This window comes from Mustela nigripes, chromosome 1, assembly GCF_022355385.1.
Source record: "Mustela nigripes isolate SB6536 chromosome 1, MUSNIG.SB6536, whole genome shotgun sequence".
NCBI classification, from domain to species: domain Eukaryota; kingdom Metazoa; phylum Chordata; class Mammalia; order Carnivora; family Mustelidae; genus Mustela; species Mustela nigripes.
In genome coordinates, this window is record NC_081557.1 from 247657352 (window position 1) to 247728617 (window position 71266).

The 71266-nt window shown below is 45.7% G+C and overlaps 1 protein-coding gene and 1 long non-coding RNA gene across 5 annotated transcripts; one reads left to right on the plus strand and one right to left on the minus strand.

Moving 5' to 3' along the window:
• Nucleotides 1–20243: 20243 nt before the first annotated feature.
• HOPX (HOP homeobox) lies at nucleotides 20244–50276 on the minus strand. Of its 3 annotated transcripts, none has more exons than XM_059384494.1 (3): nucleotides 50149–50276; nucleotides 26471–26627; nucleotides 20244–20936 (listed from the first exon to the last, which is right to left on the minus strand). In XM_059384494.1, the coding sequence occupies exons 2-3, from the start codon at nucleotides 26612–26614 to the stop codon at nucleotides 20859–20861; spliced, it is 222 nt and encodes a 73-aa protein (XP_059240477.1). In that variant the 5' UTR covers nucleotides 26615–26627; nucleotides 50149–50276; the 3' UTR covers nucleotides 20244–20858. The 3 variants fall into 3 exon arrangements, with proteins under 3 accessions (XP_059240477.1, XP_059240469.1, XP_059240486.1); XM_059384486.1 differs by lacking the exon at nucleotides 50149–50276 and adding an exon at nucleotides 46201–46309; XM_059384503.1 differs by lacking the exon at nucleotides 50149–50276 and adding an exon at nucleotides 27058–27148.
• LOC132006610 (uncharacterized) lies at nucleotides 27212–35771 on the plus strand. Of its 2 annotated transcripts, XR_009401157.1 has the most exons (4): nucleotides 27212–27302; nucleotides 27647–28053; nucleotides 34958–35149; nucleotides 35568–35771. It is a non-coding gene; the product is annotated as an uncharacterized LOC132006610 (long non-coding RNA). The 2 variants fall into 2 exon arrangements; XR_009401156.1 differs by lacking the exon at nucleotides 35568–35771 and having other exon boundaries at nucleotides 34958–35374.
• Nucleotides 50277–71266: the final 20990 nt, after the last annotated feature.

Here is a 71266-nt window from a genome sequence, read left to right on the forward strand (position 1 = left end):
GGGCTTGAGGGTGGGGTGGGGTGGGGAAGGTCCTCTGGGCTCGGTCCACACAGTTACTGCCAAGACTTGTCATCCCCTTTCCATATGTTCCCGGCAGGTCCTCCAGCTTTCTGCTGCTTTCCTGCTGGGGCGGGGATGTGGGAGTCTCTGGCAGGGCCTCCTTTGATCCTGCCTGCTTGAACACAGCCATATTCCCCGGGATTTGCTTGCCTTAGTAGTGACTATTCTGCAAAGCCAGACACAGATCCTTTCTGCTCCTGGAATCCATGACCTCTCATTTTTGCCCCTTTACTCCCACCTATGAGCAAACATTTCCAGTCTGGGGATGACACAGATTCTCTTTCACCTCCCGCCCCCCCCCCCCCCCCCCCGCAATGCCCCACCCCAAGGATTCCCTAAGGACATATAAGCTTTTGGAACAAGGAGCAAAACTACTTGCAAACTCTATCTCTTTTCTCCCTTGGTACCTCCCTCCCCCAAGGCAAGGAGGCTGAAGCCTACAGGGATGGAAAGGAGCCTTACAGAGAAGAAAGGGAAGAAATCCGCATTTCAAAATAGTATTTGGCCATATATTTTAATTGTATGTAGGTCTGTCTTCCCCTAGTATATTTTAAGCCTTCTGATAGTCTGAATTGTTTTCTTGTGTCCTCCACAATGCCTGTGGAGAGAGAAGATGTGTCTTCTGACAAACTTGGGTTGTTATTCTTTACGTCTTGTCCATTTTTGAGGAAGGCTCTGGAGTGCTCCTGTAGGGTTATGATGGTCACATCCCTGACGCTAAATCACAAGACTTCCCTTCTCATTCTTTGACAACTATTACCTTTTTGGTCACCTTTGGAGATACTGCATATATCTGAACATAGTTCATCAGAATGGATGCAATTTTAAAACTGTTTTTCATCAGGTGGCAAGGTTTGGGTCTAAATCATTAAATAGGGTGATTTAAATCATTAAATCATTAAATAGGGAGTATAAGTCATCATATTAGTATTAGTGTGTGGGAGGCAGGGAGGGAAGAGGCAGAAACCTTAATACATTGAGTCTCCTACCCCCAAAACGCTGCTGTGTTGATTCAAAATTTTCACATATTATATTCCTTTAAACTGAGGCACCAAAGGCCCATCTTAAAATGTGAACGTGCTATTTGATGATGGTCTTAGATTATCTTGGTAGTTACTCAGCGGAACAGAAACCCTGAAGGAATGAGACAGGACAGGTACATTGTGATGGAAAAGGGTGAAAACTTGAAAAGGAAAAGGCCACTGTCTCCCATGGGTGACTGGAATTAGAAATAAAGTATGAAAGGGGCTCAGAAACCAGGACAAAAGTTCAAAATTTGGTCCAGGATACAGAGACCCTATTTCTGGGGCAAAGGGATTGTATGAGCCTATGGACTTTCTTCAGTGTGAGTTGTCCAATGATAGCTTTTTCATTCCCCGCTCCGCTCAGTAGGGGTAGGCGGCCCCCCAGGCTGGGTGCGCTGGAGTCCCAGGGCCCCGGGTGGGTGTCTCACCACTGACAGGTGCCATGCTGACTAGGAAGGGAGAATGAGCTCTTTGCTCCAGCCGCCCAGTCTGCCGCCAGTCCTGGGACAGCAGGGCTGGAGGTGCTCTCCATAGCCACGGCCACCTGCAACCTTGTCAAGGCCATTAACTCTTTCATTCTAAACCTTTCTAGTCCTCTAGCCTTTCCTCTCCAACAACGGGTCCATCCTGCCCCAGCTGGATCACACCAAGTGACTTGGGTGCCCAACCTTCTGTCGCGTGCGGAAGATGGAGAACCGGCTGCTTAGAGCGATCAACTTCCCCTCTCCAGTTCCCACTTAAGTGGCTCTGGGGTGATCCCTGATCCCCATATGAGCTGAAAAGCGGCTAAGAGGTCCCTGCTGGGACATCTCATAATGGGCTGAGCATATCCATTTCCGGCTTTGCCCCTCTTAAAAGCAAGGAAGGCAGAGACCCTTACCGAAACCCTGTCTGGACTTCTGCCTGATCCTGAGCTGAGTTCAGTTCTGAAGCTGCTCGCGGCCTCAGGGAGCAGCTGTACTACATGAGGCCGGAGCCCACGGCCCTTGGGACTCAGCTGCAGTGCCGGGGCTGGATGCTGAGCGATCTATCTGGTGAGAGTAGGTTTAGGAGCGTTCATTCCTGCACCCCAGTTTCTGGCCCCAGACCTGCCACCCCAGAGTCGCTCAGTAGATATATATCATCATGAAATGAAACTGCATTTAACCCACATTTATGGGATCTGGGTCTACTTTACCAAGCTTTTTAACATCCCCCCAATTTTCTGGCTCATTAAAAGAGAAATTAACTTTATTAATTGACTCAGAAGATTCACATTCTTCCGCTCCCCCCAAACAGTAAAGAGTACATCGTGCAAAGGAGTAGAAAGTGAGGGGAGAGAGCCCTTCTTATTGCCAGACCAGACACGCATGTGCTTTTATGGAATAAGAATTTTGCACCAGGACTGGACAACATAGTGGATTCCTGATGAGGAAAGATGAAAGGAATGACAGTTGGCTGGGACAGAACACCAAAGGTTCCCTCTTCCCTCCAGCCAGCAGCTCCGCTCCGCAGAGCCAAACAACCCTCTGTCTGGGATTTGTGTTAAACATGACCCTGCCGTGGCTTTTCCCCCAGACAGTGTAAGGCAAGTTCTTTTATTATTATCCTTGTGTAGACTGAGCTAAATCCATACACAGGAGCCCTTAGGTTGCTGCTGCTCTTTTGGAACTTTCTGGGCTTTGAAGATGGTCTGTGACCTATTTTTGAATTATAGAATCTCGAATTCTTGGTCAAGTTTTCACTCATGAGCCCCCAAAGCTCCCAGTTACGGTGCAAATGGATTGAGTGAGTTGAAACAGAAGTGAATTATATACACCTGTAGGAGATTCCAAATGGTTACTGTTTGACCTTATAGTCTATGTGTGGTGTCCCATTTAATTTTTATTTTTTCAAGATTTTATTTATTTATTCATTTGAGAGAGAGAGAGAGAGAGAGAGAGCACATTCGGTGGGAGGAGCAGAGGGAGAAGGACTAGTAGACACCATGCTGAGCGCAGAGCCCAATGTTGGGGGGTGGGGAGGTGGGGTGGGTGGGGGGCTTGATCCCACAAACCTGAGAGCATGACCTGAGCCAAAATCAAAAGTTGGATGCTCAACCCACTGAGCCACCCAGGCGCCCCTATAATCCCATTTTCTGAATCCCAAACAGGACACATTCAGAGCATGAGAAGGACTTGAAATCAAGACTGCCCTGGGAGCAAGAGATATAATCACTTGATGTATGTTGCATATTATTTAGGTAACTAAGTCATTTCCCTAACCTTGCCTTGCTTAGGTAGTATAATTACCTGTTCTCTGTAACCTCACACCAGCCTGAAGGTAGTGAAACAGCTGTGGGGGAGGGGAAGCAAGGAAGAGAGAAAATGGTTCAGATGATCTGAAAGAGTGTTTCAGAGATACAGGTGTTATTGAGCTGCAACTAGTTATGTATCATTATATTTCTATTATGCATATCATATATTAAATTACCATATATACTTATCTGGTTGGAAATCCCTTTAGTAAATGAAATGCTTGTGCAATGAGGGCTCACTGACTGCTCGTGCTAACCAGCTGAATTCCATTCACTTGACCTTCACGGGCAAGAGGGCTTAACTGCTGGGGTTTAGTTCAGCTTAGTAATTTCCCTCATTTCGCCCTTGCAAAAAACTCATTGTATGAGGTACCTATTGCTGGGTAACAAACTACCCCGAACGTCAGTGGCTTAACGTGAATACTTAGCAGCTCAGTTTCTGTGTGTCTGAATTCTAGGAGCAGCTGAGGTGACTTAGCTCCCCCTCCCAGAGGCTCCCCTCAGTTCTTTGGCACGTGGGTCTCTCCAGAAGGCAGCTCACGACACAGCAGCAGCCTCCCTCAGAGTGAATAAGAGTGTGCAAAAGAGAGCAAGACAGAAGTCATGGTCTTTTTGTCACCTAATCTTGGAAGTGACATGCCATCGCTTTTGCCATAGGGTCCTGCCCATGGTCAAGGGAAGGGGATTCTGCAATGGAATGAGTATCGGGTGACAGGGGTCACTGGAGCCATCTTTGGTGCTGCCTACAGCAGCTAGAGAGAAAGAAAGTGACCATTTCACTTGTAATCAAAGCAGTATGACCTAAATATGACACAAAATACACAAGCCATCAAAGAAAAGTTAGGTGAATTGGACTTCATCAAAATGAAGAATTTTATGCATCAAGAAAGTGAAAAGACAACCCACAGGATGGGAGAAAAAAACCCACAAACCATACATGTGTTAGGGTATCATATCCACAACATATAGATTTCTTACAATTCAACAATAGAAAGAAAAATAATCCCATGTAAAAATATGCAAAAGAGGGACACCTGGGTGGCTCAGTGGGTTAAGAGGCTGCCTTTGGCTCAGGTCATGATCTCGGGGTCCTGGGATCGAGCCCCGCATCGGGCTCTCTGCTCCGCGGGGAGCCTGCTTTCCCCTCTCTCTCTCTGCCTGCCTCTCTGCCTACTTGTGATCTCTCTCTCTCTGTCAAATAATTAAAATAAAAATCTTAAAAAAATAAAGAAGTGACCACTCTCCCGCTCAATCTCCTTTCCAGTAACTGTAACGGGCAAGGAAAGCTGCATGGCCCTCAAGGACAAGCCTCTCTTCCAAGTCAATACGGCCCCTTAACCTCCCCCCCCTAATTCCCTGCTATTTTCCTTTCTGGGGATGACTCGGAATGTTTGGTACCTCCAAGAGGGCCTATTTTATGCTTTCCCATTCTTCTCTCACCGTGGGTTGGGTTGCTGGGATTCAGCTGCGGACAGCGAGCATCTTTGTTCCTCAGCGAGCATCTTTGTTTCCACGTGGAACTGAAGTTGGATTCTGTCCAAATGGGTTGGTACTTCTGCTCTGAAAAATCTGGATGTTATAGTTTGTGAAGTTCTGAACAAAAAAATAAGATGCAAGGAGCCGGGAAGGTGAAGACTTTTACACCGGGCTGCTGACCCCTCTTTTTATTTTTAATCGAGCTGTTTAAGTCTCGGCTTTATTGAACCGTCTTTAATCTCAGCCTTCCAGAGCCCCAGCCTCTTGGGTCCTGAATCCTCCGCTGCCCAGCAGATCACCAACTTGCTTTGGCGCCACGTGCACTGTTTGGCTAAACTCTCTGGGATCGGGTCTCAAATCACAGGGGCCCTCATGAAATCCACCAACCAACCGAAGTATTAACCTTTTTTTTCATTCTTCCCCAGAAGCTGGAGGCAATTTGTGAAAAAGAAATTGGTGAAGAACTTAAAAAAATAGAAAATTGAAAAGAACTAGAAAAAAAGAAAAGGATCGGCAACAGCTACTTTTTAGGCTTTGAAGGTCAAGCCTGTGCAGCTCTGGCTGGTAACCCTCTCTTGAGGTGGGTGACGGCAGTAAACACACGGGATCAGCCTTGGCGCCACTCAGAGCAACAGCGATGAGAGGAAACTCTCGAAGGAACACTAGGCAGAGACGGACGACTTCAGGAAACTTCTGGTAAATAAGAACACAAAAAATCGCGGAGGCTTGTGGAATGCAGGACGGGTAGGGAAGTAGGAAGTGTAGACATGTGGATCTGCTTCTTGAGAGCCGTGGAAACCAACTAACTTTCTAGAATTAAGCACACGTCTCAATCTAGCTGAGTGATTTTGTACACATATAGAAATCTCTGAAACCACGGGCCAAATCAATATGGAGAATGTTCCCCTCTTCCCAGAAAAGTCTCTTACAACTCTTCCCGGTCATAGCCCCTCCTCTCACCCAGAAGTAGACCTGTCCTTGTTTCTATCACTATGGATTAGTTGTACCTGTTCTTGAACTTCATATGAATGGAATTACACAGCATGGGTTGGTTTGTGCATGGCTTCTTTTGCAGAGAATAAGGTCTTGGGGGTCTACGCATGTTGTTATGCGTATCTATAGTTTGTTCTTCTGATATTGCTGTGTAGTTTTTCATAATATAAAGGCTTATCCACTGTCCTGCCAGAAGGGTTTTTCCAAAGTGGTTGTATCATTTTTCACTCACCAACAGGGAGAGTTCCCATGGTCAGGTTTTTTTTTTTTTTTTAAAGATTTTATTCTATTTATTTGACAGAGATCACAAGTAGGCAGAGAGGCAGGCAGAGAGAGAGAGAGAGAGAGAGAGAAGCTGGCTCCCCGCTGAGCAGAGAGCCCGATGCTCGGGTCTCCATTCCAGGACCATGACCTGAGAGGAAAGCAGAGGCTTTAACCCACTGAGCCACCCAGGCGCCCCCGCATGGTCAGTTCTGAGATTAAAGAGCAGTCAGCAAACTCCTGAGCCAAACTCCTGGTGGCGTGAAATCTGCAAGGATCTGGAAGATAGGGAACCAGCAACACTTTGCAGCTGAGGGATGAAAGAAAAAGAATAAAAACAGAGGCCAGAGAGGGCACCTGTAACTGTCTTGCCCCATCCAGTGCCTGCAGGAAGGAAACCCTCAGTTATTAGGGGGTCTTTTTCCTAGAGTGGACATTAGCTAACGGGATTTGATGGAATGGGAGAAGCTAAATTTTTTTTTCAATTAACATAGTGAAAAACAATAATACAAAAAGAAAAAGCAGGGTAGGTAGTAGCAATGTTTCTCATACTTCACTGAGCAAGACAGCTGGTTAAAAACAAAGAATTTATGCTTTTAAAAAAAGGTTTTATTTATTTAGTTGACACAGAGAGACAGCAAGAGAGGGAACACAAGCAAGGGGGTGGGTGGGGGTGGGTGGGAGTGGGAGAAGCAGGCTTCCCGCTGAGCAGGGAGCCCAACGCCCTGGGCTCTTCCCAGGTGCCCAGGATCATGACCTGAGTGGAGCTGAAGGCAGCTGCCTAAGGATGGAGCCACACAGACACCCCACAAAGTTTACACTTTTTTTTTTTTTTAAGATTTCATTTATTTATTTGACAGAGAGAGCACAAGTGGGCAGAGCGGCAGGCAGAGGGAAAGGGAGAAGCAGGCTCTCTCCTGAGCAGGGAGCCCAATGCTGGGGCTGGATCCCAGGACCTGGGATCATGGCCTGAGCTGAAGGCAGCTGCTTAATGGACCAGGCGTCCCAGAATTCACACTTCTAAAGAGACACACCAGGTGATACCACTGGTGTTTCAAAAACCACTGAGAGGGAAGTCTGGATGGACCAGTCAGTTAAGCCCCCATGGGCTCCTTGCTGGGGGTTGGGGGGGAACGGGGTGGCCTGCTTCTCTTTCCGCCTGCCGCTCCCCTTGCTTGGGCTCTCAGACAAAAATAAATAAAATCTTTTTTTTTTTTTTTAAATATTTTATTTATTTATTTGACAGACAGAGATCACAAGTAGGCAGAGAGGCAGGCAGAGAGAGAGAGAGGAGGAAGCAGGCTCCCCGCTGAGCAGAGAGCCCGATGCGGGGCTCGATCCCAGGACCCTGGGATCACGACCCGAGCCGAAGGCAGAGGCCCCAACCCACTGAGCCACCGAGGCGCCCCAAAATAAATAAAATCTTAAAAAAAAAAAAACCCTACTCCTACTGTTTAGAGGTTCAGCCATGTTTGCACATAATGTGTGCTGGGGATAACAGCACGAATATGCCCATCTAACTTGACTTTATATTAGGGCACCTTGTTGACACTGTCCTTTTGATCTGTAAACGTTTTGAGTGTCCCTTTTAAACACATAAAAATCGAGGAAAAGCTTCCTGCATTCACTTTTTCCCTGGGGCTGGGGATGGAAAGGTTCTATCCGGTAATGAAGCTTTTTCTCTCCCTTTCTTGTTGTAAGGAGGACAATTTCCTCAGGTAACCTCATTCCCCTTTTAAAGGGACTTACTTTTAGTTTCAATGTTGAGCTGTGAGGAGCTACAGAAAATTACCAAGACAGCATTACAAAGTTAAGCCAATTTTGGCACATAGTAGTGACTTGATTACATTTATTTCGTTAAAAAATACAGTGAGTGCCAGTTACGTGACAGGCACTACTCTAGGACAAGGAATACCCGTGGAAAGTGCATATAAAATCCATGAAAAAATATGAGAGACACACGCCCCTTGGCCCGTGCTAGCTGAGACCCTAGCAAAGCTTTCTTCGTCCGGTCCCCTCAGGCCGACCTTGACCTTCGGTTCCCCAGGCCACTAGAGACCCCTTGGGTCAACGGCCCCTCTTCAACCACCTGACTCTCTGCCCCCCACCCCTCCCTGCGGACCCCAGCCGGCTTCACCCACCTCTGGAGCCAAACAAGCAAACAAAATACAAGACAGAAGAGACTTCTGGTTTCAAGAGATTTTCATTCTAGTGGGAAACTGTATTAGTCAGAGGCGGGGTGTGTGTGTGTGTGGGGGGGGTAACCTGTAACAAAAGTGCACGCCCACGCCTGCACGCGCGCACACTCTCGGGCACCTGTTGTCGGTAGCTTAGCACAGTAAAAACTCATAGAGCTCAGCATCTCAAAGCCCAATTCAGGTTGGTAAGAGGAGAGGAATTCTGCTCCAGGCGGCCCTTCCTGGTCGGGCTACTTCCACATTCCTCTGGGCCCGCAGAGCCCTCTGCGTTCAGCCCGCAGAGGGGAAGGAGATGATCCCGGGGACCTCACGGCGAGTTTTTACGGCCAAGCCTGCAAGGGGCGCGCACCACCTTACCTACATCGCATCCACAAGACTGGGGCAGTGGCCGCCCCCAGCTGCAAAGGAGGTTGGGAAGTGTAGCTGGGTGGAAAAGGAAAGAAAAAGAAACCGAGTTTGGGGAACCCTAAAAGCCGCTACTGTAGGGACGAAGAAGAAACAGGAAATACAATCCGGGGTGGTAAGTGCTGTTCTATGGGGAGGTAGACAGTGCTTGGTAATAGACAGGAAATACACCTAACCCAGCCTGCATTTGGGCAAAGAGAATATCCAGAAGGAAATGATGCCTAAGCTGGGGGGGGGGGGGAGATTAATTTCTTTTTAGACTATGGTAACTGTCTGCTAATGAGATACCTCCCTGCATGAACGATTTGTTTAAACCCAAAAACATTTTTTCCCCCAAAGTAACTATTAGAAAATAATAAGCCCTTTCCTGGGTTGCTCTCATTCTTGCTTTAATAAGAACTAGCCTAGGGGTACCTGAGTGGCTCAGTTGGTTGGGTGACTGCCTTCAGCTCAGGTCATGATCCTGGAGTCCTGGGATCCAGTCCCACATCAGGCTCCCAGCTCCATGGGGAGGCTGCTTCTCGCTCTGACATCCCCTCTCATGCTCTCTCACTTTGTCTCTCTCTCAAATAAATAAATAAAATTAAATTAAAAAAAAAAAAGACAAAATAGCCTAATGTGGCCTTTGCTATTGACTGACTGCCCCAAAGCCACTCATTCCATCTTCCTTGATAAGAGATGCCTGTTTTCCTGATGCATCAAGCAGCAGTGTGTGCTAGGAGCGTGGGTTCCAGGAGATGGCCTGTAATTAGTCTAAGGCAACCACGGTAATCCAATTCACCGTTCATTCATTCAACCAATATTTAATGAGCTCCACCATGTGTTATTCTGTTCTAAGTGCTAGTTTCACCAATTGTAGGCATGGGGTGGTTGGAGCATGGGGCCCAATTCTAGATAATGAGGGGGAGGGGCAAGACTGCTGGGGGCTTCTGGGAAAAGGCTCTCCTCCCTGATAAGGTAAAATGAGAGTCATCTAAAGAAAAAACCAGGGTTATTCCTTCTTGAATTTGGAGGAAATTATGTGGGGTGTGATGCTTGGAACTGAAGCGGTGTCTTGCAACCGGGAGGAGATGGAGATGAGATCCCAGAGAGGATAACCTAGAGCTCTGGCCTAGTTAGGCGACTGAATTAGGCAAACCTGGAATCACCTACATTTTTTATATGAGACAAAAGAAAGTCTGATAAGCTACTTTCAGCTGGATATTTGGTCACTTACAGCCAGAAGCATTTAAGCAAATACACGTGATTTTGTTGTCATTGTTTGTTTTGGGTTAGAATGGGGAAATAGTTTAATAAATGAATGAAGAATCTTATATTTTTCATTTTCTTCTCAGCTGTGCTGTTTGATCACGGAGGAATTTCTATTATAGATATATTTCTGGATAAAAATCATCTTTTGTGGGGTGCCTGGATGGTTCAGTCAGTTAAGCATCTGACCTCTGATACCAGCTCAGGTCATGATCTCAGGGTCTAGAGTGGAGCCCTATATCGGTCTCCATGCTGGGTACGGAGCCCGCTTGGGATTCTCTTTCTCCCTCTCCCTCTGTCCCTCCCCACCCCGACTTGTACTCTCTCTCTCAAAAAAAAAAAAAAAAAAAAAAAAAATTACCTTCCATGTTGACCACTTTGGCCCCTGCAGATACCCCACTGGAAGCAGATATGTTTGGAAGCAAAACCGTATTTTCTTTTAGGTCCCTACTTTGTGCCCTTTGGAGAACACTGCCAAATGAAAGGGGTTTTTGTTTCTGGTTTTTTGGGTTTGTTTTTTGTTTTGTTTTGTTTTTAAAGATTTTATTTATTTTACCTGACAGAGATTACAAGTAGACAGAGAGGCAGGCAGAGAGAGAGGAGGAAGCAGGCTCCCCGCTGAGCAGAGAGCCCAATGAGGGGCTCGATCCCAGGACCCTGGGATCATGAGCTGAGCCGAAGGCAGAGGCTTAACCCACTGAGCCACCCAGGCGCTCCTCTTTCTTTTCTTTTTAAAGATTTAATTTATTTGTCAGAGAGAGAGCATGCACACAAGCAAGGGGGGGCGCTGCAGAGGCAGAGGGAGAAGCAGGCTCCCCGCCGAGAAGAGAGCTCCCCGAGGAACTCAATGCCAGGACTCTGGGATCATGACCTAAGCTAAAGGCAGACGCTTAAGGGCTGAGCCACCCAGGCGCCCCTCTTTCTTTTCTTTCTTTCCTACCCTCCCTCCTCCCTTTTCCCTCTCTCTCTTTCTTTTCATCTCTCCCTCCCTCCCTTTCTCTTTCTCTTTCTTCTCTCACCATAGAATGACGTGGGCTGCAAACAGTGTTCTTTGTGGCCTGTGGGATTTTGGGAGGCTTCCTGAATCTTGTTCAAACAGAAACCTGGCAAATTCCATCCTAATTCAGAGCTTCCTGGCTGAACTCCATGGAACTTCAGCTAAGGAATTAAGCTGGTAAGCCAGTGATATTTGAAATGAATAATGGAGATATTTGGGGATAAGCTTTAATTTTGGAATAAGTATGCCAGAGAGCTTTTCGCTAGAATGACCTGGCATCACAAATATTTGAGATGCCACTTGGCTTCTCACCTGATGGTGACGATGCCAATAAATGACAGTATCTTTCCCAGACTCTGTGAGATCTGGGTGCTAATGCCTGTTCGCTTTGACAATTATGCTGTTGATCCAAAAGGTCATCATCATCGTTTTGAGGCTTTCATATCTGCCCATTTTTTATGTCATTGGTTGTTTTGATTTATAGCTGTGATTTGAGGGAGAAGCTCTGTATTGGTCAGGGTACTGGCAGGAAATAGACAGCAGAGTGTACTGCAGATGATTCATGAAAGGGCCCTCCGAATATGTGAGAGTATTGTGGGAAACCCACAAGGGGGAGTGAGACATTAAGGCGAATACCAATTACTACTTCTAGGCTTGGAATGGGTCAAGGGAAGGGAGAGGTTATTGGAAAGTGAAGAGATCAATATCTTTGGGAGGGCCTCCTGCTAGAAGCTACGACCTTGCCTAGAAGAACATAGTGGCTGTCAAACCAGGACTCTAGATGGACAGAGACAGGGCAAAACTACACTGACATTACCCTACTCTTATCCTTGGATCTTGCTGCTAGTGAACATCATTGGGTAACTCAACCGGCAGTCAGAGGGAAGGGAGCTTGGTTGAGGCAATCTGTAAACGTCACCCTCCTTGGCCACAGAACAGGGTAGAAAAGGATAGAGAGTGGATCCGGAAGAGCAAATAGGATTGTCCGTTTGTGTGCCTTCACTTTCTTTGTCGATAACTTTAAAACCAGTTAATAGATAGGCAGGTCCTAGATCCATTCTTTAAAGCTACGAACTTTTATTGTTTATGAAACAGGGGGCACCTGGGTGGCTCAGTGGGTTAAGCCTCTGCCTTCAGCTCAGCTCATGATCTCAGGGTCCTGGGATGGAGCCCCACATCGAGCTCTTTGCTCAGCGGGGAGCCTGCTTTCCTCCCACTCTCTCTGCCTGCCTCTCTGCCTACTTGTGAGCTCTGTCAAATAATAAAATCTTTTTAAAAAATTTAAAAACAAAAAGCAGGCTAGGCTCTATAATGAGATCCCCAAACACTATGACTTTCTCAAAATAAAAGATTATTTCTCTATTGGGCTCCTTCCCGGAAAGGAGTCCAGGGCTGATGTGATGACTTGATGGTGTTCAGTGCTTTGGTAGATATTAGTTCTGTTGAAAAAACATCTCCAGTCTTCCTTCTCTGCAAATAATGGAGGATTATACTTCTTTGCCCTGTTGGGGTTAGAGAGGGCCATGCAGTTTGCTTTAGCCTGTGAAATAGGAGTGTGGAGTGTGCCACAGAAGCATTTAGTTGCCTACATTTCCCCTTTCACTGAGATTTGCAAGGAAGCACTATTACTATGAAGGACAGCCATACTGAAAAGACTCTCAGAGCTTTAGCAGATTTGTGGGAGAAATAGAGAAATAAAGCATGCTTTAAAAAAATTTTTTTTTAAATTAACATATAATGTATTATTAGCCCCAGGGGTACAGGTCTGTGAATCACCAGGTTTACACACTTCACAGCACTCACCATACCACGTACCGTCCCCAATGTCCGTAACCCAACCACCCTCTCCCTACCCCTCTCCCCCTGGCACCCCTCAGTTTGTTTTGTGAGATTAAGAGTCTCTTATGGTTTGTCTCCCTCCTGATCCCATCTTGTTTCATTTATTCATAAAGTGTGCTTTTAAGCCACTGGTTGGAGGTCGATTGTTCATGCAGCTAAACCTGATATTTTTGAAGAATACAGAGACCCGGGCTCCTTCCGTTCTGTTACCCTCCAATCCCTAAGGTATTGCTGTCATTTACATGATCACGACAACTCATTATCATAGTCCTCTTCTAGTTCAGGGGAAGTGGGATGAGAAACAAGAGGGCACATTATTCTTTTTAGAGGCATGACCCACAAGTAGCATACGTCACTTCCTCAGCCACACCTAGTACTTTAGTTCTCTATTGCGGCAAGACCAGTTATCCCAAAGCTTGGGAGATTCGAACAGCAAACATTTATAAGGGGCAGCTTAGCTGGGTAGGTTACATCTCAAGGGCTGCTGTTATCTGAAGGCTTAACAGGGGCTGGTGGATGCACTTCCAAGCTCACTCACATGGTTGGAGGCAGACCTCTGTCCTTACTGGCTGTTGTCGGGAGGCGTTTGTTGTTTGCCATGTGGGCATCTCCCTAGGGCTGCTCGCCATGGCAGCTGGCTTCCCCCAGAAGGAAGACGATCCCAAAGAGAGACAGAGACAGAGAAGCTGCAGTGTCTTTTAACCTCATTTCAGAACTGACCCATCATCATTTGTTTCTTTACTGGCCACTCAGACCAATCCTAGTACAGTGTGGGGAGGGACTATGGGAAGGTGTGAACAGCAGGAGGTAGAGATCACTGGAGGCATCTTGGAGGCTAAAATACCTCACTGGAAGAGAGGTGAGAAAAGCTAGTCTTCAGCTGGGCAACCATCCCCTCAGATAAAACTATAGGAAGAAGCTGAGAAGGGCTGAGGGGACACATAGAATTCTCTGCCCTTGCCTCTAGTCACACAAATATACATGTGCACTCTCTTTCTCATACATGAATATACATTCTATATCCTAAAAAGATTCTAGGCTTCTGAATTATAGTTCACAGCTGTGGCCCAGAGGGTTCTCATCCTTAGGGTCTCTATCCCCAGAAACTTGCCTTCTTCACTCCCAGACAATGCCAGATTCCCATATAAAATACTTTCAAAGAAAGGAATGGAGAGCAGGAGCTTCCGTCTGGAGGAAAGAGTAAGAAAATCCTTCCCGGGGCAGCTGGGTGGTTCATTCAGTTAAGTGACTGACTCTTGATTTCCGCTCCGGTCATGATCACGGGGTTGTGAGATTGAGCCCCAGGTTGGGTTCTCTGCTCAGCAGGGAGTCTGCTTGGGATTCTCTCTCTCCCTCTCCCCCTGCTCATATCCTTTCTCTTTCTGTTTATTGAAAAAAGAAGAAGAAAAAGAAAACCCTTCTGCATTGCTAATCTGGAACTCCAAGGATGAGTCATATGAACTATGAGGCAATTTACCATCATATGTAAGGAGTTGGATGAGTTGCATAAATTGAGATTCAAATCTAATGTTTCTTATGTTTTTCTAAATTAAGGTGGTAAACTCTTACAAGAAGCCACATCAAAATCTATATTGACAGGCGCATATCCCCAGTGTAAGAGTGCTTAAGTACTTTTAAGCATACAAAATGATGGTGAAGGAGAAGGGAGATCTCTAGAAGCTTCTACTTCTTCATGCCTGTAATCATTTATGTAGAGCACAGCAGCATAGCCCCAGGCTTCATCAAACCCCCAAATCTCGTTCTTTCCTGCCAACAGAAGCAGTGGCTGATGTCCCAGATCTTTGCCCGACTTACATCCACTTCACCATCTCTCAGTACTTCCATCATGGGAAAAGAATGTGACGGTTCAGATTATTTTTCTTATCAGCATTGTTATGGCTAGATACTTTGGCATTGAATTTGGGCAAGGATATAGTTGAAAGTGTTTTAAAATGACCTTTTAGTGGACAGTGGACTCTGGGGAGCAAAGTTCTACATGGAGATGGTAAGGGTTAAGAGACAAGAACAAAATGTCACCCACGACATTTTGTCAGTTCAAAAAGTATGTCTTTAATGTCCATAAATTACCTACTTGTCATCTTGTCCTTTAATGTGCAAAACTAATTTTTTTCTTGAGTCTCCATCAATTGAGAAAAATCTGATACTCTGTCCAATTATTTTCAAGGTTTGTTGGCCTGTAAATTCCTGGGTTTTTTTTTTTTTTTCTTTTTTTTTAAAATTTGGCTTGGATTTCCTGCTTTTCCTTGTTTTTTTTTTTTTTTTTTTTTTTGTCTTTTAATTCTTATTAGGTTTTTTTTTTTTTTTAAGATTTTATTGATCTATTGATATATATGACAGAGAGAGACAGTGAGAGAGTGGAGGAGTAGGAGAAGACGGAGAAGCAGGCTTCCTACTGAGCAGGGAGCCTGAGCTGGGGCTGGATCCCAGAACTCTGGGATCACGACCCAAGCCAAAGGCAGACGCTTAATAATTGAGCCACCTGGGCGCCCCAGTCCTGGATTCTTAATTACTCTAGTAGCTGGTAGTCTTCCTTCTGTGCACTTGTCTCTTCTTTTCTTTACTCTGACATTAGTCAGGCTCCTTGTGCTGCCAATAACAGATACACAGTAAGAAGAGAATTTCTTGGTTCACAGAGCCTGGATGACTGGGGTAGCCCAAGGGAAGAGTGAGAACCGGGGCCTCCGGACCTGACCTCACTTCCTCTGCTTCTCTTTGAAACCCCATCTCTGCCCGGCTTCATTCTCTTCCACGGCAGAGTGCCCTTCTCTGCGTGGTTGGGTAGAAGGCTGCCTGCAACGCCAGCCCTCTTCCTCCTAACTCTCCATGCAAACGCACAGTAGAGAATTACCCCACCAGTTCCAACTGGGAAAACTCTGGTGCAGGACTTTGCCCACATGAGGTCAAGAGCCCTTGCCTTGTTTCAGTCCCTGTGTGTGCAGGGAGATGGCACTGTGATTGGCCAGCGGGGGTCCTGGGTGGGGAGCGTGGGGGGCTCTAACTGCTCTACCAGGACAAAGTGGGAGGAGTTCCCCAAAGGAAAAGGGATGCTGTCACCCCATTACAAGAAGAGAGCAGACGGAAACACACTTTTCTTCAGTCCGCCGTGTGCCAGAAATGCGCCTCCAGCAGTTTCTTCCCCATCCCCTGAAGGATCACCAAGGCAGGGCTTTTGTGGACTAAAGCTTTCCTAAAAGTTGAAGATTTCTTCAATTGTGCCTACAGAAGGAAGCCTCCGGAAAAGCCCCAAAGTACAGGATTCACAGAGCTTCCGGGAGATGCTGGGAAGTGTGTGGTGCCCACAATGGGCATGGAAGCCCAGCGTATCTTCCACGAACCAAATCCTCTACAATAGACTGGTCATCCAGGGAGTAAACTGTTTTCCTGAATTCTGGGAACTGTTCTAGCCACTTAATCACACCCAAGGAGGGGGTCCTGGGAACTTTTTGATTTAAAACCTCAAAAGCACGCCACCCTTCAATATATTACACTGCTTACCTCTGGGTAGTGGGGTCATGGGTAATTTTTATGGGTTTTGTTGGGTTTATTGTTTCTCTTTTTTGCTTATCTCTATTTCTGCAATTAATAAATGAAACTGGCTCAAGGCAAGTCAGGAGAAGCAGAGCCTGCTGTCTCCGTCCTCTTTAGGGAGAAATGTGAACCCCCTCGCTGAACTCTCCTACCTCCTCACCACCAGCCAGCCCTTCATCCTAAGCCTCTGCGGCAGGACCCCATCACACGACCACCACAGTCTCCAGTGAGGATGGAAAAAGGAGTATTTCAGTGTTTTCAGCCTCTACAGTCTTGCTAGAGAAAGGTGGCCACAGAGGAAGGGGCCGGGCGCAGTGATCAGTCTAGGCAGCCAGTACGTCTGCAACAGCAGAACCGGGACATCGGGGAAGGCAGAGGGATTGGACGATTGTTCTCGGTCTGGGGTGGGTGTTACCACTCTGGTGTGTGGCGCCGGGTGTCCAGGAGGGACTCCTGATCGTAAAACGTAGAGCTCTGGGCTTTCATTATGACTGCTGTCAGACATCACACACCGATCCCGGTCCCAGTCTCGTTAGTACTTTGCAGTGATAGTAATTATTATTCCTATTTACAAAGTGTTTTTTCCGAGGTAGGGTATTGCCATCCTCCTATTACAGTTGAAAAAGTCAACTCAGGAAGCTTAGTACGGGGAACGGATCCACAGGGGCAAGGAGGGCCCTGCAGCTGGCCGTGCCGTGCAGGACAGGACTGCTGCACCAGGAAGGCTGAAGACCCCCAGGTCCGCGAGGGCCTGCCACGGGGATGCCCCGGCCACCAAGGCCTGAGACGAGCTCCAAGGCCACCCATCCTGTGTGCTGCATCCTATGGCGACGAGCCTGCACGAGTCAGGCTGGGGGAGGCTCATCGTGTCGAACACCAGATGCTCCTAACGGAGGCTGATGGCGAGGCCCCGCTGGGGGACTGGGTGGGCTTCTGGGAGCCGAGCCAGGAAACTGAAGACGGGGGTGGAGGGTGTTGTTGTGCGCTAGTGAAGGACGCGGCAAAGACTCAGCCCAGGACATCGTGAAGGAAAGTACTCCTTCTTCAAAGGCAAGAAATGAATAAATAAAAACTTGGCACTGGTTTAAACAAACTAGTTAGTTAATTAAAAGGACACAGAATCTCATTTTGTCCCAGCGTGGGCCAGTCAAGGACTCTTGACTCTTGGGCCTGAGCAGCACAGGAAGCGATGCGTCTATCACACACTGTACTTCTCAGTCCCAGGGCACACTCTCTGCCCAGCTCGTCAGCTCATCTGAGCTGGGCGGTTTGTTCTCGAAACATGTCTCTGGTGTGCTAGGAAGACGTCTGAGCGTCTGAGACCTGGTTTACCATCTCTCTCAGGCCCTGACATGGGTACATCACTGTGCTCTGCATCTGCTTCGCCCACAGTTACGTTTCTCCGTTAGCCAGGGTCTATGAAAGTGCCTTGGAACGAAGAATGTTCTCTCTCTGTAGGTATCTCTTATGTGCACACATTCCTACCTCATCTCTACCTTTCCCCTTTTTCTTTCTTTTCCTCCCTCCCTTCCTCCCTTCTTTCCAGAAAGTGATGTCAGCATCCAGCAGTGGTGCTGGGAAATGCTCAGGATACCACTTTCTAGGTTGCAGGGGAGCCTGTAGGGGGACATTATTCGTCCAGACCCTGGGTCAATGTGTGTTATTCCCAGAAGAAATGTTTTAAGGTACAGGGAGAGGAAATTTGCCAAGGATGTTTAATGGGTTCTTGTAAACATTTGTATTCTGAATAACTGTTAGTGTTTCTTATTCTGGCCTCTTTATTTTAAAGATCTAAAAAAAGTTGTGCCTGCCTTGTAGGTCGGAGTCGGAAGTGTAGACCAGTGATGGGGCGCCTCGGGGGCTCAGGCAGTTAAGCGTTGGACTCTTGATCCCAACTGAGGTCTTGATCTCAGCATCCTGAGTTCAAGCCCCACACTGGGCTCCATGCTGGGTGTGGATCCTACTTAAAAAAAAAAAAAAGTACAGACCAGTGTCATTCCAGGGAGGGTTGGCAGACACCGCTAGGGGCCTTTCTAATATCCATCCTCCTTCTTTCTTTTCTTTTTTTTTTGAAATTTTATTTATTTGAGAGAGAGAGAGCCAGAGAGAGCACAAGTGAGCACAGGGTGGGGGAGGGACAGGGGAGAGCGAGAAGCAGACTCCCCACTGAGCGGGGAGCCCCACCTGAGGCTCCATCCCAGGGCAACGGGGTCATGGCCTGAGCCAAAGGTAGATGTTTAACCAACTGAGCTCCCCAGGTGCCCCTCTCCCCTTCTTTCTTACTAACAGAACCCTGATTTTGCTTAAGGCAGCCATATGCCCAATTAAAAACGTTCACTTTCCTAGGCTCCCTTGCAGATAGGAATAGCATGGGACTCAATTCTGGCCGATGATATCTAAGTGACAGTTGCCAGGTGAGGGCCTCCAGGAAACCCTTTTTAAAGATCAGAGACTTCACTGGCATTCTACACCCCCCCCTTTTTTTTGCTTGAAATGCAGACTCAATGGCCAAGCATCCACCTTATAGCCATGAAAACAAAAGCTACAAGTTAGAGAGCAAAGTAGGAGACAGAATGACCATAAGTCCTTGACAACAGTAGAGAGGCACTTACTTGCTGATGTTACAGGTAAAAACAGTCAACTAATCAATTAAATAAACAAAAAGCTAATTTGGTTAATCCATTATGGTCAAGTTATTGTCCCATGCAGTGAAACACAATTTTTAAGAAAATATTTATTTATTTACTTATTTATTTGCGGGGAGATGGGAGGGGCAGAGAGAGAATCTTCAAGCAGACTCCCTACGGAGTGCAGAGACTGACTTAGGGCTCCATCTCCCCATCTGTGAGATCATGACCTGAGCCAAAACCCGGAGTCAGCCACTTAACTGACTGAGCCACCCAGGTACCCCAATCAAACACACTTTGAAGTGGTAAGGCCATTAAGACATTAAATGTGCTATGATAAGGGTTGCCTGGGTGGCTCTGTCGGTTAAGCCTCTGCCTTTGGCTCAGGTCATGATCCCCAGGGTCCTGGGATCGAGCCTCACATTGGGCTCTCTGCTCAGCACGAAGCCTGCTTCTCTCTCCCTTTGCAGCTCCTCCTGCTTGTGCACGCGTTCCCTCTCCCTCTCTCTGTCAAATAAATAAATAAATACAGTCTTTAAAAAAAATAATGGGGGCGCTTGGGTGACTCAGTGGGTTAAAGCCTCTGTCTTCAGCTCAGGTCATGATCCCAGGGTCCTGGGATCAAGTCCCGCATTGGGCTCTCTGCTCAGCCGGGAACCTGCTTCCCCCTCTTTCTCTCTGCCTGCCTCTCTCCCTGCTTGTCATCTTTGTCTGTCAAACAAATAAATAAAATCTTTAGACAAACCATAAGAGACTCTTAATGTCACAAAACAAACTGAGGGTGGCCGGGGGGAGGAGGGTAGGGGAGGGGGGGGGGTGATGGACACTGGGGAGGGTATGTGCTACGGTGAGTGCTGTGAAGTGTGTAAACCTGGTGATTCACAGACCTGTACCCCTGGGGCTAATAATAAATTATATGTTACCCAAAAAAATTATTAAAAAAACATAAATAAATAAAATCTTTAAAAAAAATAATGTGCTATAATAGAAAATGGGTGCAAACTTCCTGTAGGATCTGTGAGACACCAGTGCTGCTCACACTTCCATGTGCCTGTAAAACCCTTGGGGACCTTGTTAAAACCGCAGATGCTGATTTAGTCGGTCTGGATGGGAGTCCGAGGTCTGCCTTTCTCAGAAGCTTGTAGCTAGCGCTGAGGATGCCGGTAGGGACCACACTTTGAGTAGCAAGGACTTGAAAAATGACAGCTCTTTTGTCTGCTCTTACATTGGAGCTATTCTGTTTTTCTTTGATGCGTGGATTATTCAGTTAAAAACCTGCAGAGGACCCAGTACATTTTCAACCAAAAAAGTTTTTATTTAGAATATTTCAGAGACAAAAAGCCGTTCACTTTGTTTAGTAAAATAAATTTAACAAATACATTTAAATAAGGTAAATCGAAGACTTCTGTGGATCTTTTTCCTGTTACTTGGTCTTCTGCCAGTTGGAGTTTTTGACTCCCAGCCTGACTGGGTTCTTTCATAAACTTAACATGAGGGAGGAAGCATTTCCTTCTGACTCTACTTCCCTAAGTTGTTTTCCTCATGTTATGTTTTCAACAGAGGCCTCTGAAATGGATGGTAAAAATAAATTGGTACTGAGATGTGATGGTAAAAGGCAAACTTAGATGATTTTCACACCATCTATTATCAAGAACCAAAAGGAAATGCAAGCCTCACCGCTTCCCAGCCAAGCCACTTCTTTACACAGAAGCTACATGGATTTGCCTAGGGTTACTTTCTTTTCTGGTTATGTACATTAGAAAAATACAATGTTGTGTTAAATAGCAGGACAGCTAACAATGGAACACACAGCACTACACTGAAAAACCAAAAAGCTGGGTTAAGCCGAGGAGAGAAATGGCGGATGGTCTTCATGGAGGGCAGCTGCCAGTGCCCACCATCTCCTCAGTCTGTCACGGATCTGCACTCTGAAGGCAGGCCTTCTGATCGCCGCCACTGAGCCAGACGCTGCTTAAACCATTTCTGGAGGAAGGAAATGTGCAAAATTACCTGTCACATACTGGCAAACTGAACATCCCTTCCTTTTCTAAAAGGTAGCCTCTGTGGCCCAACTGGAAAGGAATGTGTCCACGGGGATGGTTTTTCTCACTGTGACACTTACCTTCCCTGCCCCAGGACATTTGTACATGCTATTTCCTATGCTTAGCATGTTCTGTCTTCATTCTTTATCTGATGATCTCTCTCTCATTCTCAGGCCTCAGCTTAAAAAGAACTTTCTCAATGAAGTCTTCCCTAACCACTTTGTGAGAACCTAAAGCAGGTTCTCCAACCATCTCCTTATTCTCTATTTTAATACTTTGCTACCTTCACAGAACTTTTACCATTTGTAATTACTATGTTTACTCACTTGCTTTTAGTCTACATTTCCTTCTAGGATATAAGATCCACGAAAGCAGAGACGCTTTTCACTTTATCATCACTGATCGCATCCTTGATTGCTAGCACAAGGGCTGCTTCCTCAAGTTCTCACAGACAACTGATCACCGTAGAGATTCCTGTGGGAAGGCCCCGGACTGCAGAGTCCCCAGTGGTCACCTACCCAAGCAACTTGCCTGTTTGTCCCAGTGTGACATGAAATATCATCATTCCCAATGTTTGCCATGATGCATGAAAGGCTGGGAAACAGGAGAATAAAGCGTGAGGTCTGACTTCCCACAGGGCCCTCTGACTCATCGGCTCCCATGAGAATCAGTGTCTGCTGTATCTGTTTCCTCACTAGTCCCTCCTCGACATTGTTTTTTTAAAAACCCAGTTTCCTCCCGGCCAACCTGATCTACATCCCAGCCTATTCGCCAGCCTGGGTCTCCCGGTCCCCTGTGCACAGAAAACCCCCACCCCTTAGCAGCACGGTAAAAGGCAAGGACCCTGTCCAGAAGCATCGCATCTTGGGGCCTTCCCTAAATCCATGGTCTCTTTTGTGAGATGTGAATATTTGAGAGCTGCATGGCGCCAGTTTCACTAATGAGGTAGCTCTGTGGGGGTTTTGGGGTGACAAGGTCTGATTCAATAAGATTTCCCGTTACTACCGCTGAATACATGGCGACGTTTTCAAGACTGACTAATTAAAACTTGGAGGAGGAAAGTCTCATTTTCTGTCAGGATTCATTTAAGGCAAAATGAGCTGGCCTTATTCAGAAGAGCCACCCATATCTCTATACTAGTAATGAATATTAATGGACAGTTTCCAAAAATAACTTCGGCAAGGACCACATTTGTGAACTGGAAAATTGGCGTCCACATGCCTAACAAAGCGAACCCCGGTGCTGGGGGATGGCACGAGGTTCAAGAAAAGCGTAACAATTTTCTCAAGATACATATTTTAAATCAGGTGGGTATGTAATAATTGGGCAAACGAGTTGCTGTCCAACAAAAACCATCAAACACCTCCTTTTCCCTCCAGAGGTGAGTCTTATCACATCTCCCTCATATCAATACGAACTTTCCACCTGGCTTTATTCGTTTCTTCCTTGTTTCAGTCATCCCCTGGGAAAGACATTCAGCCCTCACTGGCTCATAAATGAATGCCTCATTACCTCACCCCATTGATGGGGATTTATTTACTCTGAGTGAACAGATGATAATTAGACACAGCGGTGGGGAGGGATGGAGGCAAAATAACATTGTTCCTGTCCTTTTCTCTAGTAACTAACATTTTGTTCATTTCAGGGGGAGACCTCTAGAGGTCTTTATTCCACTGATAAAACGTCCAACAACTAAAACCACGGAGTTCTGGGAATAGTCCCAGGGCATTAAGAGGAGATAAAGATACTGGGAACCTCCCTAAGAACCAAGGCCAGCTACACTGGGCTTGAATTTGTGATCATAGAAAATGCCAGGTCTTCCTGACCTCCCCAGGGACTGATAAAAGACCTTTCCCAGCCCCTTCTAACACTGACTTCAAAATAATAAAAGACACAGGGGTTGGGATTCTATAAGGTTTATCTTTTAAATGGAGGAGGTATCTTATTACTGCCATGAGAAGAAAAAAAAAAAAAAACACCCATTCTAGGATCCCAGCAAAGGCAATTTAAAAAGTTATTAACATTAGAGCTCCCTTCATCTCCCTCTTGGTTCCTGCAGGTGTCCCCTCAATAGCAGAGAGCACTGTCCTATAGAGGGACAGTTACGAAGAGGTCATCAGTGTCATCATGTCAGAGAATGTTTCAAACTTCTAATCTCTCCTTCCCCTGCCAAAGTACCAGCAATATGAATCAGCTCTAGTTCATTGTGTCAAACGAGCATCTCATGCTTATTTGAATTGGAATATGACTCCGATTCTAGTAGGGGTGAGGGATCAGGCATAAAAAATAAAATAAAATATTATTTTAGCTTTGGGGATCTCTCCCTGTGGAAAGGGGCAACAGAGATAAAGACTAGAAACAGGGACATGCTGACACCAGACACAGCTTATATGTAGGCCCCGTGGCCCTGGCCTTCACGGAGTTATTTAGAATCCCAGCAAAACCTGCTACAATGTAACAGAATTTTATTTATGCCTGAAAGTTCACCATTGGGCATTATATCTCCAGAAGACACTTTAAAAAAATGTAAATGTTGTTTGAGGGGTGCCTGGGTGGCTCAGTTAGGTAAGCGTCCAACTCTTCAGTTCAGGTCATGATCTCAGGGTTGTGAGATCAAGCCCCACATTGGGCTCCTCACTGGGTATGACACCTGCTTAAGATTCTCTCTCTCTCCCTCTCTCCTGCTGCCCTTCCCCCTCTCTAAAATAAATATATGTTGGTTGAGATGATTAAAGAAGAAACCATTCTTACCAAGCCATGCACTTGGGGATGGAGCGAGCTGCAAAAGAGTTTGGGTGGAAAGGATGGGAAATTGGAAAATGGGACCAAAAGCAAGTAAGGGGTGCTAAATGTTGCCTCCTTCTGAGCTCTGGGCTCTCTGATGCTCCCCTGCGGGTCCATACAGGAAGGCAGAGGGCCAAGGAGAGCTGTGGCAGCCCCAGAGAGGAAGAAGGTGTTGGCTCTGTGGCAGGAAAAGGAAGCCAGGGGCCCTGCTCTGAGGCTGACTCACCCCTACACCCACTCATTTCAGGGTTACATCTATCATTTGTTCACTTGAGGATGGTGGCGGGGGGGGGGGGCAATGGAGAGTGGCTGCCGTGTGGTGGAGGGGGGGCAGGTGAACCTGCTGTCAGAAGTCTGACTTGGTAGACTTCAATCACAAAAAGAATTAGGCACCCTTTCTTTCTTCCTGCCCCTCACCTGATTTCATTTCAGTTCTTTCATAGAAGGTGACGGTCAAGAAAAGATTGAACATAGCCGGGATGTCTGTCATGTAATACATAGATTTTTTTCCCCATCTAATACATGGAAAATCCATGTAATCTACGGATTTTTTTTTTTCCAGGAAAAAATACACCAGAAATGAAATGTTCAGGGCACCTGGATGGCTCAGTGGGTTAAAGCCTCTGCCTTCAGCTTGGGTCATGGTCCCGGGGCCCTGGGATCGAGCCCCGCATCGGGCTTTCTGCTTGGCAAGGAGCCTGCTTCCCTTCCTCTCTCTCTCTGCCTGCCTCTCTTCCTACTTGTGATCTCTGCCTGTCAAATAAATAAATAAAATCTTAAAAAAAAAAAGAAAGAAAGAAATGGAAGGTTCGGTCCTCGCCTCCATCCCCTAGTCAGTCCCATTCTTTCTCTCTGTGAAGACAACAAGGGAGCTAGAGGAGTCTGGACTGTGACCCAGACTGCCACGGTTCAAATCCCAGCTCTGATACTTCCTAGTTGTGGCCTTGGGCCAGTTATCCAACCTTTCTGTGCCTTGGTTCTCTTATTTGTCCAGCTGGGCTAATGCTACCTACCGCAGAGCCCTGTTGTGACACACAGATGACTTAGTACACAGAGGGCGCCTGGCACAGGACCTGGCAGGGATCAGCCATCACAGAGGGCGACGTAATTATTCTGCCTCACTGGTGACGGTGATTTACCGTGGGAGTAACAGAGGCTGAGAGCAGCTTAGACCCCTAGCTGGAACTGCGCCCACAATAAATCTACAGCCTTTTTAAAAGACACATTATTATCTCTCTGATCACTCCTCTTTTCTAAATATAGTGTGGGGTTTTTAAGTGAGAAAGCTTCAGCAAGCTACACCCTCCGGGGGTTCCAAGAAATATGAACTGCAGGACTTGGGTTACATTAAATCACCTTCCATTAAGTTCTGGTTCTGGGTAGTCTGACAGCTGTTCCCTCCGTCCCTTTTGCTAAAAAGGGATATGCTTGACTTTCTATTTGACCTAGGAATGCGAGGATTTTCTTTGGGCAAATTCTCCAAAGTGCATCTGGCTTAATTAGTAAAAATCATTTTAGGCTTGGGATCCAGGGTCTTGGTTCTAGACTATCCTGGAGCACCCATTACAAGCTTTTAAGGCTCAGCTGAGTATGGCTCAAGGTGAGAAGAGGTCAAAATGCCTGATGCTCTGGTCTATAAAATGGGAAAAATAAGACCGTCTCTGCTTTAGAGCTGAGACTACAATTGTGGAAGTGCTTTGGGCTCCCCTGGGAGAGATGCTAGGGCAGTTCCAAGTAGTGTTATCATGCATAACTAATTGTCTTTCCATCACCAGGGGGAAAATAGAAGTTAGAAAAACTCTGGATAGAGTTGTGGGTTTTTTTGTTTTTTTGTTTTTTTGTTTTAAGTCAGCGGAAGGAGCCAACATTGCACCTAGAGGTTAATAATCGTGAGCAGTGTTGCATTCTCTAAACAATATTCCGAATAACATAGGAACTCTTAAAAATAGATAAATGAATCAGCGCACTTAATGGGACATCTGCTTCCACTCCCTTCAGTTGTAATGTCAGATGCTTTGCTTCTTGGAAAACTCCAGAAAAGGACTACATCTTAGAGCCCGGGAATTTTTTAAAATATGAAATCTCCCTGACTATATACAATCTTAGCTCTGCCGCTAAGGGGAAGCCGTGCGTGATACGGTGGAAAGACCCTTGCTATCCTGGCAACTCTCTCCCTCTTGGCCTCAGTTTCCTCGTTTGCCAACGCGAGGACCGAATTTACAGCCGATCGCTCAAGACCCTTCGCGCCTCTCGAGAACAGATTTGAGAGCGGGGGCCTCCGAGGGCGCACAAGTCACCTCTTCGGAAGGTTTTGCTCACCGCCCTGGGGAGAAATTGAGCTGCGGGAGGAGGAGGAAGCCAGGCGAGCGTGGACCGGGGCCGCAGCTCCCGAGCCGGAGCAGGGAAGGCGCGCTCCTCCCGGCCGGCGGGGGAGCGCAGCGCAGCGAAGCGCGGAGAAGGGTGGTCGTGAGGATTCTGAACGGTCCTGGGCTGGGGCTGGGGGCGCGGACGGGGCGCGCGGAGCCGGATCGCCGGGATGCGGCGGGGGGAGCGCGGCGGCGACCGGGCTCCCCCCGGGGTGCGGCCGGTAGCGACGGCAGGTCGGAGAAGGGCGAGCGGCACCCCTGCGTGCGCGAGGCGGCCCCGCAGGCCAGGGTCGGGGGAAGGGCGTGCGGAGCGCGCCGGGCTCACCTGGGTCTCCTCCTCGGAGAGGCCGGCCTCGGCCGCGATGAGGCACAGCGTGGTGGGGTCCGGGTGCTTGTTGACCTTGTTGAAGTTGTACTCCAGGATCTCCACCTGGTCCTGCGTGGGGCCGCTCGAGGTCTCCGCCGACATGGTCCCGGCGCGGCTGCGGGGAGGCAAGCAGCGGCTGCGGTGAGCGCGGCGGCGGCCGGGGACCGAGATCGCGGGCGCGGGGCCGCCCCTCCCGCGGGCGCACGGTCGCGCGAGTCCCCGGCCGAGCCTCCCGAGGGTCCGCCGGCCGAGCCGCGCGTCTCCGGGCCTTCGGGCCTGCCCGGGACTGGGGGCGGTGCGGGGCGGTTCTCACGGCAACTTTCCCCGGGGCCCGGGCCCGGGGCGGCGGCGGGAGGAAGATGACGCGGCGCGCCCTCCTGACCCCGAGGCTCTGGGGACTACGCGGGAGGGGAAGAAGCGCGGCGGCGATTTTGAAAACCGCCTTCAAATCCCGCCCACCACCGCCCCCCCCCCCGCCCCACCGCGGGAGAGGGAGCTGCGCGGGGACAGCCCCGACAGGTCGCGGGGGTGGGGACACGTCTCACCGGTCCGCGCGCCCTTCTGCCTCTCAAGTGGTTTCTAGCCCAGGAGGGCAGGTGCTCCCCACCCCTCCTCCGAAGAAACGACCCAAAGGACGGAAGTTACTTCTTAAAGTTGGGGAGCTGGAGCGGCGCTTCCCATCTCTGCCTCTTACAGAGCTGGCGACAGCGTCCGCAGAGATGTCGGGTCCGCCCGCCCGTGCTGGGACCGGGAATTGAGCATCGGGAGAAATGTCCCCTGGAGGGCTTGTGTGAGTCACTCTGCAATCTGCCACCTCCTCTGCCATCCCGCCCGCCCCGTCTCCACCCGCCCCCCCATTATCCCGAAGCCAAGAATCCACGGCCTCCAGTCACTGCGGCTGGTTGCTGGCCTTGCGTGGTCTGGACACGGTGGCGTAGCTACTGCCGGGAGCCCCCTGCACGACCAGCTTCAAAGTCTCTTGTATTTCCTTACTTCAGAGCCAAACACTGCTCTGGCAGGTTTGGGGTACCAAGACTGCCTGCTGCATCCTCTCCATGTCTAAACAGCCTCTGAACTGGGTCCAAAAAAAGGGGGTGCAGACGTGCGTCCCTCCTCTCCCTTCCCACCATTTAGGAGGTACCGAGGTGCCGGACGTTGCAGTCTGGAAGCTGTCCCGGAGGATTTGGCAGAGACAGGTCAGGGCTCGACTTCGCTGGCAGTGAAAGAGAAGCGCAAGTGTGGGAATCAGGTTGGTTTGTTGTTTAAACAAACCATTGTAAAATTATCCAGCACAGTCCTGAGTCGGTTTTGAGGTGGTTTGTGCCTGGGGAGGAGCCGCAGTCTGCCTAGGAGCCTGCCTAACGTCCCTGATACTGGGACACGGTTTTCTGGGACCTGCCTCCTGCGCTCCCTGATAAAGGTCTTTACCGCTCTTCGGCGTCACTTGGAGAGGCTTGCAGGGATTTCAAGAAGCCATTCTACTGAGAGGGAGTCTTGGGCTCAAGGCACTGGTTAGGTCAGCAGGAAATCTCTGTTTTTAGGTGAGTTATATGCCCCCTCCCCCATTTAAAAATCTGTACGGGTGATTCTAGGTCAGAAACACCTCCTCTCCTGTTGGCACCTGTCTCCCCTTTTCTTTGAGCCAGAAGTTCAGATCTGGAAAGAACCTTAGAGATGACCATTTTCAGTCCTCTCCTGGAAAAGCCCAGGAGAATGAGGCACAGGAAGACTTCCTATTCCAGCGTGCCCAGTTAACGACCAGCACCCTAGAGGGGAGAGCCTTAGTTTTGGTTTCGGTCCTGCACTCTTCGAGACCCTTCTCAGGAGGCCATCCTGTCTTTAGTCTGGCAGAAAAGATCAGGGGGGCAACAGTTTAAAGGCAGAGGCTTTGGAAAGAGCATTGACTGTCCTGATAGGATACCAACTCCAGCCTAATCTGCCCACTGGAAACACCCACCACTGCTCATTTTGCCCAGAAGAGTATAGGAGAGGAGACACTACTGCCTCGGATTTTATTTCTTGGAAACCTTCCATCTAATCCCATGGACACAGTTATGCTGCCTCTTTTCTAGGAGAATTTTTGCTTTGTAGAATTCTCAGTCCTTCAGAAATATGAACCAAGCACATAGATTTCTAAACTGGACTCAGATTCAAGGACTGCTCTGCGTGTACTTATCTCTTTTTGTTACATACTATTACGTAACTCAGAGGCTCTTACTGTCCTTACATTTAATCAGGTGCATTTTCTTTTCTATTTGTGTGGCTTCCTGTTACAGGACTTTGTATGAGGTTTCATGGGTAGCTTCCGGTTGACTTCAAAGTTCTCCGTGGGTTAGTTGGCTAAGGGCCACTGGACTTGTTTGGCTGCTAAGGAGACTTGTGGGAGGTCCATGTGAACGTACCTACTTCTCCAAGATACACCGAACAAACAAATCTGACCTCTAGAGTGAGATCCACCTGCTGTTTCTCCACAAAACCTCTGTCCTTCCAGCCCTTGTCGGTGGACAAGTGTTTACGGCTGTTGCTTCATTTCTTCTCTCCTTCGCTCTCTTTTCAAGGAAATGTAAAAACCAAATCACCCTGGTAACCTGGGCCTTATAAAGCTTCTCAACTCTTTCCAGTAAGCAAACTGTTGAAAAGCCTCTCTGAAGGTAGTCTAGACAATTTCAGATGAAAAGAACTAAACATATTTTTAAAGCTCCTTAAACTTTAATCTCAACACAAGTTCTGTTGTCGCGGTTGTTATATTCATAACTTATGGAACATTCAAAGAGTAATGCGTCCTGTAGTCGTGTTTTCTTTCGTGGTCAAGGGAAGACAAAACCTTTTCAAAAGGTTAAATGAAAATGGCCGGCTTTTTCCTAATTAATCCCAACACCTGGTTGGCGATTTGGCAATTGTCCCCTAACCTGAGTGTTATTTTAAAGCTATTTCCCTGTATGAGCTAGCTCGCAGACAGTGCTACAAACTCGTAGAAATTCTACGAGTTCTACAAATTCTACAGGTTCTACAAACCTGCAGAAATTGCTGTGAGCTCACAGTCTCCCAGCCATCGGACTTCTTTGTAAAGCCACTAGTAGCAAACCAAATGGTTATTAGTGGTAGATACTCATAGACAGTCCTGTGGTGAGCTGGCCAAAAGAGAAAAAAGCCATGGAATCATTTTTTAAGGCCATCTTCCAAGTTTCTTTGGCCCAAATTTCCTTCGTGTTCACTGCAGACTTCCACGTACCCATGGGCCCTTGAAGCATTAGTATTTTCTTAAGTGAGGAAAATGTGCTGTGCTGCCCAAGAGAAGTGGAGGTTCTTCATTTATCACTTGCTGAACTACTCTGGACAGGGTACCAGGGGCAGCACCCAAGCTGTCAGTGTGTCTCAGGATGGACAAACAGGGGATGCCTAGGTAGCTGAGTGGCTTGAACGTCTGACTCTTGATTTCTCCTCCGGCCATGATCTCAGGGTCCTGGGATCTGGCTCCACACTCATCGCGGAGTCTGTGGAGTCTGCTTGGCTTTCTCTCTCTCCCTTTCCCTCTGCCCCTCTCCCACCCTCTCTCTTTCTCTGTCCCCAATGAATAAATCTTACAAAAAAAAAAAAATAGGAATGGAATATTGATTGGCCTCTCCAGACTAACAGGAAGTCTGCTTTCAAAAGAGAGTTTTTGTTTGTTTGTAATGTCCTTAAGCTTCAATCAGTAGCTCTCATGCCTGGCTGGGCTTCGGGGTCACTTGTAGAAATGTCCAGGGCCCCCCCGAAGTCCTCCTGAATCAGAATCTACTTTAGGAACCCAGTGGGGAAGGGATATAAAAAAATATCTCAGCTCTTATTTACAAGATTTTGTAATTTAATCATTAAAATCGATGATAAAATACCTGTAAAAATGCATTAAAATATTTTGTGCCTCTGATGCTGTGTATCATCTCAACAGTTGAGCAGATGGTAGGTTGAGGAGGTTTTAAAGGAATAAAGGTAAAAAAAGATTCTATTTATTTACTTCAGAGAGAGATTGGGGACCAGCAGAGGGAGAGGGAGAGAGATCCCCAAGCAGATTCCTTGTTGAACGTGGAGCTGGATGTGGGGCTCAGTCCTACAACCCTGAGATCAGGTCATGAGCCAAAACCAAGAGTCATGCCAAAACTATGCTTAACTGACTGAGCCACCCAGCTGCCCTTAAAGGAATAAAGTTTTTATAATACACAAATACACCCCAGAAAAAAAAATTGGGGACCATGTTATTAATTTTTTTTAATCCATTTGAGAGAGAGACAAACAGTGAGAGAAAGCCTGAGAGGGGAGAAGGTCAAAGGGAGAAACAGACTCCCCATGGAGCTGGAGCCCAATGAGGGACTCGATCCTGGGACTCTGGGATCATGACCAGAGCTGAAGGCAGTTGCTTAACCAACTGAGCCACCCAGGCACCCACTATGTTATTACCCTTTTTATATGTATGGTCAGGAATGGGGAAATTGCCTTTAAAATTATGAATTATTGGGGCACCTAAGTGGCTCAGTCAGTTAAGTCTGTGACTTCGGCTTAGGTCATGATCTCAGGGTCCTGGGATGGAGCCCCCACCTTGGGCTCCATGCACAGTGGGGAAGACTGCTTGTCCCTCTGTCTCTCCCTCTGCCCCTTCCCCTGCTTTTTCTCTCTCACACACAAATAAATAAAATATTTAAAAAAATAATGAATTATCCAGAGAAATTTTCTCCTGCTTTCAAAAATTTAGAAATAATATAAAACCCTTTAAAAATCTTTCCGAAAAATGTATTTTTATATTAAAATCAGAATTTAAGAAGGCAGGTCATTAAAAGAAAAATTCCACTTCATACAAATATGTGTAATTGATTTAGAAGCCAAAAATTATAGTGGAGAATATTTGACAAACTTGACAAATGATTGCCCTTCTCCTATTTCTTAAAGTTTCCTGTGAGAGAACTGCTAAAATTTAAGTTATCATTTATATGGATAACTTGTATAATAGAACTTAAAACTGAACATTAGACTATGAATATACCATATACATATAACATAAAAGGATTCTGAATAGAAATATAAATATACATATATATATTTTAAAGATTTTACTTATTTACTTGACAGAGAGAGAGAGATCACAAATAGGCAGAGAGGCAGGCAGAGAGAGGGAGGAAGCAGGCTCCCTGCTGAGCAGAGAGCCCGATGTAGGGCTTGATCCCAGGACCCTGAGATCATGACCCAAGCCGAAGGCAGAGACTTAACCCACTGAGCCACCCAGGCAACCCCCAAAATATATTCTTAAATGCTATTATTCATTCTAGTTTTACATATTTAAAAAACTAAAAAAAAAAAAACACAATAAATAATAACTGATTATATGTAAATTATGGCACTACAGATGATGTAAAGTTTTTTCCTTTGTATCTTTTTCTGGTTTTCTCCATTTTCTATAATGAGCATTTATTACTTTGAAATTAAAAAGTTTATTTTTTCTTAATAAGGTATCCCTGATAAGACCAATGATCCATCTTGCTCAGTTTTATCTGATTATTGGGAACAAATTACATTTTCAGTGCCTGGGTGGCTCAGTTGTTAAGAGTCTGCTTTTGGTTCAGGTCATGATCCCAGGGTCTTGGGATCAAGTCCCACATCGAGCCCCACATCGGGCTCCCTGCTTGCCAGAAAGCCTGCTTCTCCCTCTCCCTACTCCTGCCTGTGTTCCCTCTCTCACTGTCTCTCACTCTGTCAGATATATAAATAAAATCTTTTTTTAAAAATGACATTTTCAGGGAAAGCATGGAAGTTGTTTTCTATCAAGTCTACCTAGAAGATTAGGGAAGTAGGTACTTTCATTTTGAAAGACATTAGGTATTAAAAGGATTATTTGTAATATACATGTAAGTTATGAAGAATAACATCAGTGAACCCCATCCAATTTAAAAATTAAATCATGACCAAGACTATGGAAGCTACTTGTATTTCCTTCCCAATCCCACCCTTATGGCTTATTTGCTCCCAGAGGAAATCAAGATTCTACCTCTTGTATTAATCATTCCCTTGATTTTTAAATTAGTTCTATCACATATGTATGGATTCCTGAAAGAACATATTATTTTAGCTTTGTATATTTTTGAATTGTATAAAAGTAGTATTTTATGTGATTATTCTGTGAATGCTTTTTTCCCACCAACATGTGGGAAAAAGATGAATCTTTCCAAGATGCATCTATATATCTGCATGTAGAGAAGTTCATTTGTCTTCGTTCATGTTTCCATTTCGTGAATATACTATAATTTAGGTCTTTTCCTGCTGGTGGATATTTGGATTGGTTTCAGTTTTTTGCTATTACGAACACTGCCTCTTAGAACTTCTTTTTTAAATATTTTCTTTATTTATTTGAGAGAGAGAACAAACAGGAGTAGAAGGAGAGGGAGAAGCAGGCTCCCTGCTGAGCAGAGAGCCTGCCATGGCGGGGCTCAATCCCAGGACCCTGAGATCATGACCTGATGGAAAGGTAGAGGCTTAACCTACTGAGCCACCCAGGTGCCCCGGGAACATTTAATCATATGTCTTCTGAAGTGAATCTGGGAGGGTTTCTCTAGGGAATACATGTGTGGAACAGGTCACAAGATATGTGACTTTTTTTTCTTTAAAGATTTATTTATTTTAGGGAGAGAGAGTGTGTGTGTGTGAGCAGGGAAAGGGGTAGAGGGAGAGAGAGAATCTCAAGCAGAATCCCTGCTGAGCAGGGAGCCCTACTTGGGGCTTGATCTCAAACCCTGAGATCATGACCTGAGCCAGAAATCAAGAGTCGGCCGCTTAACCCACTGACTCACCCAGGAGCTCCAAGATATGCGGTTTTTAACTTTATAACAAATTATCAACTTCTTTTCCAAATTTCTTTTGAACAAAACTGTACAAACCGTGCATAGCATTTCCTTTGCCCCACCTCCTCATCAATACTGCCAGACTTTTAAATTTTTGCCAAAATTGTTATGTCTTCTTTTCATGCGTGAGTAATACCTAAATCTCTTTCAGCTATTTGTGTATGCAGCTTGCGTAAGTTCTCGGGGCTAAAGGCTCCATATGTTTACTATTTACTGTGTAAAAGTATTTTCTGTTCCAACCAAGCAAGAGATTTGAGGTATTTTTTGAGAGTTTAGGGTTGTCTCTAGGGTAGCTTGTTCTTTCCATGGGTCACCAAAAACAATGCAAAAGATGTATGGAAAACCAATTATAGTAGATCTTTTGTCGGTCTGATTCTAAAAATGTTCCTATTTTCCCTTTTACAGAGTTCCTGGAAGTCAGGACTTGATTCCGTGCTCAAAAAAAAAAAAAAGTTAAAAAAAACCAACCCATGTTAACCATATCAATTATCCACCCCTCCATCCCCCACCCCTGCAAAGTGAATATCAAAGTCTCCGAATGAAAACAATGGGTATGAATTTCAAATGACCCAGGAAAAGAAAAAGAAAGGATGTAGGGATAGACAGGAAGTCTGAAAGAGACTGTTAGGCTGTGGGTTTAAAACGGTATAAACATGAAAAACCAGATAACGTGCTCAAGGGTTTGGCCTGCGATGCCATGAGCACGGGGTGCTGAACCCCAGTTCAAAAACGAGTTGTTATTAGTTCTTTGGGTCTGTCTCTCTCAGTAATCAGAATGGAATTAGTCCTGTTTTGCAGTTGAGAAAAGTTAGCATCGGCAGAAGGCTCGGAATCCTACCTTTTATTCTGGCCTAGGCAGGAAATGTAGTTTGTAGTATCTTGTAGTTTGTGGTATCTTGGGCAACAACATTGATTTATACCTTTAACATATATTCTCGGGGCGCCTGGGTGGCTCAGCCAGTTAAGCAGCTGACGCTTGATTTAGGCTCAGGTCATGGGTTCAGGATCATGAGATCAAGCCCTGCATCGGGCTCCAAGCTCAGCGTGGAGTCTCCTTGTCCCACTCCCTCCGCTTCACCCCTCCCTACATCCCCACTTGCTTCTACTCTTTCATTCTCTCTCTCAAATAAATAAAATTTTAAAATATATATATATATATACATATATATATATGTGTATATATATATATATATTTCCCTATGCTCTACTGATGTCAGAGATTCTCAGATATCACTGGATCACCTGTTTGGATTGCGAGCTCTAATTGGCCTTGTTGTCCGTTATTTTAGCGACTAGCAGGTGCTGGTGGCAGCCAGGCTTTCCCAGTGTGGGGCAAGCACTGCTGACTGGCTGTGGTCTCTGCAGCCTCATTCCTTTAGCTGCTTCTGCAGGCTTCTTAGAAACCTCCCCACGTCTCCTGAGAAAGCCTGGCGTCTGGCTGACACAAGGTCACAAGCATAACAGACTTGCCCATCTCCGGTTTTGTTCTGACTCTGTTGTTTGGGGCATGGATAAATTGGGGACATTTGTTCAAGTTTGTACAGTAAGATCTGAGTTCCTAGCTTTGGACTCTGTGTAACAGCTTCAGGTGCATGGAGAACCCCCGGCAGCTCACAGCGACACGCACGCATCCTCCCAGAACATGCTGCACTTGACTCAATGAGGCAGGAAGACTGAGAGGCCAACTTGTCCTTGAACACGTGCCATTCCAGCCGGTCGCCCGCCCACCCCATCCCAAGGACCTCCCTGTGCCCCTGGGCTCTGTCAGGCGAAGGTATCATCAGGTTTGGTTTTTGATGCTTCAGCCCTGCTGTGAGATGGCATCTCTCTTTGCAGCTGGAAATCCAAGGCTTTAAAATATGAAGTCCTGGGGCGCCTGTGTGACTCAGTGGGTTAAAGCCTCTGCCTTTGTTTGGGTCATGATCTCAGGGTCCTGGGATCCTCTGCTCAGCAGGGAGCCTGCTTCCTCCTCTCTCTCTGCCTGCCTCTCTGACTACTTGTGATCTCTCTGTCTCTGTCAAGTAAATAAATAAAATCTTAAAAAAAAAATATGAAGACCTGCCTTCTTTTAACTTCCTCCTATCTGACATGTGCTGTTACGTGCTGTGTAGAGCTGCTAATTCACTGTACTACTTCTCAGGAATTCCACTTTCAACTTGCTTTCCGCTTGCTTTTGAACCCCCCTATTCCAGGAAACCCAGCAAAATGAAGAGCAAAGTGAAATTTGACTTACTACAGTCCTGAGGACAAACAATTAAAAGCCCCAAGTACTGATCATTCAAGACATCACTTTGGGGGCAACTGGGTGGCTCTGTTGGGTAAGTGTCTGATACTTGAGCTCAGCTCAGGCCTTGACCTCAGGGTTGTGAGTTCAAGCCCTGAGTTGGGGTCCATGCTGGTTGTGGGGCCTACCTAAAAAGAACAAAACAAGGGGCGCCTAGGTGACTCAGTCATTAAGTGTCTGCCTTAGGCTCAGGTCATGATCCCAGGGTGCTGGGATCGAGCCCTGCATCAGGCTCTCTGCCTGGAGGGAAGCCTGCTTCTCCCTCTCCCACTCCCCCTGCTTGTGTTCCCTCTCTCACTCTGTCAAATACATAAAATCTTTAAAACAAACCAAAACAGAAAACATCACTTTGCCAAGCCTCCGTTTCTCTCATGTGAAGAAGGGATATGACAGACCTTCACCTAGCTCACAGCTTTGTTGTAAAGTTTATATGATATTATTGTAGGGGAAGTATTTCTAAACTGTGAAGGGCTTGCTTGCAGAAGATACTGTTCTTTCAACAACTGTGAGCGAGGCCTTCAGTGGGGTGTCTCCTGAGGACAACTGGTAAGAACAGTTGATAGTTTCAGTCTCTCTGGGCTGCAATTTATTAAAAAAAAAATTTTTTTTTTTACCTGGAATGGTAAAGTATAAGCATTGAAATCATAACCTTTTGGGAAAAAAAAAATCAAATGCTGTCTGTATTGCTTCATCATAAGACGTATCCCTGGATGGAATTTCTCAAAACTAATGGGGTGGGGATGGGCGACGGTGAGGATGTCAGATCTGTAGCATGTTTTCTCATTAGCACTTCTACACTGTGTGTGGATTTGAATATAGTTGTTGGATTTCCCCCCCTCATTTCTCACTGGCACCTCTCAATTTCTCCTCCCATCTGTTAATGAGGAAGCATTACTATACAGAAGATGAGTAGTGAGGAGTCAAAATAGGAGGAACAAAGACTCTATGAACTAGTGAGTAGACTTTTCTAGGCTGTCTTGGCTTATAAGAATAATGATCAAATTGAAATTCTTTCAAAATAATTTATTGCTGGCCTGCCTTCTCCACTGAATGATATGCTCCCGTGTGGGGGATGGGTCTTACACATTTCCATCTCACCAGCAGTCATTAGGAGAATCTGGCACTGAACAGGCACTCATCACTTGTCTGCTGAGCTGAACTTAGCCAGTGGCATCTGGCATGACTTGATTGAGGACATAAGTTGGAAAGACATGGTTTTCAACAACCAGGACTGACCAAGTTCAAAACCAAAACATTGCATTGGAAAAAATAACTTCCCTGCCTTCTAGTATCTTTTAGTCCACACTGCCTGAAACAGCACAGAGTTGGTTCCTGTTTTTGAGTTGCATATAGACACCTCATCCCTGCTAGCACAATAACAACATACTTATTGAGCAATTATTCCATGCCTGGCACCGTCATACGTCTTAGACAAGTTAAATCCTGTAGCCATCAGAGGAAGTAGCATTATGGGACAGGCACTCTTCTTGTCTCCATTTTATCCATGTAGTAACTGATGTAAATGGAAACTTCTATCCCTTTCCCCAAGAGATGTATAGAACTTTCCCCAAATACAAGCCTAGTGAGTGGTAGAGCAGGGATTCAAATCCAGAAAGTCTAGCTTCTGCATCCACGTTCTTAGCCACTATACTAGATTTCCTCTTTGCATGGAGTAGCCATGTAGACAGAAGAGCCTTGAAGGGTGGTTGTGGAAAGAGGAGAAGTAAAGTCAGGTGGTGCTCCTGGGACAAAAGTAAGGCAGTGTCCTGCGTCTATGCCGGCTCCCCTGTGGGGCAGAGCCAGTCTTGCAGCAATGACCCCTTCCCTGTGGCATGTTTCAAAACAGAAACATGGTGACCAGACGTGGCTGTGACCCAGCGAAATGGATTAGCTAGTGATTTCAGTGACTGCTACCAGCTCCACCAGCCGGGCTGGCTTGCTTTTCCCCACATGCTCTTCTCTAATGGGTACAGACATAATTGAAAGATGACATGATGTGAAAAATATAGTGGACAAATGAGAAAAGAGGTCAGCATTTGGCAGAATGAAACAGAAAGGTTGGCTTCGACCAGACCAGTAGATCTTAGTGACTATGGCTGCTACTTACTCCCTAGATTTACAGAGTTTAGTCAAAGTGATTAAGGAAACTCCTGAAACTGTTGTTGAAACAAGTCCGTCAGTGGTCTAGACTTTCTACAGCCACTTACAGAAAATAGCAAGATATGAAAAGGGAGGGGGCGGTGCCTGTGAAGGTCTTCCAGCAGTGAATTAGTCATTAATTAACCCTGGGCAGAAAATGCTTTGTATACACAGAATTCTTTTCACTGGTAGCCCAACTCCTGCTCTAAGTAGAAACTCTGTAGGTAAGACGTGGGGGAAATGGTTAAAGACAGTAATAAAACCTTGGGCTTCTTTGTTCTATGAAATAAGTGGAGGAATGAGTCAACCTACTTAGAAATAAACAGGCAAATGGAAGAAGGCAACCCTACTTCCTTAGTCTCCTCACGGGAGATCTGCCTGTTGTTTCAGTTGCTTTTCTGAAAGTCTATATAGTGATCGTTAGGAGTTCAGAAGAAGTTTTCTCTAGACAGAACGCTGTAAACTGTAGGTAGAATGCCAGGCTTACTGACCGACCGGAGGGAGTGTAACTAAAATGTTTGTTACAGGAAAAAAAAAAAAAAAAGGTAGAAACTCATCCTGTTGAAATATCTCAGAGAAATTTAATAAGCTGTCCTCTCACTTTGAAGGCAAATGCTTAAGAAACAGCAGTTTTAATTAAGCCTTGGCTCAGAGAAATGAGGTTCTGGTCCAGACACTGAAGGGGGTTCAGGGAACTTGGAGGAGGCTAGAGGTTTATAGCCCAAATCTGATGTATCCCAAGAGTCAGGAGCAGTCCCTGACACATTGTAGGGTGTACAGTGAACACGTATTGGATTCAGGGTGATTGAAATTTATTTTCACTTTGGGAAGTATGACTTACCCATAAAAACATAATCATTAGAGCTGTGTTCGGGTCCAAAATGGAATAAAATGGGGGAAGGAGGGAGAAGGGGAATGCTGAGAAGCACTGATGTGAGAAGTAGGTTGTCATAATTAATAGGAAATATAGTTTCCCATAGAAACTATATTCTATGGTTATAGGAAAACATAGTTTCCTATAGAGACATAATTAATGAACAGTAAAGAAAAAGTCAGAGATTATTTGGCACAGTCCTCACCTCCTCCTTCTTCTACCCAAGGGACAAGAGGGTGGTAGGAAAAGTCTTGTGCCTTGCACTTCCTGGGGCAGCCACCAAGAGGCGCTGTCAGGCCAGAACAGTTCAGTTGCTGGCCTGAGCTCTTTGCAGGTAGGAGAAAGAAGCAGAAATAAAATTATTTTGAGTGTACAACATTAGTTACAGAGGGAGTGTTGTATATCTTTATTGAATTACATAGAGGGGAGAGATTTTAAATCCTCGTTAATGAATGAAAATATTAAACTGGTATGGGATATTGGAAAGAGCACTGGGCAAAGAGTCAGACTTGCATTTCAATTTTAGCTCTTCTACTTAGTAGTCACATGACCTTGGCTGAGGTGTTTGGTTTTTTGTTTGTCTGTTGTTTGTTTTTAGCATTTGAAACTTAGTTCTCTTCTCTATAAAATGTGGCTAAAAACTTCCTTCCTTACTTCAATTGTGATCCAGTGAGATTCTGCTCAAGAAACAACTTAGAAAACGATAAAATGACCTTCATGTTTCCAGAAGTGTAATAGTTTATTCATCCAGAAAAGTGAAGATGTTGGGCCAGATGACCTCTGAGATCATTTCTCCTCTAAAATTCTGACGCTTGGCATGGCCTGGGTTTAAATGATCATGCTATTCCCCAACAGCAGCTTGCTAATGTCACTGACCTGAGAAAGGGGAATGCAGTGGCTTATTCCAGGCTCTGTCCCCGGTATGCTGAACACTCTGTGCCTAGTTTCTACTTCAAAGGACCACTGAAGAGCCCACAACGCATTTTGAACCAAGGTGCTCTTTAATATTTAACCTGTTAAATTAACGTGACCAAATAATTTTCCATCTAACCTGGAGCATCTGTGTGTAAAGGGGGTGCTGTGACTAATTACACTAAGACAACAGCATACGTCAGAGCGTCCCAGGCAAACCTGGATATCTGGTCCCCTTAGTATACATAAAACATTCGATTTCTCACTTAGGTGTGGGATAGTACAAATATTCCTGTTGAATTTAGGTATCCATTACTGCTGTTAGAGTTTAGCAAGATGCGGTTCTGAATCTTGGAGGACAGAAACACATATTCCTAACCTCAGTAATGAACAGGAGGCTATGAGAAATCATATGGTTGCAGCTCTGTGGTCACCGATCCGAGAGCACACTATAGCTTCAAATTTCCCTTTCATTTTTACCCCACTTTGAATCGGTAGGATAGAAATTTGTCTGATGGGGTGAATATGCTTGGGCTTCTGCCTGCTTTGGGTATTGTTAGTATGGTTGTGCTAATGCTTAGTAAGTGTGAATATTCATTATGTCCCAAACAGAGTTTGGTCCTATGACCAAATATAAACAAAGCGACAAAAAAACGGCATGTACTAGAGATTTCCACCGGCCCAGCCATGTGCTCAGGGCTTTTCAAACCAGATAATCCAGGAGGGGTGAGACTTGTGAAGTAAATTGATTTCAGATCTCTTTGAAAATGTCTCATGCCCTAATACACCAAGAAAACAGATTTTTAGACAAATAGATTTCTGTTATAAGGGGGGGGGGATCTTTAATATTTTCCAAAGCAAACCATTAAACATGAAGAGAAATTTGTACTGCTAAGGCTAGAAGCAAATAACAAAAAGACCACCTTTCTAAACTGTTTGTGGAGAGGAAAAATGGCACAAGTCAAAATGGCAGGTTATAAATATCCCTTTTTAAAAAGAGACTTACTTATTTATTTTGGGGGCTTCAGCTGATTGAGGAGCCCAGCTCTGGGCTTGAGTCTCATGACCCTGAGATCATGACCTGAGCCAAAACCAGGAGTCAGACACTTAACCGACTGAGCCACCCAAATGCCCCTATCAATGTCCTTTCTATGTTTTAAGCTTCTCATTTTGGGTAACCCACTTAGCTTCCTAATTCTGCTTGACTTAGAAGACATTAATGAAATTAATTAGATTAATAGGTTGCAGGGTAGGGAGAAATAGGTTTCTTTCTTAGAAGAGGAAGGGTGCTCCAAAACTTAAACACTAATGATAGAAATCAGCCTGGTATTTTAAAAATCTAATCCAGTGAAGCCACACACAGATAACTGAGAGTCGAGTAGGATTGTCATATGGTCCTGTAGCCATCTAGTCGCTTTAGAATGTCAACAAAAATTAGAGTGTTTTTATGAAGTGGTTCTTATTCCCAGTGCCTGACTCTCAAAAAGGCTATTCACTTGTCATTCTGGGGACATTTCATCATGATTTACTTTTTAAAAATGTATACTGGGTTCTACAATACTTTTGCCTGAGCCATGATTTCATGGTAAAGAAGAGTAGCCAGGTATTCCTGGTATTGCACATGCGTGATGGGTCGATGGTTAGGCTGCCTGTTTGTAGGAGTTTGTAACATAATGCAAGCAGGCATAACTTTCTCAGGTTTATTTTGCATTTTGAAATGTCTAGGAAAGACTCTTTGGGGGTGCCTGGGCGGCTCAGTCAGTCAAGGGGCTGCCTTTGTCTCAGTTTATGATCTCGGGGTCCGGATCAAGCCCCATGTCAGGCTCCCTGCTCAGCAGAGAGCCTGTTTTTATCTCTTCCTCTGCCTGCTGCTCTGCCTATTTGGACTCTATCTCTCTGTCAAATAAATAAATAAAATCTTAAAAAGAAAGAAAGAAAAGACTCTTTGAAGAATTATCTCTACACAGAAGTATTTCAATCAATTATTCTTTTTTATGGTCCAACCACCATTCTTGTTTTATGACTGTAATTAGGTAATGAATAAGATGACATGCACTTGGTACTTTATGCCAAAGTCCAACCATGCATGTTGCTTGTTGCCATGAAACTCAGTTATATGGGCCTTATTTTTTTATCCACTTGTTTTTATGAACAGGTGTTCAGCTAATGGAATAAACAGCGGGTGTGCTGCTAGAGTCTTCTTATTAACATCACAAAATAATTGAAAAAGACAGATACTCTACAAAGTCCAGCCCAGGGGATAACTTAACCTACTGTAGGTCATGTCACTGAGCATTAGAGTGATGTTGCAGAAAGGCTGGATGAGGGGGCACCTGGGTGGCTCAGTCAGTTAAGCATCTGCCTTTGGCTGAGGTCTTGATCCCAGAGTCCTGGGATCAGCACCTTGGAGGGCTCCCTGTTTGGTGGGGACTCTGTTTCTCCCTCTGCCTCACCCCCCAAATCATGCTCTTTTGCTCACTTTCTCTCAAATAAATAAATCTAAAAAAAAAAATTAAGAAGAAGAAGAAATGCTGGACGGAGCCTCAGAAGACCCTCACTCTGCTTCCAGAAATGTTACTTAAATTTCCAAGTGACTTTGGACAACTTAATTGCTTTGAACTGCCAGCTCTTCATCTAGAGCTGAAGGTATCCCCACCTGCTACACTAATCCTACCCCCACCTGCCTCACAGAGTTGTTGTAGGATTCAATAAAATTATGCTTATGAATAGCACTATAAATTATAAACACTATATAAATACAAGATATCCCTATTATGGTTCCTATGCCTTTCCTGGTGACTCAGGATCTGCTGTTGGGCAATTGAATGCCAACGGGTTTTGAAACATTAAAATAGCAAAACATTCTGGAAACTTCACCCAACCCTATGTAATAAGGTCCCTTAGAACATTTCATTTGCTTTGTCCAGGTAATAAATGGCCAATATGGGGAAATGAAATGCTTCTGGAACTGACCAGCCCAAGTTGAAGAACATCATGTTGAAAAGGAAAGATCATTGAAGATCACACTCTTTAAGCTCCAGAATATTATTTCAGTCTCTTAATAAGGAAGTTACTAAGGAACTAAGAAAAACTTCTAAACATTTGAAATACTGGACTAGTACTTGTGATATCATGTGTTTCCATTTCTCACAGACAATTCAATATTCCTCATCGCTTAAAGTAAACATAGACCATCTAGCCCACCCCTCTCCCTTTCCTGTTTCCCATCAACCAGATCTAAAGAGTGCTCAACCATAAGTAGGAATATATTTATTATGGCATTATTTGTGAGATCTGAAAGCAGCAGAAATTTTCAATACTAGAGGATTCAATAAGCAAAGCGTGCATAGAAATAGGAGACCAATAAAAAGTAGTTAGAAACAAGGTGTTAGATACATTAGAAATATAATTGGCAACATAGGTCAGTCTTAAGAATATGCTGTTAAGAGAACAAGATAAAGGGTGAGTGGGAGAGTAAATAAGTAGAATGAGAAGGAAAACCCAAGAAGGGTCTTCTGTGTACCACAAATTAAGGAATATGATGACACGAGCCTCAAAACAAAACAAAGACTTTAAAAATTAAAGGACTGGTGGGCTGCCCCCTCTTTCAGAGTTTGCTTGTGTAATTCTTCCTAAGGTATTTTTGCATAATGAGGGACTGCTTCCTGGCTTACTCAGTACCCTTCATGCTGCAGCCCATACCAGCCCTGGGTTGGTCCATTTCCTCTCAGCTGGCCAGGTGAAGAACAGATAGTTGACCACCATGATCACCCTCCAGACTTTTCAACACTGATATCAAATGGTTTTCTTGCCTTCTCTTATCCAAGTTATCCTTTTGCTGTTCCTTATTTTATTATTATTTAGCCATTTAGGAGCTCTTCTAAGCTAGCTCAAAGGACTAGAAAACTCCCTTTTAAATTGTGGAACCTGGGGTGCCTGGGTGGCTCAGTCAGCTAAGCATCTGCCTTCGGCTCAGGTCATGATCCTGGGGTCCTGAGATCGGGCCCCACATTGGGCTCCCTGCTCCACAGGAAGCCTGTTTCTCCCTCTCCCACTCACCCTGCTTGTGTTCCCTCTCTCTGTGTGTCTCTCTCTGTCAAATAAATAAATATAATCTTTAAAAATAAATAAATAAACAAGTAAATTGTGGAACCTGAACCAGGCATAATGCTAATGAAAGAGGAGATGACCTTCCCCTTTCTTTCTTTCTTTCTTTTTTTTTTAGTAAACTTCCCCCTTTCTTTAGTCCTGCTTCATTCACCCCAATGCCAGCCATCTCCAAAGGATGCCATTCTATTCCCGCAGAAGAGCACAAAGAACACACAACAGAAGGACAGATACTTCCACGTACAAGTTACTGAATTAGAGTATTTTCTAGGGGCACCTGGGTGGCTCAGTGGGTTAAAGCCTCTGCCTTCAGCTCAGGTCATGATCCCAGGGTCTTGGGATCCAGCCCCACATTGGGCTCTCTGCTCAGCAGGGAGCCTGCTTCCTCCTCTCTCTCTGTCTGCCTCTCTGCCTACTTGTGATCTCTGTGAAATCAATAAATAAAATCTTAAAAAAAAAAAAAAAGAAGAATTTTCTAAAACAAATTTCACTCCTGAGCATCAGTAGACCAGAAATTTAGAAAGGAGTGAGGGGCATAAGAGCCAGAGACATTGTTTATATAAATTTTCTTAGGGAGAAACCATACAGGAAGGAAATGAAGACTAGACTATCAGTGAAGACTAGATTATCTAAGTAGACCCGTCATGTCCTCAAGAATTTAAGGAAACTTCCATTATGATCCTCTAGACCTAGTGGCTACTGTGGCAGCCATTAGTTTCCTGCCCAGGACACACTAAGAGATCAGAACCGATCGATGTCTGCCTTAGATTGTTTCTGGTTTTGTTTTTAACATCAAAGGACAGAGAAGCTCTGAAAGATCTGGAGGATTTTCATGTTTGGCCACATTTTATCAAAACTACCAGGAGCAAATTACAAGAAATCATATGAGAATAGGTAAAAATTAACTTCCCTACTTTAAAAAAAAACTTCTATCGTTATCCAAACATGGCCATAAGCTAACATTAGAACCTGAAGCAAATAGAGTAATTTGACCTTGTGATGAACAATTCCTTGAGCCCCTAGCATTCATGTTGAACTTCTGTTTGGCAAGCCAACATAAATATACCGGCTCTCCATCTGGGCTGTCAGGACACAATGCTTCCCACCGGGAACCCGAGTCACAGAGCGAGTAAGTAACTTGGCAGGGACCAGAATGAGGTGTGGGGAGGGCTGGTACCAGAGCCAGCTCAGCCACCAACTCATCGTAAGATGCAGGACAACTCTTTGTACTCTTGAACCTTTATGTGTGGTATTCAGAGGTAACCATGTAGTTTATTGCTCAGGTTAAGTACTTTTGGAAATGAAAGGAGGCGCTATTAATAATCCACTGGAGGGCCGCCTGGGTGGCTCAGTGGGTTAAAGCCGCTACCTTCGGCTCAGGTCATGATCCCGCATCAGGCTGGGATCGAGTCCTGCATTGGGCTCTCTGCTCAGTGGGGAGCCTGCTTCTCTTCCTCTCTGTCTGCCTACTTGTGATCTCTATCAAGTAAATAAATAAAATCTTTAAAAAAAAAAAATCCACTGGAACAAAGATATTTCAGGCTCCCTCTGTTTCAAAACTTCATTAGAGCTGAATGAGAACTGAAAATAGGACCCAGGCTCCTGAACATCAGACTCATACTTCCCTAGGCTCGACTGTTGTCTGCCGGGACTTGTCTATACTGGGATTCTGTGGAAGAGTGTTTAACCTATCACTCGAAGATCGATGAAGGGAGTTTCCCAGCAAATAGAAAGGACAACCTGACCTGTACCTGTTTGGTCATGAATCCACACACCCAAAACTCACGTGTGTTCAGAATCAACAGCACCGACATGTCAAACCCATATTGGGGTCATTGAAGGGTGGGGTGGTCAAGGGACCCAAAGCCAGGAAAAGAACAGGTACACACACACCCTGCACCAGGAGAATCCCTTAAAGGCTGCTCTCTACCAGTCTGCCCAAGGTGAGCTGGATGGCTGTGGTCCAGGGGCTGCCGCGGGATCCTCAGGTGCTGGCTTTGAGATGGGCAGGTAAGTACTTTATAAATTCCCGCGAGCCATATGCCACACTTCCGCTCACATTTGGATCTTTGCACCGTTCTGTGGACCATCCCCATTCACCTGGCTTTTTAAAAAGTTCGAGGGAGCCATCAACAACATCTAAAAATTAATCTGGGTTGAGTCATGACACAGTCTTAAAAAAAAAAAAAAAAAGTCCAAGTGAGTTAAGCCGTTCCACAGTAAGATAATTTGAAAACAAAGGGGGAGGGGGATGGATTCAAAGGCAAGCCATCCAAAGAAGGCAGAAATTCTGTCACTGTTCTACAAAAATGGTGTTTATCAGCTGTGCAATCATGTCAACTCATTTTTCAAAAAACAGTTTTTGGTGAAACTCTGGCCAGAGAAAGAAACATCAGGCTTCCCAACAGCAGCATGAAACCATTTGTGGGCTGGCCACCTGATGCCAATAGCCTAATCTGTTCCTCCGAACTTGAGTGCCCGGTCTGCCAGGAGCCAGGACAGTGCTTACCTTCTCCGTCCTCTCCTCGATGCTACGCGCTCACGGGGAAAGACTCCGTGCCCTCTGGCTGCCCAGCCGCTCTGGGCTCCCAGCTGCTTGCAGACTCTGCTTCCCTACAGGTTAATCACACACCTGGCCACACCCCTCTTTGGAGGCAGGACGTGCCACATGCCACTGCCACTTGCCGAGGAGAGCTGTAGCAATCTCAGGCTTCTGAGGGAAGACAGGGCTGTCAAGGACCCAGAGTCCCAGGAACTGAGGGGGTCCCTTGTCCCCGGCTGCAGGACTGCATCCCCAAGGAAGGAAGCCCCTTGTCACTAGGACAAGGCACTGGCACTGCTAGCGCCAGCTGTCCACGCAGGAGGGTGAGCCCTGTAATACCTGTAAAGCCCTGTGAGCAGAATTACCTGATGTTTTATCTCCACTGTAGTGTCCTTAAGGTGGCTCTGTTTTTCAGAAAGATAAATGCAGCCATCTCCAATAAGCCCATATGCATTTAACAAAAAATAGACAAATTCAGACAAAGCATGCTGCGCAGCCCCGCAGTCCTATGGAATGCCCTGCAGGATGGAATTTGAGGAATTCTGCTCCAAACCCCCAATCTTGGTGTATTTTCCCCCAGCAAGTTGCTTGGAATTTTTACCAGTCGGGATTATACATTTCGCCTACAACTTTGATCCTCCTGATTGCCCCGAATGGTAATTATATTTAGATAACATTTCAAAGAATTCCCAGATACATTATCTTGCTGGGACCTACTTAATATCCTGGGACATAACTCATTAAACAATTATTGTCTATTAAAATCATAACTTTAATTAGTTTTCCAGAGATGGAGAAGCCAAGCCCAGAGGGGATGAGACCCTGGAAATCAGATACGTTTGGACTAGAAGGGAGCGGAGAAACCAACTAACACATGGAGCTGGCCCAGGCAGAGCAGGGGTGGTGGGCGGTCCCAGGGGCACGCCTGCACCCACCCGGGAGCCATGGTGAGGAACAGACCGGAGCAGCAGTAGCCCCAGAGGCAAACTTCACCCCCTCACCCTGCTGTCCAGGACCAACTGGAACTCACACAGAAATCCAGCCCCCCCCCCCCCCGCCCCCACGGTGCCAGATTGGCTCCTTCCAGGGCTGAGAACTCGAGCTGATCCTCACAAGAACAACTCAGCCACCCTGGGCACCTCAGCAGAGAGCCTGGTGTGTCTGCTGCAGGACTCTCCATTAGTATAATCCTCTGGCTTATCCCAGATATTTTGGGAGGGAACAAAAGGAAGACTTCGTTTTGAAACATCCCTTTGGCCATCCCTTCTCACGTGTTAGCACAATCCCTAAATAATGCAGCTGTGTGGTTCTGAGTAATTCTTTCCGCTGGCTGCCCCGAGCCTGTCTGGGTTCCAAGTATTTGCATGAAATGCGCTGGATGCCTTGTCCTAGCTAGAGCTGCCAGTGTGGTTTTGAGGACCCAGGAGCGTGGTCTCAGTGCTTCCTCTTCCTCTGAGATCTGCTGTCTTCCCTGGGCCATGGGAGGGGTGGTTCTATGGTCAGGGGCAGACCCACCTTATCTCTGGGCTTCCTTAGCCTCCTGTGGCAAAGGAGAGGTTGGGGTCTCACTGGTTCTCATCCCATGCCGTGCATTAGAATCTGGGGATGGGGGGGTGGCGGGGGCTTTAAAAAACAATGCCCAGAGATCCTTTTTAATTGGTCAGGGTGGGGTTTATCCTGGGTATTTTTTTTTTTTAATTTTTAATTTTTTATTATCCTGGGTATTTTTAAAAACAGTTTTCCTGATCTGCAATTGCTGAGTTAGATAATCTCTGGAACCTTCCAGGTTCTATACTAGCCCTCAATCCTGACCCTCTGACCCTCCATTTTCTTGATGGAATTAATTTTTTTCCAAACATACTTTTTATTTTCAGTATGCTGTATAGGCTGAATTTTTTTAGAAATGCCCTTAATTATATAGAAAAGCTGTGTTGTTAAAGTATTGTTTGTTGAAGCCTAATTGCCATAGACTACCACACATGTCTAAACCGACTGAGCCACCCAGGCGCCCCCTTACCACACATGTCTAAAGTGGACCATCAGATACATTTTCATCCGTAAAAAATGGTTACCACAATCACATAGTGAATATATCCACCACCCCAAAAAGTTTCCCGGGCCCCTTGGTAATTCCTTTACCTCTCTTCTCCCCTCCTCTTCCCCAGGTGACTGCTGATCTGCTTTCTGCTACTATACTTTGCATTTTCTATCACTTTATATCAATGGAGTCATACAATATGCTCAGCTTCTTTTTCTTAAGATTTTATTTATTTATTTGACAGAGAGAGAGAAAGAGATAACAAGTAGACAGAGAGGCAGGTAGGGGGGCCAGGGAAGCAGGCTCCCCGCTGAGCAGAGAGATTGATGTGGGGCTGGATCCCAGGACCCTGAGATCATGACCTGAGCTGAAGGCAGAGGCTTAACCCATTGAGCCACCCAAATGCCCCTTACCCAGCTTCTTATTAAATTTTAGATATCAAGCTCTTTGAGAACAGGAGCCCATCTTGTATTCTATTCTCTTCCTCCAGGCCCCTAAGTTATCTTTACAGAGAAACCCCTTATTCATTATTTGCTTGATGGAAATAATGAAACTTGGTGACCTTACAAGTGAGCTTCGATTGGGTGGCCAGCTCCCCACGCCTCCTAACCAGCAGTTCCACTCAGTTTAAAATGATAAATTAGGGACACCTGGGTGGCTCAGTGGGTTAAACCCTCTGCCTTCGGCTCAGATCATGATCCCAGGGTCCTGGGATATAAATAAGTAAATAAAATCTTCTTTAAAAAAAAAAAAAAGATAAATTAGCTTAAATGCATTCATTTGGGGGTCTGTGGAGTTCGAGGGCTCCAGAAAATGAGTGTCGAGGTGTGTGTTTGGGGGGCGGAGGGAACTATCTGGGAAAGGTCCTTGGCTTTTGCCAGATTCTTAATCACCAGATTCTTGACCCCAAAGGAGGAACTATGGAATTGATGTCGTGTTTTATTCCTATTACAATCCTACATGTATTTTATTAATATGATGCCTAACTGGAACTCCTCTCCGGTCCGCTCCCTTTCCTCCTCCCTGCCCCTCCCCTCAGTACCTGTATTTTGTTCTCTGCCTGCTCTGGTTATACTTCACCCTGCTCCACTCAAGGCCTGTGGGGTTGGCAGTGCTGTCCCCCGGGAACTTTCTGCATTCCTCTTCTCTTCAAGACCCTCTTACCAAAGTCCCGTGGAGTGCTGTGCCTCTTTACTCAATGATTCCTGTCCTACAGTACCTAACAGTCCACCGAAACAGCCGGGTACTGGGCTCCAATATCACAAACCAACATTGCCTCAAACCCCTCGAGCGTGGGGTTCCTTTTCATCTTAAACAAGATCAGTGTTTGCACTATTGTAAATAAGTGTTAGAAGAACCAGACAAAACAAGATATAGCGCTGCAGATTCACCGCTGAGCCGTCTCCATCTCTGTTTCCTCCAGAGATACCGCCACTTACTCTACTTTACCGGACATAAAAAGATATTAAAAAATAATGCGATGTCTGATTCGAGACTGAGATGAACGATAACATCAGCTTCTCAGGGATCAACCCAAACACATCTGGCCCAGTCACGCAGACACAGGTTTCAGAGTAATCTTCCAGAGAGAGGAGAGAGCAAGAAAAACATCTCACCTGCTGGCCAAAAGGCCAGCCCGGACTCCACCTTGCCCTGATCCCCCAACCCCTTGCATTGTCTACAAGGGTCTGCTATCTTCCTCCCAGCCGCGGTCTCTAGCTCCCTGCTCCGGACCAGCTCTGAACTTTTTGCCTCCCTTTCAGCCCTGCCTTGCCCCGACAGAAGAGCACATGCAGTAACTAACAGAAGGGCACTGCGGTCCAGTTCCTACAGTTTCATTCCTCTGCAGTAAAAGCAAACCTCAGAAAGTTACTTACGTGGAGTGGCAAAGGCAAGTCCTGGATCTGGAAGCGGAGTTTGCTGATGCCAGCCCGCTTAAATAGCCGGTCTGGCTGACGCGGGCTGCTGGTAGCACGTTTATTTACGCCTGTGAGTGCTCGCTCAAGCAAGGACCTGAAAAACCTGCAGCGTGGGCAGCAGGGGAACAGCTGAAAGTATGCCCAGGTTACATCCCGCCTGGTTCTTCGAGTCTGAAAGGCAGGCGGTGACTTCTGAGTTCCACGGAACTTTCTTGTCACCACCTTCTTGTCCCTGCTCTCTTTCTTGGCCAGGCAAGACTCTGTGCCTAGATGACATGAGAGATGCAGCTGAGAGAGGAAGAAAGAAACAAAGGACCCAGGATCATTGCGCCAACTTCCTTTTTTTTTTTTTTTTAATTTTTTCAATTTATTTATTTTCAGAAAAACAGTATTCATTATTTTTTCACCACACCCAGGGCTCCATGCAATCCGTGCCCTCTATAATACTTATATTTTGAATGGGTTTCCAGTTAGATGTTGCCATATTTTAAACCACAGGCTTGGTGAGGTCGATTTCACAGCTCTGTGGGCTGGGTGCCAAGTTAGGAGCCTGGACAGTTTCCAGATCAATGAAAAGTTGTGTGTGTGTGTGTGTGTGTGTCTTTGTGTATGTGTTTGTGTGTTTCAGTCACAGAATGTACAAATAAAGAACAGTTATAGGGGAGGTTCAGGCTAGGAGTATACAATTTTAGATCCCCTTCAAAAATGATTTTAATTTCTTTCTTCTGCGGCCCTACTTTTCCTCCTGACTCCCCCCTCCCCTTTCTTTGTTAATGAAATTCCTATCTAAGAGTTGAGAGATTCCCCACGCGAGCTCAAATAAAAAGCCAGTGTGTGAGCTAGCCTGTGGGAAGAAGCGCTCCAAACGTGCGAGAGTGTTCCGTGGTTCATGTGACCGTCAGTGGAAGCGTTTCTGAGGGTCAGGGTATGTGCGTGGGTGTGGGGACCCAGTTAGCCGATGTTTATCTGTTTTTTTATAGTTAGATATGGCAGTTAATAGTCAATTACAGCATTGCTAAACACATTCGCTGAGTATGATTTTGAGAGGATGAAGGGAGGGAGACAGGCTTTGGTGAGATCGTTTATGGGAGTATCTGTGAGTATTTGCTGGTACGTAGCACAGACGGGTAAGTGCCACCCAGATTTACACAGCCTACATTCTTCACTTCGCTGGACAAAGAAAAAGCCCCCTTGGTTCTCTCAGGAACAGAAGCCATATGGGAAAGAAGAGCAGCAATCATTAAGAATATTTCTTTCCCTCTTGGAAAAGAGGCAATGGTGATAAAACATGTGCGGGAGAATAGCAGAGACAGGGGTGCCGGCCTCTCCCAACCCTGGTTACCAGAAGAATTCTTTTGTTGCCTAATTCATTGCCTAACTTTTGACTGTTCTATGGCCAAATCTGGATTCTCGCCTCCCAGATTTCTTGAATGCAGGGTCTATGTCTTGTTTATCGTTTGACACCCACAGAGCCTGGCACGAATTATCAGGACAGTGACAATGACGATGGTGATACTGATGTCTGGGTTTATGCTCAGGACTGATCTGAATCAATATTTAGGAAGTTGCTTCAGAATGTTTTCAACTATCCTTATTTGTTTGTTTACCATCAGTCTTCCGGAAGGTGATTCCCATGACCTTGGTGACCTTGCCAGCCTTGCCTGCTCTTGTAACCCCAACACCCCGCACAGTGTCTGGCACCTAGTAGGTGCTCGACAGATACGTGCTGTTTGCTTAGTTTCTAAATTCCTTTGAAGGCTGTGTAACCCAAGAGACAGAAGTTTTGGAATCAGTGGTCCCATCTTGGTTCACGCATGTTTCTTTCACTCCTGCATAACACATTGGCTTCAGGCAATTCCTCTCCATCCGGTGTATCATGGAACTGAAACCGAAAGCAGCAGGAACCATTGGGCAACTTGACATCACTTCAGAACTCTGCAGGTGTGTGGTTTCCGGTTGCCCGTGGTGCAATGAGGTTACCGAGAACCCAGGCATCTTCTGTGCTCCATTTTGTAGTCTTCGGGGTGACAGCATTGCTTCCTGTCGTGGCAGCAGGGTTGATGCAGTGGCTTGGTATGTCCCATCCTTAAATGAAAAAAATCAAAGACAGGTAGGAGGGAAAATGGGCTTTCTCCTTAGTGTCTCTTTCTGTTAGAGATGTCTTTCCATTAGCCATCGGCAGACTTCTGGTTATGTCTCCTTGCTGAGAACTGGGTCACGTGGCCACCACACTGGCTGAATCCATGATGGCCAGCCCAGGCCATGGCAATTCTGTTTCACTCAAGCAGCTCTCTCTGGCCATGGCACTTGTTTTTTGATTTGTTTTTTTGGTTTGTTTTTAATGTTTTTAGCTTTAGTTATTATTATTTTTTAAAGATTTTATTTATTTATTTATTTGACAGAGAGAGATCACAAGTAGGCAGCGAGGCAGGCAGAGAGAGAGGAAGGGAAGCAGGCCCCCTGCTGAGCAGAGAGTCCGATGCAGGACTCGATCCCAGGACCCTGAGATCATGACCTGAGCTGAAGGCAGCGGCTTAACCCACTGAGCCACCCAGGCGCCCCAGCTTTAGTTATTTTATTACTATTTTTTATTACTATATTTTTAGTTAAAACTATTTCAACAGCCCACAAATAAGGGAAGTAGCTGGCTACAGTGATTTTTGTCTACAAGCTTGGATTATAAGTCTGTATCACCACTGATTTTCTGTGCATCTGAGGAACAGCATAGAATCTAGCAGCCTCTTATCTTATGTCAGATGGGATTGATGAAGCTATTAGTCCTCAGGAACATCAAGCCTAATGCTGCAACTAAGCATAAAAAGTTTGCCAAACAGTCTATAAGGGTTTAAGATTCGTTTTCCTGTTCCTCCTCTTGTCTATTATATTTCAGCAGAATCCCATAGTCCCACGTTTACATCTGGGAGCTCCAGCTACTGCTTCAGGTTTGTAAGCTGGAAAGAGATGGCTGATACAGTAATTCTCACCTAGTTTTTATCTTCTCTCGGTGATGAACAAACTTCAAATTAACACACGAATAGGCAATTTCGTTTTCCTTCTCTTCGCTGTTCTAGACCTCTTCCTTGTGGTGGGCTTCAGGAACTCTTCTCTGCATTGTCACAGATCAAGAGAATTAGGATGAAGGATGTGGTGAAAAGAACGGTGTCTGGGAGATGGTCGGTGCTCAATAAGTGCGTGTTGCATGACTGGAAGAATGGTGAAAAGGAAAGTGTATGGACTATTGAACCATGCAGGCTTGCATTCAAGTCCCAACCTCTGCCACTTCCCATCTATGTGAGCCAAGGCAAGTTATAGAACTTCTCTCAGACTCAGTTTCCCCATCTATAAAATAGGTTGGCCAGAAGGGCTAGAGATAATATACGTAAAGCACTTAGCATAATGCCTAGAACATAGTATATGCTCAAGAAATGGTAGTTGCCACTAACAGTTATAAAAAGAAGCCCAATTTTCTTTAGTCCTCCTTGTGGAACCCACACATGATGGGCACAAAATAGTGAACTGAAAGCCCTGGGTACCATAGCAAATGGGAGTGTTTGGAAGAGCTACATAGACTGGAGGGGCAAGATGGAGGAGAAGTAGGAGACCCTGTTTCAACTGCTCCCCTAGAGTGAGCTAATTATCTACCAGAACACTCTGAACACCCACAGAAGAGCTACATAGAGAAGTCGGTGATATCTGGACAGCGGGCAGCTATTCCTTTCCTGCTCAAAGCAGGTCACCAAAGTGCAGAGGGACACTTTATGTATGAGAAGTGTGCAATGGTGGCAGGAGAGAAAAAGCCATTTCCTGGGGAACAGAAAACTCCCCAAGACATTTAAGAAAATTTATCATGAGGGATATAAACCTCCCCAGGGCCAAAATCAGACTTGGACAGAAGCAGATTAGGAAGAAGGGTGACCAGAGTGTAGAAGCATACTTGCTGAAGTTTCTACCCCCAAGGTGTGAACTTGCAGAGCAACTGAGAACCTCATTCCCTCTGCGGATGGTGTGGAAGCGCTGACCCCCAGCATGCCCTTCCTGGGCCAAACCAGTGTGGGAAGTAGCAGAGGATCAGCCGTGACAGAGAACCTGGTTACAGAAAAGGATGTCAGCTAACCTGGGTTGGAGATTATTTCCCATGGCTCTCTCTGGTGGGGAGGGACTGAGAGTTAGAACAGAATCACACTGGCCTTTTGTGAACTAGGAGAGATCAGGTCATTCTTTCGGTGAACTGCCATATGTATTTCCAAGTGTGGATTCTGTCCTCTTACCTAATCCACCTCTGCCCTTGTGGATGAGTCCTGAGTCAGTGCAAGATGAGGAGTCAGGGTGCTGCAGCCCATGCCCCACGCCCACTGCCGAAGGTGCCTGGGGAAGGCTGTTCCAGCTGATATAGTCCACCTGGCTTTTGCTCTTTGACTTAAAACTCATCGTCTCCTCTCATTCCATTTTGTTTCATCCAGAGTCTAATGAATGGGGAGGTCACAAAGCATTGTTTTTCCCTAGAAACCCCATTCATGCTCTCGACTGGAGGAGGGGAAGGCCCTTGGTAATGGGGAACATCAGCCATCTGGGGAAGGAGGGAGGGGGAGGGGGTATCTGTCTTCACCCATGAATGCCTCCAAATGCGTCTTCTCCTCCTCTCCCTTGTGTGAGGGCTCACTGCTGCCAGCAGGAGCTGCTGGGTGACATTCTCAAGAGGGGTGGAGCCTCACCAAAGAGGCTGCCCTTCCTTGAGTGACAGGAAGGTAATGCAGCTTGGGGCCACCTCAGCCTGATTGTCATCCCCTAATACACAGGGTGAGGAAAGAGAGTCCCCACACCCATGAAATTTCAGGGGTGGACCCTGTGCTTTTAGAAAGCAGCGGGTGGGGAGCTGGGGTGAAGAAAAACGAAATCCTCCGGTAGAAACTTGCCCGACTGGGTGTCAAACCCCGGCACAGTCCACGCTACCAATCACCACCCAGCATGACCTTTGTGGCCACTTCTCAGGGTGACTCACTGGAGCCCTATTGAGGAAAGGAAGAGCCGTCCCCACTCCTCCCAGAGGTACGCCCACCAAGCTCCGTCTGTTTAAGATACTTGACTTCTGTAAATGATTTCGTCTGGAAAGAGAGAGGAAGAAGAAAGGAAAAAAGGGAACTAACAAAAATATAAAGCCTGAAAGCAAACCAAAAAACAACAAAAAATGCATGTTTGATACTGTGGAGAAAGGGTTGAACATACTTTGGGCTAAAGCTGTGGATCTCCTCCTGAAGGGAGAGAAAAGTTTTGATTAGCAGCCACAGACCTTTCTCTTCACCTCAGCGGGGGGCAGGCTGGACTCAGCATGTGACTCCAGAACCTCCCATCCCCTCTCCCTGCCTCAGCCCCCATCTGCGTGAGGAGGGAGTTGAGTAGATGATCCCTCTGAGGTCCTTTCTGTTTTAATCTTCCGCACTTCAAGGGGAGAGAGTCAGGGGCTACTGGGTGGAGAGGAGGGACCCCTAGGAGCCATAGGGGAGAATGGCTCCCCTCACTTAGGGTTGAGAGAAATGAGAGGAAACATCAGTGGATGGGTACAAAGTGAGCAACGGTTGTGACTCTGAAACCCTCCACTCACTACTATTGGTAAGGATCCACTTCCCAGGGCTCCCTAGACCCCTTCCTCAATAGCCTGGGCCTCCCTAAGCCTCCTGGGATCCAACAATAAGAGGTAAAACCTGGCTCTGTGGGTGCATGCGTGTGTGCGTGCGCATGCGTGTGTGAGCGTGCTGCGCGCGCGCACGTGTATGTGTGTGTGTGCGCGTGCGTGCGTGCGTGCGTGACAGAGGGAGCAACCAGGACCCGGCTCCAGCTACAGTACTTCAGGCATGTGTTTGGTCAGTGCTGACTTTCCACTACAGCCCAGGGAGACATCTTAAAAGAGATGAGAGGTGGGGGAATTTAGGGGCCTGGGGCTGGGGTTGGGGGTGGGTGAAGAAGCGAGGGTGGGTGGAACTGTTTGTACGTCATCCCTGAAAAAATGTCTAAATTTCTTAATTTCTGCTTTTGGCAAAAATATGCTGATTTTCTTAACTAATTCAGCACAATTCTGCTCTGCACGTTTCAGCAAAAACCTCCCTCCTCCATGGCCTTCTCTGAGGTTTCTGTAATGAGGTCTTGGCAGGGCAGTGGGCGATGATTTAAGGTCTCTTGTAAAATGGCTTCTGTTGTGGTGAATTACATAAGAGGTGGTGTACACCCTTGCATCGGACTTCTACCTCTCTGGAGAGTCAGCTCCCAGACTAGTCTTTCCAGTGGGTTCTGAATAAACTACAAAAGGGCCTGGTGCCCTGAGTTGACTTCCCAAAGATGACATTGAGGAGGGAGCAAAAGGCAAGCTCAGGGCAAAGTACACTCCCCTCCCAGGTGGGATATTTGTAACCTTGCTCCGGCACTCCTGGCTGCCCAAGGACAAAGGGGGAAACTGGTCAAAGGATAGAGATCATAGCCACTCAGGACATGAGCCTCCACCACTTTGCAACAGTCCTCATGATTTAAAAGAAAAGGCAGTCTTACCAACAGCCAGACCTCCAGAAACATACAGACTCAATTTCCTGAGGCCCTAACATCACCCACCCCTCCGGCAGGATAGAAAACCTTATATGATCAGTCAGCCACTCCTCACAACCCCAGGCAGGTCTTTCTGCCCACAGGTCCTGTCCCTGTGTTATAATGAAACTACCTTTTAGCACCGAAGACATCTGCAGAATTCCTTCCTGACTGTTCACATTTCACATCAACACCACTGACTTTGTCCCCTGACTCAAAGGGAAATAAACTGTGTTTTTCATGGTGCTGTTCGTCATTGTCCCATCTGTCCCAAGGCCATATCTCAGCCTGAAGAGAATTTAGGATGGTACCAGGATTCAGAGGGAAGATTCTGGAGCAAGTGTGGACCTAGCTCAGACCTATGGTGACCAATGGCCCCGTTTTTCCCAGCACTGTCCTGGTTTTGCACTGGATATTCCATGTCTTAGGAAACACCCAATCCTGGGCAAACTGGGAGGGTTGGTCAACCTGTCCTGGTTTTCTTACATTGTAGCCAGTAATTTAACCTCCTTTTTCTTTTCTTTTCTTTTTTTTTTTTAAGATTTATTTATTTATTTGAGTGGGGAGGGGCTGAGAGAGGGGGGAGAAGGAGTCTTAAGCAGATTCCACATTGAGCATGGACCCCAATGTGGGGCTGGATCTCATGACCTTGAGATCATGACTGGAGCCAAAACCGAGAGTCTGATGCTTAACTGACTGAGCCATCCAGGTGCTCCAGTAATTTAACCTCTTTGAACCTTAGCTTTCTCATATGTTAAATGAAGATAATGATCACCTCATGTGATATTTGAGGAGTGGGGTTGATATCCACCCAAAGATTGTTTAGGAAGAAAAGAGAAGATTGGGTGGCAAAAGTAATGTCTTTGTGCCTCTGTTTCAAGGAGAAAATGTGTCCTCTCTTCCATGTGTTTTGACCTTCCCAAGTGCAGGTGTGAGCACAGCACTTGAGGATTCTGGGACAATCCAGAAAGCCTTGCGGCCGTGGCTAATGCTGAAGGCTGGATTAAGGTCTCTCCCAGCCGTGTGATTATCTGATTAAGTGTAAATGGCAGAGGCAGCTGCCCACTTGCAGAAGTCACTTTTAGCAGCTACCACTTAGGAGTCACAAATAAAGGATTACGAAGCCCTTTCTTTTCAGCTTCCTTGTGGCCCCTCAGCTATTGTGCGTGGAGATTCTTAACTAATAGCCATGTTCTGAGTAACTATTTCCCAGTAACTACTGTTTCAGGGCTGAAAAAGGAATAGAAGTTAATGTTTTCAAAAGACACCCTTGCAAGGCCTTTTGCAACCCAAGGGTGAATTTCACAGATGTCTTAATCCCTGGCAGTAGTTGCTGAGGGCTGTCTTGGAGACCAGAAGCAGCGAGCAAGAACTCTAACAACAAAAGGGAGGCGAGGGAATTCTTTATTCAAATGTCCTGATAGAAGAAGGCTTTAATCAAAGAAAACAAGCTGCAGACTGATAGGGAGTATCTGGAACATGAAGGTGTCAAAAAATCCAGGCTCTTTCCGAACAGAAGGAAATGATTGAGGAAAATGGTCCTTCCTAGTATTGTCAGCACCAACAACACGAGGGGGCTTTTATCAGGAAGGTTCTCAGGGCTGGAGATGATTCAAAGCGTGACCATCATTACCATCCCGGCCCTCCCACCCCACCACAAATGAAGTCAGAGACATTAGAATTACTGCCAGATCCTGATGGAAAATAGAAGGTTGCAGAAACTAGAAAATTCAACATGCAAGACTCTGGCACCAGTGATAACTAACGAGTCCAAGGCAGTTGATGGCACAATTTTGTGTAATCGGGACACATATGGGAGGAGAGAACAAAAGGACTCTCAAATCAGAAATTTACTGATTTACATAAACATTAGTGTGATCAGTGGTTTCAAATCCAATGGTGCCTCCTTCATATTTATATCCCAAATTAATGAGGGGGGAGGATGCCAAAGACAGTGATATTTCCAGCTTTTGGTCGCACACAAAATGGCCCACCAGACTCTGGGGAAACCTGCAAAGTAGATGTTTCTAGGGCACCAAATTATTTTTCTCCTGTGTTGCCCACCCGTTTCTAAAGAAAATTAAAGTCTGGAACAATTAATTCAAAAGTCAAGAGATTTGATTATCTGAGTAATGCATTAGGCCATGACCATTAACTAGTACTGCATGATAAATCACTCCAAAGCTGTGGTTAAACTAATTACAATCATTTTATTACCTCTTTCAATTTCTGAGGTCATTCAGGGAGGACTCGGAGGTGAGATTCTGGTCTGGGACCCCACAGATGGTTGCAGTCAGACAGTGGCTGGAACTAGAACAGCAGAGAAGCTAGAGAAGCTGCAGTCTTAATGGGTGTCTCCCTCAGGTAGTCTCATGGCCTGTCCATGCAGTCTCTCCACAGGTGCTGGTTGAGCTTCCTCACAATATGGCGATCAAGTGCTGCCGTGTAAGTAATTCAGCTTCCAAGACAGCAGCATCAACTTTTATGACATGGCCTTCGAAGTCATCTGGCATCACTTCTACGATATTCTCACATGGTTACAACTGGGTCATAAGGCCACCTAACTCAAGGGGAATAAGTGGAGAATTCTTAATTCTTACTGCAGAAATGGCACATTCCCAGAAGAGTGATGTGGAGTAGGAGATATTATGGCCATCTTCGGAAAATACAATATGCCATAGATAGGATAATTGATTATCATAAACTTTAAAATAAATTTTTGTATTTTAAGAAAATAATGTTGAGGCACCTGGTTGGCTACTAAACCATTAAGTGTCTGCCTTTGGCTCAGATCATGATCCCAGAGTCTTGCTCATCACATCAGGCTCCCTGCTCAGCGGGAAGCCTGCTTCTCCCTCTCTCACAGCCCCTCTCTTGCTGTGTCTCTCTCTGTCAAATAAATTAATAAAATCTTTTTTTAAAAAAGAAAATAATGTTAACCCAATTGATCTCTAAATTAGTGAAATATGTACTGAAGAACCTTGTGTTAACTTCCTTCAACCCTTTCTTCTCCATATTACCTCTGATTCTTCTGGGTCAAAGACATGGGTGTAATGTACTGTATTCGTTTGCTGGGACCATCATAATAAAGTACCACAAACTGGGGGGCTTATGCAACAGAAATATATTGTCTCTCAGTTCTGGAAGCTCTCAGTTCTAGAAGTCTGAGATAACGGTGCCAACAGGATTGATTCTTCCTGAGAGTCATAAGAGAACAATTGGTCCATGCTTCTCCCTTTGCTTCTAGCAGTTTGTGGGGACTCTCTGTTGTCCCTTGTCTTGTGGAAACATCCCTCCCATCTCTGCCTTCATCTTCACATGGCATTCCCCCTGATACAAGTGTCTCTGTCCAAATTTCCCCTTTTTATAAGAACACCAGTTTATTGGACTAGGGGCCCACAGTATTCCAGTGTGACCTCATCTTTATTATATCTGCAATGATTTTATTTCCAAATAAGTTTACATGCTGAGCTCCTGGGGTTGGACTTCAACATGTGTTTACTTTACTTAAAAGCAAAGGTTTTCATTAAAGCTATTGATGCCAGTATTTTAGGACTAAAAGTGTTTTTTATTAAAATGTCATTAGAGGGGCGCCTGGGTGGCTCAGTGGGTTAAAGCCTCTGCTTTCGGCTCAGGTCATGATCCCAGGGTCCTGGGATGGAGCCCTGCATCAGGCTCCCTGCTCCACAGAGGAGCCTGCTTTCCTTCCTCTCTCTCTGCCTGCCTCTCTGCCTACTTGTGATCTTTGTCTGTCAAAAAAAAAAAAAAGTCGTTAGATAAATAAATAAATAAATGATTTTAGATGTCATTATCAGCTATTGGTTACGGAACCTTATTCTCTCTCAAATTCTCTAAAATCTTAACGCCACTAGTTATAGAACTTCAAATTGTGTAAGATTTTTCAAGACTTAATCCTCCTTGGAACATGGGCTTCATAAGTACGCAGCAACTTAGTTCATTTAAAAGAACAATTTATTGACTTGGGGAATGTGAAATCATTCTCTCCTAATCTTGTGCAGACACTTGAAAATGTATTTCCTTTGGATGTTTAAAGCAAGCAAGAAAGAAAGACAGGCACCTCCCGCTGCCTCATTAGGGAAGCCACATGTCTTTGGTTTTCCTGACCTAGCACTTACCTTGTATTTGATGTTTTCAAAATACCATCCAATCCTTAAATAGCCAGTTCCCACTATATCTTTGTGAGATGTGAGGATTCTTGCCATTTTTAGTAAAGGGATTTGAAGCAAAAAGCACCAAGGTGACCTGTACAAGGCAGTATAACAAATCAGGACTAGACCCAGGTGTCCGCCATTTCATGAGCTCAAGCTTTGTTTTGTGCAAACCAAAGAACAGATTCTCACAACCCCATCCCTTTCCCCTCTTCCCAGAAGCCAGATGTCCACTTTCCCTTTTGCTCTGTAGTCACTGGAGGAGCAGCCGATGAGGCAGGTACCCACTGAGAGCAGGCCTGTTCTTTGTGTTTCTAAAACACCCCTGGAGGGGCACCTGGGTGGCTCAGTAGGTTAAAGCCTCTGTCTTCGGCTGAGGTCATGATCCCAGCGTCCTGGGATCGAGCCCCGCATCAGGCTCTCTGCTCAGCAGGGAGCCTGCTTCCCTTCCTCTCTCTCTACCTGCCTCTCTGCCTACTTGTGATCTCCATCTGTCACATAAATAAATAAAATCTTAAAATAAAATAAAATAAAACACCCCTGGAGAATCTCAGAAATCAGAAGGGGAGCCTTTGGGATATGAAGCCCCAGTCAGAAGGTGGGCATCCCAGTGCAATCTCATTTTACCCACTGAGTGATGAGATCTGGGAAAATCAGCACACGTATCAATCCTACAAACGGTATGCAAGGTGTTCTTTCTAGTCTTAGAAAACTGCAATCTTCTTGATCAGAGACGCTACTTGAAACAAGCCTTCTGAAATTCTTTGGTCTAGTCTTAAGCCAACAAACAATGACAGCAAACTTTATGGTCTTTCCTAAGTTCTAGGAAGGTGCTGCCAGACAGAATCCCAGACATCTTATGTGGCTGCCTCCCCAGGAAGACTGGTAGGCACCATAACGCTCCCTAGTATTTGCAGAGTTCTTGGTTTTTCCTCTGATGAGAGAAAATTGCATATCATTGGCTGGTCCTATAGTTGAGTGAAGGAAAAATAGTTGCATACAAATTATCCTATTTAAGATCATTCAAGACTCTACCCAGACCAGCATTTTACTCTTAGGCAGGCCATTAAAGCAAAAACGAAATGCAAATCACAAGCTCCTCTGCTAATTTACCAAGCAAACCCTTTCCCTTCTTCTCTCTTTAGTGACTTACTTTAAAGCTGTGATTGGCTCTTTACTTGGCGGAAATACAGCTAATAAAGTATGTTTTGCTTTGATTACAGGATACTCAGGTAGAATAGTGTATGATGTGGGCCTCTTTCTAAGCAAGAATATAAGTTCAGGAGGCGCCTGGGTGGCTCAGTCTCTTAAACCTCTGCCTTCAGCTCAGGTCATGATCCCAGGGTCCTGGGATTGACAACTGCCCCCCCCCGCCCCCCCCGAAGTTGGGCTTCCTGCTCAGCAGGGAGCCTGCTTTTCCCCTCTCCTGCTCCCTCTGTCTGTGCAAGTGTGCCCTCTCTCTCTGTCAAATAAATAAATAAAATCTCTTTTTTTAAGATTTATTTGACAGAGAAATCACAAGTAGGCAGAGAGACAGGCAGAGAGAGAGGGGGAAGCAGGCTCCCCGCTGAGCAGAGAGCCTGACTGGGGGCTCCATCCCAGGACCCTGAGATCATGACCTGAGCTGAAGGCAGAGGCTTAACCCACTGAGCCACCCAGGTGCCCCAATAAATAAAATCTTAAAAAAAAAAAAGAAGAGTATAAATTCAGACTTCTCATCTTCATATCAAAATGCCATGTTGTTTCTATACTCCAAATTCTAAACACAGGGATCTAAGCAGTTAGGTCTATTTTCCTAATCAATGGTAGCAAACTCGCCCCATATTTCAGTTCATCTTAGTTTAGATTTTCAGGTATAAAACTTTTACATTCACAATGTTTATTATTTATACATGTCTTAATGATTTTATTTTTAAAGAGTTTTTTACTCAAAGGCACCTCAGATCTTTTTTTTAAAATAATGTAAACATGGAATTAATAACAAATAAAACACATAATATTCAACACTGAGAATTTCCTTAAAAAATCATTGTGTTTTGTCTACAGGTTGACTAGAGAACACTGGTAAAAGAGAACCAGTTCTGGTGTTTTGCTGGGACACACTCATACTGCCACACTGGAAATTAAGATACTGAAATCTCTGTGTGGATTGTTTAAAACCACTGCCCCAAGCCTCCTGAGGACCTACCACAGGTATTGAACTCTGTGCCTCCCCTGGGACATCTCCCTTACTCACCTTCTCCAGGATCCAGCAACCAAAGGGGCCCTAAAGGACCAATTCCAAACTATGACCAGTTGCCATTCTCTCATGTAGGTGGTCTAGCTGTTCTGGCTGTATCTTTTAATATTCCCCTTAGAGAAGTTTTTTGCTCCTCTTGCATCGCTTAAGTGCAAACAATATCTTTTTTTTTTTTTTTGCAAATAATATTTTGAATGACTAATTTTTTGCAAACACTAATTTTTTGCAAGTAATATTCTGAATGACTGATCCACCCAGGCGTCCCATAAACAACATTCTTTTAAGGGCAGGGAAGTGGTGAAGAATACAGATTCTGAAGCTAGACTGCTTGGGTTCAAGCTCTGGTTCAGCCTCATATTTGTCCTTGTGACCTTAGTGGACTCTGTATCTTCCTCATACCTCATTTCTTTATCTGTGAGTTGGAGGTAATAGTGGTATCTCCTCATATTGTTGTGAGGAATGAACAGTGAGTGTAAGTCAAGCAGTTAGAACAGTGCCCATAGGGGCACCTGGGTGGCTCAGTGGGTTAAAGCCTCTGCTTTCAGCTCAGGTCATGGTCTCAGGGTCCTGGGATCGAGACTCACATTGGGCTCTGCTCAGCGGGGAGCCTGCTTCCCCGCCCTCTCTCTGTCTGCCTCTCTCTACTTCTGTCTGTCAAGTAAATAAACAAAATCTTAAAAAAACAACAACAACAAGAACAGTGCACATAGTAAGCTCAGTATATTAGCCGTTATCACTGAGCATCTAACTTGCGTCAGTTAAGTACTAAATGCTTTCTATACTCCAAATTCTGTATCTTATCCCTCCAACACCCAATCAAGTAGGTATTATTGTCCCCCCCTGCCCTTTTAAAAAAAGATTTTATTTATTTATTTGAGAGAGAGAGAGAGAGTGAAAGAGCACAAGCTGGGGGAGAGGTAGAGGGAGAGAGAGAAGCAGACTTCCTGCTGAGCAGGGAGCCTGATGCGGGACTCGATCCCAGGACCCTAGGATCATGACCTGAGCAGAAGACAGACCCTTAACCATCTGAGCCACCCAGGTGCGCCTTATCATCTCTTTTTTAAAGAGAACTGAATCGCAAAGAAATTAAGGAATGTGCCTAAGCTTACCATGCTGGTGATGGATAGAGCAGATTTAAATTCCTACATATTTGGCCCAAACTCTATGCTTTCCCTTCTGACTTAGAGTCTTCCCTAGTGGAAGCAACACTTGGCAGCAAAGAAGAAAGAGGAGATGCCATCTGGTCCAGGTACCTTGGGTACATGCCAAGTGTGTGAGGATGCTCAGTGGACACAAGACCTGGCAGAGGATGGATGGCCAATAGAGTTCCTACCTGACTAGAAGGGTCAGAGCTTCTACTAACAACAATGTTCTCGCATCACCCCAGCTTTGGCAAGCATGTCTGATCCCTCCTGTTCCCTTGCTCCCAGCCCTAGTCGCCAAGCCCCTCAAGTCTGTTCCAGTGGTGTCTCTCACATCCCTGTCATTCCATTCATGCCTCCTGCTAACACTCCATCTCAAGTTCTCATTACCTCATGTCTAGATCATTTCAAAAGCCTCTTAACTAGAGTCCCAGCCTTCGTGTCTCCAAGTCACCCCTTCCGCAATCAACACATTATTTATTCCCTAAAGAAACTGCTTCTATCATATGATTTCACCATTCAAGCCACCCCCCACCACAGACCCCCTGTGAATGCCCGATGTCTACAGACTATAGTTCAGCAATTTAGAATGACCTTCAAATTCCTTCTTAATCTAATTCCAATCTTTATTTCCAAACTGCTCTCCCAGGATTCCTCTGTAAGACTCCTATGATTTAGTCAAGAATGTTTCCTTGTTATTTCTTAACCATGCTATTTCTTTTCCCACCTCCAAGCCTTACCCACTCCATTCCTCGTGCCTGGCCCACGCTCCTCCACTCTTCTAAATCCTGCATATTTGGGTGCCTGGGGGGCTCAGTGGGTTAAGCCTCTGCCTTCGGCTCAGGTCATGGTCCCAGGGTCCTGAGATCGAGCCCCGCATTGGGCTCTCTGCTTGGCAGGGAGCCTGCTTCCCTTCCTCTCTCTCTGCCTGCCTCTCTGCCTACTTGTGATCTCTGTCTGTCAGATGAATGAATAAAATCTTAAAAAAAAAATAAATAAATCCTGCATGTTCATCATGACCCAGCTTGGCCACCTTCTCCACTGTGGCACCTTCCATTCCCACTCCAGGGAAGTGGGTCTTCTCCTTGATCTGACCTATAACCCTCATTTGACACCTAGACCCCACTGCCTAATAGTATAAATTTGCTCTTTGTGTCTACATGTTCTGTTTTCCCAGGTACCTTGTGACTGCTTTACAGTCAGGGTAAAGGAGTTGGAAGGTAGGAGGGTTTTGACAAGGAGGTGGTAGTGTAGCCTGGTGGTTAGGCCTTTGGGCTCAGGAATCAGACAGCCTGCGTTTGAATCACAGCTCCACCCTAACTACCTATCTAGGCAATCTTTATCAAGACAGCTAATCTCTCAGTGTCCCCCTCTATAAAACCAGGACAATGTCCCTTCTTCATAGAGTTATTGTGAAGATTAAATGAGCCCTTATCCAGGACCTGGCACACAGATAAAGCTCAATTAATACTATTTATTATTACTTTCATTATCAAACCAAAAGAGAGAGTGTATAATGAACTAGACACCAAATAAATTACTTTATTTAATTTGTATGACAACTCTATAAGGTAATAGATCATGCCTTAGCTCTGTCCTAGCTCTGGAGCTTTCTCACCAGCCCCGAATCATGACTTTTCCGAATCATGGCCATGTGGAAGCCATGTTTAATATTCCTGTTGCAGCTGAACTCAATTCTGACAGGCACAATTACTGTCACTCTGGTGCTGGAAATAGCAGCCCTTCTCTCTGGTGACCATTGGGAACTTCATTTCTGGTATTTGAAAAATTCTATTAGGAGGGAATGACCCAATTTAAGTCTTTCCTACATTGGCCGGCTTTCTCTTCAGAGTGAGCAGGAGGATAGGAGATTGAAGAATAAAGAGAGAGAAACCGATACAGATTCTTTCCAAAAAGACAGGGAGGAGGCAGGGTTGGGCTAAATTCGAGGACCCTCGGCTGCTGCCACCATAACCCCCTGGGAACAACGGGGCAGATGCGGCTTTACAGTTGGCACAGTCTCTTCAGAGAATCATGTGGCTGTTTCGAGCTGTGTAGCTCATAAGTCCAGCCTCAGGCCTTCTAGAAACCCCTCTGGAGCCAGTTATGGGTTGCTTGGGTTATGATTTAGCAATTTGCATTAAGTCATGACCTTGGTCTGTCCTTTGTGCATCTAGCTCACAAATGAAAAAAAGTAAAACATAAAAACACTCAGGAGGTGCCCAAATCAGTGGCACAACCCCTGCCCCCCCCCATCCCACCTCCCTTTTGCTTGTTGGAGAAGTTTGTCCTTTCACCAAAGCTGTGAGTTCTAGTTACTGGCATTCTCAGAGTCCTTGTAACTACAGCATAGATAGGAGACCAGTTTAGTCCAGCTGACCTGACTCTGTCAGGAAACTCCTCCACTGGACATAATCTTGTTGACACGGGATGCCTGGAACTGCTGCAGCCATCTTGTTAGTATGAGGTAGGCAGGATGGAAACACACTGAGGAAGGCAAAGCCAAGAGTTCCTGTTGAAATCATTGGTCCAATCAGACTGAATCCAACTTAATGATATATAAACCAATAAACGATATTATTGTTTAACTAATTTTGGTTAGGTATGCTGTTACTTGTCACCAAAAGCATTTTTACTGATGCAGTGGCCAAAACATTTTAACCTTCAAAGCTGTAATACTATATCTCTGTAGGTTACCCGAGTAAAAAACAAATGTATCTCACCCTTGCTAGTATGTTCTTCCCCATTTTCTAACTGGAGACAGGCTAGGGAAATATGCTATACCCACTTCATGGAAGATTATACAGTTAGGTAACCCACATTCGAAGCCTGGCTCAACCTCTGTGACCTTGGGCAAAATCACTTCTCTGTCCCTCAGTTACATCATCCATTAAATGGGAAAATAACCATCCTGCCTCCTAGAATTGGATCCAACAAACTAATAAATAGAAAAATACTTAGAACAGTGCCTGGCCCACAGCAAGTCGTCAATCAATTTACATGAACTTTGTTTTCATCCTTCCAGCAATGCCCCGTCCTTCCCCAGGTTTCCAAGGCATTTTCTGTCACACTTTCCACCTCCGTTTTCCTCTGCCAAGCATTTCTGGGAATAGCTGAAATGTGGGACAGACACAGGCAGCTCAATCGTCTCGTTAGCACGCATACCACAAGACCGTCAGAAAAGAAGTTTAAGAGAAAGTAACAAATCTCTTGTCCGGAAACACCGTGCAGAAGCCCAAATTCCCTTCACTCCCCAGATCCCACGCTCTGGATGTCCTCAGTGTGTTTCCATCCTGTCTACCTTGTACTAACAAGATGGCTGCAGCAGTTCCAGGCATCCCGTGTCAACAAGATTATGTCCAGTGGAGGAGTTTCCCAACAGAGTCAGGTCAGCTGGACTAAACTGGTCTCCTATCTATGCTGTAGTTACAAGGACTCTGAGAATGCCAGTAACTAGAACTCACTAGAACCCATGCACAGAGACTCCTGGGTTGCTTGTCCCACGGGCCCCTGTGGTGTGCCCTTAGCACGGAGTGTGTCTCTCATACATCTATAGTCCTAGTGAACAGAAACAAGAAAAACCCATAGATCCTCTTATAGCACGATCATTTTTTTTTTTTTTTTTTTTTTTTTTTTACTTTACTATGTGGCATTTCTCCTCTTCTTGATTTTGTTTCCTGAACCAAGAATCTCATCTTGTCTCTTTCTCTTGGGAGACTTCTTTTCCCATCAAACCATGACTGTACATCCCTTGTCTGGCTACCACCCACCAGGGACTCAGAGTTGGCTTCAGCTTCTTATATCTGCATTGTGCTTGTCAATCTAGATTGGCTTTCAGCCAACACTTCTGTATATCTAATCTGTAGAGCCCTTGGCAGCTTCCAGCGTGTTTTGGCACAAGTTATTTAATCTTCACAAAAATCTTGTGTGGTGCATATTTTTATTCCAAACCTGACTCCTTGGGGGCTTTTTCCTTTTCCTGTAGAGATCAAGGGCAGGGGGGGAGATGGGACAAACATATTTCATGTTCTTTGCAGTATGGGTCTGAGGTGATAAGGACTTCATCTGGTTTTACCTCAGCAGTGAGCGTTTCCGGACGACCGAAACCAAAGGCCCTATAGGAATCAGCGGAAGTCCGCCAGAAACTCAAGGATTTGGTTTTTGAAGGAACAGCAAACACCTGATATTTCTCTGGGAGGAAGGATCAGGTTCTGACTGGTGGTGGGCCAATACAGAAGAGGGGCGGAAGGAGGATGAGGCTCTGGAAACTAGCGGGCACAAGCAAGTACTTCCTGACAAGAAATCTTTTGCCTTTTGTATGAGAGCAAAGAAGCACAATACTTGGCCCCCTTTTGGTTGAGGAAGCTCTACTGATTGGCTTATCAGAGAGCCCCTCAAACATTTATATTGGCAATGACTAGGCTAGAAAGTGACCCCACCCTGCCCCCTGCAGGGGTGGGGGTCCCGATTCTCTGGGAACAGTTCATGGGCAGGGGAGGTTTGCCTGAACAGGACTGCAGATTCGTGGAGCTCTGGTTGCCACGTTCTGGAAGGTAAGAGGAGATGGGGCCCTCTGCGTGTGGGCTGGTACCACACAGCTCTGCCACCTCCGTATCTGTCTGAGCTGCCAGACTCTTGGAAAAGTTCCTTTCCAGTCTTCAGTTTTATTCAGTGCCAGGTTGGGAGGCTTGGAGAGGGGTCAGGGACCCAACCATTGCTAACCAGAGCAGTACCGACTGACAAATAAATGTTGTTCTTTCCTTTTTATCTTTTTATTTTCTGCCTTCCAGGAAGATTAAAAACAAAAACAAAACCCAACACACTTTTTACTTTCAAGCACACCCTGTTCTCTCACAAGGAAAATGACCCACAGAGCAACATTTATTCATAAAGTCTCTATTCAGCTCTCCTTGCTAGTTTTTGGCTCAGGGTTTAGCTAACTGGTTCCCACAGAGCACAGAACAGCGGGGGAGGTGAGGTTCAGAGTAGCGAACAGTAAGGAGACCTGCTCTTCCAATATGCAAAGGAAAACCACAATGTTTCTGGAGGAGTGGCCTGAACACAGAGGTGACTCTATTCTCCATTTCCCCTTTGGATAGGAGCCTGCCCACCTCAGGGCTGGCCAGGCCCACCCATCCATTCCTGCCTGGGCACTTCCTTTCTCTGAAAGGGGCTATTTTGGGGGCAAATTGAATGCCCTCTTGGGAGTGGCTTTCATGGTAGAGTGAGCCTCAAGGAGACAACTAAGCCATCCTTCTAGGGGCTCAGGAAGAAAACTCTGGAATCATCCTTGATACCTCTCTCTCCCCCATCCGACTTCTAGTCCACTAGCATGTCCCATCGGTTCTGCATTCAAAAATCCTTCAGTATCTCTTGGGGCACCTGGGTGGCTCAGTGGGTTAAGCCACTGCCTTCGGCTCAGGTCATGAGCTTAGGATTCTGGGATCGAGTCCCACATCAGGCTCTCTGCTCAGCAGGAAGCCTGCTTCCTCCTCTCTCTCTCTCTGCCTGCCTCTCTGCCTACTTGTGATCTCTCTCTGTCAAATAAATAAATAAAATCTTAAAAAAAAAATTCTCCCTCCCAATCCCATCTTGAAACCATAAGTGACTCTTAATCTCACAAAACAAACTGAGGGTTGCTGGGGGGAGGCGGGTTGGGAGAAGGGGGTGGGATTATGGACATTGGGGAGGGTATGTGCTTTGGTGAGTGCTGTGAAGTGTGTAAACCTGGTGATTCACAGACCTGTACCCCTGGGGATAAAAATATATGTTTATAAAAAATAAAAAATTAAAACACACACACACACACACACACACACAACAAATTAGCACATTAATGCTCCAAACACAAGTAAAGCCCATTATCCTTTTATTTAAAAAAAAAAAAAACAATTTCTCTACCCCACTGTTTTAAAAAATCCTTCAGTATTTCTATCAGTCAGTATCTATATCGACAGCCATCTAAATTATAAAAGTGAGTCTGTACCTCTACCTCTGTGTGGTTCGACAAGAGAAGCAGAAGCAGTTGGATATGCATAGTAAGAGATTCATCGCAAGGACTCAGCTTACCTCATCATGGGGCTGGTTAGGAGAGTCTGAAGGCCATAGGGTGGGCCCTCAGGAAAGCCAAGCAGGAGCCCTAAGGCGCCAGGTGAGGCCGCTGTCCACCGGCAGCGCTGACTGCTCATCTGGGAAGCCTCAGGTGTGCTCTGAGGGCCCTTCACTGATTGAATCAGGCTTACCCTGACTCTAGGACCATTTCACTTAAAGTCAACCCACTAGGGACTTTCATCATATTCACAAAATATCTTCACAGCAACACCCAGATTAGCTACGTTGACAAGTAACGCTGAGCAATAACAGCTGCCATCCCATTGTCAAAGCCACCATATTTCTCCTCTGAATTACTACTGCTTCAGCATCTTTACTAGTTTCCCTGTTTCTGCTCTGATCCTCCCTGCCCCTCCTTCTCCCCCCACTGGTCTCAGCAGAGCAGCTGGAGAGATCATTGCTCTATTGCTCAAAGCCTTGGTGATGGGCAGAATGATGGTCCCCCAAAGATGTTCACGTCCTAATCCCTAGAACCTGTGAGGATGGTATCCTGCATGTCAAAAGGGACTGTGTGGGTGTGCTTATAGGATGGATTGGTGGGGGGGGGGGGAATGGTTCTGGATTACCAGGTGGGCCCAATCTAATCAATGGTCTTTAAACATGGAGGAGGGAAGCAGAAGACTATGAGAAGTTTGCTGAGAGGGCTTGACCCTCCAGTCCTGACTTTGAAAATGCAGGAAGGGGCCACCAACCCCCCAGCAAGGAATGGAGGACCTCAGTCGCACAAATGCGTGGAACTGAATTTCACTAGCAAAGCCAGTGAGCAATGGAACAGATTCTCCTCCAGAGTTCCCAGGGTAAGAAATGCAGCCCAGCAGAGAGCTTAATTGTATCCTCAGAGCTAT

Coding starts and splice junctions, on each gene's coding strand:
- HOPX (XM_059384494.1), bottom strand. CDS start 26,614: ATGTCGGCGGAGACCTCGAGCGGCCCCACGCAGGACCAGGTGGAGATC. Junction 20,937..26,470: donor TCTCCGAGGAGGAGACCCAG/GTGAGCCCGGCG, acceptor TCCTTCCTCCAG/AAATGGTTTAAGCAGCGTCT.